Source organism: Oreochromis niloticus, linkage group LG9 (genome assembly GCF_001858045.2).
Source record: "Oreochromis niloticus isolate F11D_XX linkage group LG9, O_niloticus_UMD_NMBU, whole genome shotgun sequence".
NCBI lineage: Eukaryota > Metazoa > Chordata > Actinopteri > Cichliformes > Cichlidae > Oreochromis > Oreochromis niloticus.
This window is the reverse complement of record NC_031974.2, coordinates 13,105,404-13,175,756: the sequence shown is the minus strand read 5'-3', so window position 1 is coordinate 13,175,756 and position 70,353 is coordinate 13,105,404. Positions and strand designations below refer to the sequence as shown.

Below are 70,353 nucleotides of genomic sequence, written 5' to 3'. Positions count from 1 at the left end.
AGAGGCCAATCACATTCATCCACCTGATACTCCTCACTTATTGCACCATCTGCAATAAGTGAATTTCCCTGATGAGCTACTTCTGAACTGGGAATGTTTTTAGAAAAATCTTTCAACTCCTGCAGGCAGCAACTATGACGCTTTACCATGCTTACTTTATACATTATACTGTTTAGCACTAATTTAGCATTAGTCTGCTTTTTCAGTATGGTCTCAGCGATATAAAACATCTGTGCTTGACAGGTTGTTAAGTCATGATACATGATTACTTCTGGCTTTGATGCAGAGGTTCCAAACTGAACCAACAACAACAAAAAAGAAAAAGAAAAACATGGTTAAGATGTTTAGTGACTCAAATTAGCAATGTCAAAGTCAAGCCACGTGTCTAACAATGCACAACTTTAGGTATTAGAAGTATTAAAAAGCTCAACTTTTGGACCAGACTGAGAAGTTTATTTCTGCTCTAATGTTGGACATTTTAACAATTGAGTCTGTGGGATCTAACTGGCTTTTGCAAACCAGTCTAAAGGGGCTACAGTTGGTTATTTTGGGCCTTTGGTTACTGTATAAACACTAGAGCAAAAATACCCACTGTGAACAAGGATTTGTACCTTGTCAAGACATAAGCCCTCGTTTTAATTTAATTTGTAATTGCAGGTGATTATACACTAATGAAAGCATCACTATCGATGCCACATTTAATTATGTTAGAACAGAGAACAGATACCGCTGATGAGTGTTTAACAGTTACAGCCTCGGCTTAATACTGCAACCTCCAGGGTGGATGAGCTGTTGCCTCAAACACAAGCATTTAAATCCAACTAATGTGCTGCCTTTCAGTGTGTGCACATGTTCTGTTTTTTTCCTGTGCATTGCATTCGACGAAAGTCTCAACCAAATTACAGCAATTAAACGGCTATGTGGCATGAACAACTGGTATAAGTAAGGGGCCAACTTAAGTATAATAATAAGCATTTTAAGACAGGAATTTCTCTTTTTTGGCACAATTATTTGTTGGCTATGTCTTGATGCATTCTCAAGAATGCATCACGTCCAGATGAACAGATTCAATTTTTGGAGATTTATTTGTTGGCTAGTAACATCAGTGTTTACTAAGCCTACATATACTCTCTATATTCTTTTCCAATTAACAGTTTTAATTACACAGAAGTAAAAATGAACATTTTTGTTAGTGTTTTTTAAATCTCATCTCCACATGGTGATATAACTTTAGGTTGCAAAACATTTCCAACACTTTTAATATGTCGCTTGTGTCAAAATAGTACAAAAGTCAAGATAGCATTTTCTTTATAAATGACCCAAACACACCATGATAATAAATGTGTATGGCTCAGGTGGTATAGTGACAGGTGTAGCAGTCAGAAGGTCAGTGTTCGATCCCCAGCTCTTCAAGTCCATGTATTGAAGTCTGCTTGGGCAAGATAGTGAACCCTGATTTGCCCCTGTTGAATCCATGTAAGTGTGTGTGAATGTTATAAAGCACTTAGGCATAAATGCGTGTGTGATTGGGTGAGGTAGAAAGTACCTAAAGTAGTACCTCAAAGACATTCAAGTTAAGTAGGTGTTATATAAGTACGGCTCCATTTATCGTGCCTGCTGTAGAACAGGCAAGATAAAAGCTTAATAGGATAATGTGTTGCTATTGGTATTGATATGGTTTTCCCTGATTAATTAGTCTCTTGTCTGATGTATGTAGAAAATATGTAAATGATGGATAAGGCCTCGAAATCTGAGAAGTAAAGCCAATGTGGAAGTGCCTTGAAGCTGCACTGTTCCTAATGGCCTGTAGAGGGAGAGTCTTCTAGTTTCAAAAAGAGTCTATGTTAAAAAAAAAAAAGTCTCATGGCCTTCACTAGTTTGACATTTTCCTCAATACGAGTTTATTTTGTAAATTATGGTTCAACTTGGAATAAAAAAGGAGAGAAAACAGGCCCAATTTAAAGGAGGGGCTACCATGTAATTAACAAATTGTTACCACATAAAACGTCTACGTGAGTCTTCTAGGGTCTGCTTGGGTTTCCAGCTGTCTGCAGCAGAGTACAGCTGAGGTCTGCGAGTGCAGTGTACATAGACTGTAGATAAAAGATGACAGCAGAAGCGCTTTAGCTCTGCAGTCTTTCCCATTACCAGCAGGAGGTGATTCCTGTTGCTCAAAAAAACACATATATACATATATATATATATATATATACATATTCATATATTGAAATCTATAGGAAAGCAGCTTTGTATTTCTTGCTCTGTGACTTCAGTGAAAATTTTCTGAGTGAGTTTCTGATCTCACTCACTGTTTTCAAGTGTAATAAAGCACTTTAGGGTGAGCTTACCCTATCACAGACAAATCACTACCACTTGAGAATGCACCATTGGTCGGCTTCTCAAATCCACACTTTCCTTGGATATCACCAAGGTGGTGATATCCAAGGAAAGTAGAGGTCTCAAGTTTGGGCTTCAAATCAGGTCTGCAAAGCAATGATGATGATGATGATGGTGATGATGTGACAGTAGCTATATTCATTTATAGATGGGAACAGACTTGTATAATCTCTCTTGAGTTTCTTTCACCCCTAGAGTCGAGAGTTGGCTATTTTTGGTCTTACTGGCAAAATCTGGGGATTTTTTTACATTATTTCTTATTTTTTTCAGGTGGAAATATCAAAAAATGTCCTAGGCTACAAAAATTAATGGTTGTTTCGGTGGAGTGCGGGATATCACATAATGCCATGCTGGAACGTCCCCACCATTGGCTATATTTAATAGGAGTGGAAGCTCCCACTTCAACAAAAGAAAAACAAATATCTTGATGTGAAAAAGGGCACTAAGGAATCACATGTCTGTGTCTGTTTGGTAACATCATCTCTAATTAAAATATGCTGATCATGAAACCAGTCTCCTAAAGAAGAAAAGGATGGCGTGTCCTATATGTGGGAATAAATCACACAGGTTTCCATAAGAAATAATAAATAATTAGCTCTGGGTTGAGTCCCCCGCGCTGAGTGCCAGTTACTGGAGGAGGAGCAGTGGCGTATTTTCCCCTCTCTTTCTTCCCTGAAATAAGCCCGCTCTGAGTCAACACCTTTCAGAACAGACTGTCAAGAGATTGTGTAAGATGATAAGCCTGCGAGATGTGTGATTTTCCCATAACCCGCAGGCCATAAGTTTTGCATTTTTTTGGACAGTTTCATTTCGATATTAGTGGTTCTGAAAGCTGGTCGGGCTTTTAAGCGGCTGCAGTTTAACCACCCAGGAAGTAAAGAAAAAGAAAAAAAAATACTCAGCATACAGATGAGTTCACACAGCTGAAACTGGAGGCAGTCCACTGTAAAAAATCAAGAGTCAGAATCTCTTACAATATTATTTGGTATCATTATAATATTTCATATGGTTTCAAAATTTCATTCACATGAATTAGGATATGAACTTTAATCTTGAGGTATAACATATATAGTAAACAAAGTAATTTTTTAAATGTTTTTGTTAATAGACACACAAATAAAGCTATAAAAGCTATAAATCTATAGCTATCAATAGTGTTATTTTATTTTATTTTATTTTATTTTATTTTATTTTATTTTACACCTTTATTTTGTAATGTGTTGTCCCAACGGGTAGAATAATTAATTCATGAATTAATTAACTGAGTTTTGTACATTATACATGCTTTTTTTGTATAAAGCAAAACTATCTCTGTAAATACAGTAAATGTTAGCTTGGCGTTACCTTTAAATGCTAGAAAAATATTCTCTCGGTTAAAAAGACGTAAATAAAGATTTGCCATCTTTTGCAGTGCAACAGCAGATTTTTTTTTTTGTCTTAGTCATCGATTCATACCATAAACACATCGTCTATTACCGCTCGAGGGGTTGATTAACTGCTTGTACTTTCCTTTCCTTCGACAAAGTCGGTCAGACACTCAACTCTTTCTGACTGCACGGGACCGGGGAGGGAATCCCGGCAGCTGATTGGACAGTCAGGGTTTTCCCACGTCACAGGGGATCCTCGGTATAACTGAGAGGCGAGCCAGTCGCGTCGCTTCAATTCACACGTTTTTTAGTCGGGTCTGCACACTCTGAAGACGCCTCCGAAACGCAGTATGGTGAGTCTGCTGCTTTTTACACTTCGCTGCTTTTGTTTATGTTATTATGGAGCAACTCTGACCTTCTACTTAAATAAATAAATAAAGTTTTGCTTCGTACAGAACACTGACCTGGACTCAGAGCAGGAGGAGTTAAATAGGCTTTTATAACAACTTGGACATCTTGTCCTGATAAACATGTTAGCTCCTCAGAGGTTTTTAAAAGCAGTTTAAATAGATTTGATGATTTACCGAGGAACGTGCAAGCTGAGGTCGGGTAACCACGTGACAGCGCGGGGTATAGATAATCGACATCCTTTGTGGGTATGAGTCAAGTGTCACTTTGTGCCATTACAAACAAACTGAGCTGACTGCAGCACAGTATCTCCGTGAAGTGAGCACAGTGACTACGTCAAGGCTGCAACACACTCTTTGAGTAATTGAATTGTTATTAGTAATGACTGATTAATCGTTTTCTGAGACAAAAGCAGAAATACTTGTAATATTCATTTATGTTGATGTCTTTGGGAATTTGCATTGATGTCAAATGAAACCGCTGAACCTGTGGAAATATCTGTTTCTACACTGGGGTGTTATGTCAGAAGAAAAACTCATTTTAGGCCATCCAAATGTAAATACATCTCTGCTGGCGTACTTATTCTTACAATAGAAGAACTGGTTTTTAAATTATTATTATTATTAATTTCATATAAAACTTATGTCCTTGACTTTTTGTTTTTTTTGACAGTCTCTGCTTGAAAACTCAGTGGAAAGGCTGCCTGTGGACCTGTCAGAGTCAAATGATACTGACAAACACAGACAAGCCCACAGACTGTATCCATCACTGCCAAATATAGACAGGTGAGACACATCACAGCAGCACTTATGTGAAAATTGGAGTCAGTTTTTATGGAGGAACGTGATGCAAATAATTTGTTTTTCAGGTATGAGTTTTGGTGCAATACTGGGGAAGAACTACACCCGTCTGTGAAGCTGGAAAACACACAGGTAACAAAAGAACAGAGAACCACCACCTTTTGACTGCCTGACCACAACTGAATGATGATATTCGTTGGGTTACTGGAAGCAGTGTGAAGCAAAACTTCCAAAAATGTGTAAAAGGAAGTTGGTAGAGGGAGTCATGTTGCATAATTTCCCAGAGAGTCGCAGGCATTTGGCTGTTGATGGATTTACTGCGTGCCACATTTGAGTAGTTCCTGTTTTTCTCTCTTTTATGTGCCTCAGTTGCAAGGGTCCTCTCACAAAAGTGATGTCAACATGAAAACACAGATTCTTATCTTAGAAGAGCAAAAGAACGAGGTGAGTACGTCTCAGACTTTCTGTGTATTCATCCTACGACCCGTGTATGCACGTTTAAAGGTTCACAATCTTTCTGTTTTTACTCAGCTTCTTTCTATTAATGAGAAATGGGCAAAAGAGTACCGAACCATGGTGCACTACTACAAAGAGAAGGTAAGAAAGGAGCAAGTTCAAATCCTTTAATGTTGTTTTTCAGCTCGTGTCGGTTTATTATCGCGCTTGTTTATCATTTAAGTGTTGTCTGCGTTCTGCACCCAATGTCCAGGTCGAGGAGTTAAAAGCATTACAGCAGTGTGATCGCTTTGAAGAGGAAGAAGGAAAGCACGTCACGTTGAACCGACTCAAGCTCAAGGTGATCAAAGAAAAAGAGAGCTCACAGGTAAATGCGCCGACCGCTCTTTGATAGATTAAGTCGTTTGATCTGAGCGCTAATGGTTCCCTCATGGGATGCTTTTTCACAGATGGAAGAGGGTGATGCCAGCTCTGAGAAGCTCGAAGCACAGAAAGAAGTAAAAGAGCTGCGAGCGCAGAACAGCGTCCTGACCCGCAAAGGGCAGCATCAACACGAGGAGATCAGACGACTGAACAAGGTGAGGCATCAGGCTTTCTCTGATATTCACTGATGAAAAGGAAGATACGTCTCATTCTAACCCTTCCAGTAACAGCGCTCTAACAGTGGCTTCAATGTGTTTGTGCAGGCCTTAAAGGAGGCGCTTCAGGCTTCTCAGTCCCTTGGAGTGGACAATGAAACACTAGACATCTGGAAACATCAAGTGAGTGCTTTGTCTTCATGTGTGTGATGTTTTTCTTTGCTTCCTTGGTGAAAAAAAATGGTTAATGTTGGAAAAATAGTCACAGTATTTGTTGCTTCAGGCCTTGCATGACAGACCAATTTCCATTCAGATGATATGGTGATGATGTCATTATGTGAATCGATCATTTAGTGTTGAAAGTAGCCTTCAGATTGCTGCCACCCTGTTTAACAAATATACAGTGATAGCAAGGGTTAGCTTAGCATAAAGACTGAAAACAAAGGGAAAAGGTATTACCTGTCCATGTCCAAAGGCAACTAAAAAACCTATAAAATTCACTCTGTAGTATAGTCTAGCTAATAGCAGCTGCCACTTTGCCACAAAGCAGGCACCCTGCATGTTTGATTTGGCAGAGTTTTACACCGGATCCTCTTCCTGACGCAACTCCAAAGGGGATTTGTGTAAACCATATCTTATAAAATCCAAGGTTAAATGTAGTAAGGGGTGTATAAGAATTGCCCAAACTGTTGAGGTACCCCTAATGGACATCTGTTTTTATTTGTCTCACGTCCATATTTAGGCTGAAGTCTTTAAGGAAGACTTTCTGAAGGAGCGCAGAGACCGGGAGAAGCTTAAGGGCAAGTATCTGGAACTGGAGAAGAAGTATACCAAAGTTCACAGCGAGCTGCATGTCCTCAGATCTCAGGTACCATTCGTAACCCTTAATTTAGAAAATTCAGCATGTGAACTATAGGATTAGTGCTTGACTTTAATATGCTTTGTGTCTATTCTTCCAGATGACATGGACTCGGCAACTGCACCCCGTGCTTAACTGTTCCTGTGCAAATCAAGCCAAATGTCCGAACTCGGAGGGCCACCAGGTTAGCCAGCGCCACATGAAGCTGCAGAGGCGGTGCACTCTCGATAACAAGCAGTGAAGCTCAACCAACTCCTCGGTCTTTTTGGGATATTGTTTAGGCGGACTTTCTGGAAGTTTTTCCTGGAGTATGAGCAGCCAGATCAGTGTTCACCGCCAGCAGAGTGAGGAAGTGAGCTCTGTTCCAGCTAACTCCTCTGCTGGTCCTGCTTGTAACAAGGCCACGCCATCAGTCTGGGTCCACTGAGAGACTTATGTGGGGCAAAGGAGGAACCTAATACACAAATATAGATGCATACGCTTACCAAGAGGAGAAAGGCAGCGAAGGGTAAAATGAAACTGTCAAGACAGGCTGATTACACTTTGAGTGTGACACAGGTTTTATTGCACTGCCCAAACACTACTGACATGCACCATACTGATCAATGATGCAACAAAAATGTGGAAATTTCCTGTGTTTAGCACATGTAAACACCCTGTGCCACACTACGCTGTAGAAACCTCTCAAAAAACAGAGTCTTGCCCCAGTGATGGGACTAAAACTCACAGATGAAAACTATCACACCTCTGTGAGGAGGCAAAGAAACTCGAGCTATGCTGTCATTATAAAGGCTGGTGTTTTTCTGACTTATATTACACTATGTTATGTCGGTCGTATGCAGGTGCTTTTACAACAACGAGAATCAAGCCTGTAAGAGAAAGGAAGTTAATATATATAATATATATATAAATATATATATACATTTATGTTGAGCAGAGTATTTATATATGTTTGGAAAAGTTTTTTTGCACATTTTTGTCTGTTTCTTATTTATTTGTCATGAAAATAAACAACTATACTGTGTTTGTGTTTTAACATGTTCGTACAGTTTACACACGTCACGCCACAAAGAGAATACTTCATTCACTGAAATCACTTTTTCACAAGATCAGACAGATCAGATTGTCTAATTTAGGTAATGCACACTCAACTTTAACACACACTCCACTGGACTTTTTAAGGATTTCGGTTACACGCTCCTGCGCACTGCAGTGAGCTCATTTTCATGTTAAAGACACCAGTTTGAGGTGAATATGAGATATGTGACATGGTGTGTTATCCACCCAGTGTCACAGCAGAAATCAAGACTCATCAGATCAGGCAATGTTTTTTCCAGTCTTCTAATGTGCAGTTCTGGTGAGCCTGTGTGGGCAGCCTCAGTTTCCTGTTCTTAGCTGAGAGCTGACAGCACCCAGTGTGGTCTTCTGCTTATTTGAGTTACCGTTGCCTTCCTATCAGCCCAAAGCAGTCTGGCAATTCACCTTTGACCTCTGACATCAAAGAGATATTTTTTTACCCTGAGATTTGCTGCTTACTGGATATCTTCTCTTTTTCAGACCATTCCCTGTAAACCCCAAAGACGGCTGTGTGGGAAAATCCCAGTAGATATGAATAGATGAGCAGTTACACCAGCCCATCTGGCACCAACAACCATGCCACGTTCAAAGTCACTTAAACCGTCTTTCTTCATTCTGGCGCTGACTTGCTGCCATGATATTGACTGATTAGATATTTGCTTTAATGGGCAGTTAAACAGGTGTAACTAATAAAGTGGCCACTGATATATGCAAAAGTCCTTTGACTGTAGCTGTTTGGTGAAGTATAAAGTTGAATATATAGCAGAATATAGTACACATATGTAACTGTGAAGCACTTATAATACAAGGATCTTAATGTTTTCAGCTCATCAGGCTGATGGACGATTAGTTTGTTCTAGGGCGGGACCTCCCTGCATCTGTCTGCAATTTACAAGAATCGCCCCTCCTTCTACAGTATTAGTAAGATTTCAGTGAAACAACCACTTAATTCATCCAAACTGTGCTCAAGATAAAAGTCACATTCCTAGTTTTACAGGTAACAACTTGCCAGTCGTGATGGATGTTGAGCAAGACGAGCAACTAAATCATTGACATTCTGCATTCCCCTCTTAACAGGTAACCTTACCTATTTGCATTATTGAATCAGATAAAGGAAATGTGATTTTTCCCCATATTGCACCGATATGTTGAAAAGCTCAGTTGTTAAATTTCAGGAATCAAAACTGATTTTTTTCTGAGGCCTGCCAAGCAAAATTTGTGTATTTCTCATTACAATTTAAACTGGGCAGCTTCAGTGACAGACCTACAGTAACTAAGTTTTCAGTGTCACAGCACAAAGATGGAAGAGCAGCAAGACGCCAACGACTTGCCTTTGCAATTACTCTTACGATCCTCAGAGCTTCCTGTGTCCTTTCTGCAGTCATTCAGTCAAAGTCATCTGTATGAGGAAAACTGAATATGAAGCCTTCTGTGAGGAAACTGATTCCACTTATAGTTGCATTGCATATGTTAGTGCTGGTGTAGCAGACTGCTTTGTAGAAACCAACTTGCAGCCGGAACTTGCCCGGTTTGAAAGACATCTGAAAAAGATTCTGTATTTGGAAACCTAAATCAAATTTAAAGCAGACCATTTAATTTACTTACGAGTCAAAGACACACTGATGCCTCCAGCAAACCAATGATTGAAAACCATCTGATTCAAGAGACCATAATAAAAAATACTCGTGTTAAAAATAGTTATTTTTTTAAGTCACTTAATATTGGTCATAAGTATCAAGCGAATGACGGCTCAGCACTGAAAATCAGCATACCTCTACTGACCTCTAGTGGTAACCAGCGCAACAAACAATAGCTCACTCTGCCTCACAATTCTCAGTTCCCTAAATAATGAGGAAATATGACTAAGCCGACCTAGGAGCCAGCAGAACACGATTACCTTATTTTAGTAATTTCTCCATTATGTTACATGTTTACATATTCACTAACTGGAAGTCTGTCTCTGACTGTATCTGTACACATTAATCAGAGGGCAATTCTGTGGAAGGATACTAAACATGAACGGTTCCCTAAATGTTTTCTACTAGATATCCTATCCTCTGCAAAGCTTTCAAGTAGAAACTTTAAGAAAGCTGCAGGATGCTTCTCACGTTTTATTACTTCATTTAAATGATGATAATTTACATCTGGCAGTGAGAAAAAAGCACAGCCTATGCTGGCGGAAAGATTTTTCATATGTAGCAAGTTCATCTTGAATTTCTGGGCTTTGTTTAGGTAATGTCTCACTGAGGCATGAAAAAAAAGGTTTGGCAGCAAGTTCGCCCAAGCCCTAGACTTCCACTTGCTAAAGGTCATCACTCAACAAATGATGCTTCTCTGCTGGACTGCCAGAAACCACAGAAAGAGCTGGCTGTTCATCTGTAACAACAGCTGTACGGAGCCCTCAAAATGCTGGAAAAGTTTTTAGAAAGCAGGAACTACAGCAAAAAAGGATCTATTTTTTTCTGGTGGTGGTGGGGGGGGGGGATGAAGGTTTTAACTTGAGTGGAAGTATGTTCTCTGGCTCTTGTCTGGCAGCTTATTTGCAGTAAATCGGATACATACCTGAATTACATGTAAAACTTAGATAAGAATAAAATTGCTTGCAAAAGGCTTTTGATGCCTGAAATATCACTGCTTTGGATTCTCATAAACTCAAACAGTAACAACCAGCCACACTCAACAACATGCTGTAATTTGACTCATTAGAAACTACACTGCATTGAACCCAAAGATAAAGCCAATTAACCCCTGTCTGGATCTAGTTTTATACAACTCATTGCTGTAACTGATTTGAGGCAAATAAGCTCTCCTACAAGAGCCAGAGAACATGTTCACATTCCATTACAGGAATTTTTGTGAGATCTTTCCCCCTCAAGTGTTTAGAACACAAGGCCCCCACAAGTGGACAGACGAACAGGATGTGCAAATTCTCCTCCATCTGCTGCTTTTCACTCTCACTGCGCTGCAATGTCCTCACACACAAACAACAGCAGCTTCAGAGCTCTCTTAAAAGCATAAGAAAACCAGCTTTTCTCAGTTGCACTGTGGTTGCACTATGATCATAAAGGGATGGCCACAGTCGGCAACAACAGATTAGATTTTAGATATTTGTGTGAACAAGACGTTGACTGGATATTCCTAACAGGTTACAGGTTATAGACAGGTTTGGTTTATTCAGTTGAATTAAAATAGCATGCATGCTGTTTCTTTTAAGTCTTAAAGGGGAATGGCACGTTACACGCCCATATATGGCATTCTCAGATATTCTCAGTCACCTTAATGACTCATAAACATGCGCAGGCCGGGAGGGAGTGGATTTTTACATGAAATTTATTGGCACAGTTATAGCAGCAATGTGTTCTTGTTTATTTTCAACACTGATCCCATTCCTATTTTTCAGCAATAGCCCCTCTCAGGAACAAACATGCTTTCCATAAAAAAGCCGGAACTACTTTTGTAAAATGTAAACAAAAACATTGTGCATTGATTTGCTACACATTTAAACTCCACATTGCAGTTAGACTGGTGCAAAGACAACATGGTTCCTCCTGTCTGTGTTTAAACGTTAATGCTCCTTGCAGTTCATGGTTTCTGGACTCCTCTTGCTTCCTACATAGATGGTTACCGTCCCTCATGTTTCCACATGTTCTGTGTGCTCCGGATGTTACTTACCTGCCTGCCTCTGCATCCAGAACCTGTCCACTCCTCTTATTTATTTATTTTTGACCGCATGCACACAGCCAATTAGGTTCATTAGCAAAAGAGCATCTTGGAGAGTCTTTCAGAAGCAAAGAGTGTTTATAACCACTCGTAAAAAAGACTAGATAGAGATCTACTTGAACTGTTTAACAACAGCAGTAAGGAACATAAAAAATGCAAAGAACTGGAGGATTTCATTATGGAGATTACATAACAGCCAACATGCCAGATTTCTGAATATTTTCTCTGGGCTAAAGAACTGAGGAACCATCCAGCAAAGTTTAAAAGGAGCTGGAATCCATGTGGGATCTGCGACTTAAGCTTTCTGTGAAGGCATCAGTAATGATATTCAAGAGAGGCCCAAACCACATCCTGCACATATTACAGCATGGCTCTGTGATTAAACTGAATGTCGTCCTTGCACAATTAAACATACTTTCTATGATTTGCATTTTATTTACATTTTATTGTATCCCGGCCTTTTTGGAAACACGGTTTGCTTTACTCGTGACATTTAACTAACACAAATGCATGTGGCAAAATGCTAGATATAAGAGTTTGAGCTCAGTTGAAGTGATTGTCAGCGCAAATGCATAAAGTGCGTATGCACACAACACAACGAAAGTGAAACTGACTATAGTCTAAATCACCAGATCTGCTTAGCTGCTGCTACATTCTCAGTGGTTTAGGATCAAGAGATACTTGCTGTTCAAGAATAGCTGTAGAAATTATTACAATGATTATGTTTCAGGGCCTAAAGGTGACAATGACTTAAAATAAAATAGATATTACAATACTTTTAAATGGTAACACAGCTGTACCCAGTGCTCAGTGTTGTAGCATGTTATTACATTGCAAACTGTGATGTTGGGGGGAGTAATACTGTACTTTTCTGCCTTTTTGTATAGATAAATATGTTAAATACATTCTGTGGAAGTATTTCAAAGGATAGCACTAACAGCCACCAAGCGAATTTAAAAAGACAAATTCTGGCCAGTATTGCACGCCGGTTTTCAACTAGCTCTGACACATCAGCCGCTGAACTCTGCCAACACCATAGCAGGAATATTAGAACATCCACTTGTCAAGAGACCAGTCCAAGAACTCCCCCTCTCAGTAGAAAGCGGGGTTCGTGTGCTCGATGACGCAGCGCCGACAGTGGCGTCTGACGAACCGCAGAGCCTCCGGTGACACCTCGCAGTCCTGCACGTTGAGCAGCTGCAGCTCGCAGCAGTTGGCCGCCAGAGCTTTGAGTCCTCTGCCTGTTACACTTTCGCAGGCTCTGAGACTGACTCGCCTCAGGCCTTGGCAGTACATGGCTAGCTGCTCCAGCCCGCTGTCCGACACCAGCGGGCATTTACCGACATCCAGAGACTTGAGTCTGGGGCAGCTCCTGGCCAAGTGACTCAGGCCGTGATCCGTGAGCCCCTCGCAGCCCCTCGCATTCAAGTAGCGCAGTCTCGGGCAGTAGCGAGCCACATAGCGCATGCCTACATCTGTAATGCGGGTACAGTGAGCCACGCTCAAGTAGCGCAGGCAACCCTCTAGGCGGGCGACTTCCCGGAGGCCGAAATCCCCCACCAAGCGGCAGTCACTGAGGCTCAGCTCCCTTACTGAAGGGCAGTGGAGAGCCAAATGGCGCAAGGCTTCGTCTGTTAGTCTGGTGCATCGCCGCAAATACAGATGAGTCAGGCGAGGGCAGTGGGAGGCGATAGTTCGCAAGCCCTCGTCCTCGAGGGAAAAGCAATCGGTCATGTCCAGGTAGTGGATGGAGATCTGCTGGCCGTGCAAAGGAGACAGCTGGAGTGAGGCCTCTTGGGTTAGGCTGATACATGTCACCTTGGAGCAGCCTGGAGGGAAAAGAAGCAGAGGTGATTTTTTCCATTAAAGACAGTCTCACTGTTGAAGTTGAAAGAACAGGTGTTGATGCAGTACTCACATGTATGTATGTACATAGGTTTTATGTTATAATGCAATTCAAGAGTAAGAAAAGAAGCATTGTCTCTCTATCTATGTAAAAATGACTTTAAAAGTTCTTATCTCTTATTGTGGGACAGCAAGAAAGAGATTATAAGCAAATTAAATTCTCTTATCAGGCCTCGTATTACCATTTGCTGTACTTTCAAGGCTATTTTTGTACACAATCCAATCCCTCAAAAAGAAGACTGCATTAGAAGCCTACAATGACAGAGGGAGGCAGTACAGTAGCCCAACACTCACTCTTAAAAGCTGATGTTAACTGAGTCGCCACTTGAGGGCGCCAGAGTAAAACCTGCTGTGTTAAATTACAGCCAATCAAGCAGAAGAATGAAAATGTGAGCGGAGACAAAGAAAACACAAGTGCGGTCAGTTTTTAGAGACCAAAAAAGCAAATCCAATCAAAGCCTGGTGTCTTTAACACTTTGAAAAGGGCTTATTTTTTCTTTTACTACAAAGAGCTTCCTTCCTGCTGCAGACCTCGCTCTGCCCCAGTCAATGTTATTTGTGTCACTTCCTTAATGAAAGCAGCAGACCGCTCCTCTTACCCATGTTGAGGTAAGCTCTGCTTTCAGCTAAAGAAAGCCTTTCTTCTCCCACATGGGGACTTAAGGTTGGCAGAGCTTGTCCTGCTCCTCTAATGATTCTACCAGCTTTACAAGAAATCACTGAAAAAGGACTGAAAGGAGAAGTTCTTTGAGGCAAATCCACACATGTGCATGATGTCAAGTAGTGGCCACTCCTTAAGACTTAGAGCTTGCCCAAAGATTCTAATTAAAGTCAGATGGGTTTATTTGCTTTTTACTCAATATGACTAGTCTGTTTCTTTTTACCTGAGAGGTTTAGGTGTTCCAGGTTGGGACAGCGGGATACCACTTCAAACACAGCCTCATTAGAGATGTTATAACAGCCGGCAACCTCCAGGCGGCGTAGCTCAGGGCAGCACTGGGCCACCACGTGCAGCCCCCGGTCAGTGAGCCTCTTGCAGCCATTGACAACCACCGTCTCCAGGGTCAGACAAATGTTCGGGGTGTCTTGGCACAGCCGGTGGGTGAGGACTCTGATGGCACGGTCGGCATGAAGCAGCTCTCCTGTTAGCTGGATAGTGCTCCACAGCCTGGGGTCCCAAGCCAGGTTGTACCAGCGGCGGCAAACGCGTGCGCAGCGGCACAGCTGGTTGGTTGAAAGGTGGGAGAAGATCTGCAGGAGGGTGTGGTCAGGGAGGAGATCGATGGGGGCGTAGTGGTGGGTTTTCGACTGTCTGGAGCGAGTGTGAGTGCCGGGCTGAGGGTGGATCACAGCGACCGTCTCAGCGGGGGCAGAAGACGAGGACGAGGAGTTGGTCTCGTGGCCGTTGCTGGAGAGAGCGGGTGAGGAGAGGGAGGAGGACTTGGAAGGCAGAATCAGTCCCGGGCTCGGGGTGCTCAGTGTTCTTGTGCTGGAATCTAAACCTGAATAAAAACAATAAAACAAAACAAAATGAGACAGAATAATTCTTCTGGGTTTTTTTTTAAGTTTTACTTTTAAATGAATCTTTTAACTGTTTAAGCTAATATTTGAGCTGTTAGGTGAACCAACCATAAAGGGATTTCCCCTTTGCGATACCGCCTTACAATAAGGAACACAAATAATTGTATAGTTAATTGAAAGAGTCAACAACAAACTGGAGTTAAGTTAATCAGTCTGCTCCCTTTATAATCTCAATCCAGGACATTACAGTAGATAATTGTTCAAGTAAAGTTAATAAAAATAATGAATTACACTTAGGAGACACAAATTGAAGGCACTGGTAAGTAATGTGTAACTACAAAGTAACTGCATAGTATCCTTCCCCACATAGGACAACACAAAAAGTGTAGCTAATGTCAAAGAAATGAGAAGTTACTGTTTTGTGACGTTCAACTTTTGCAATTAATCAGGAATGACTCATGCAGAAAGTGGGGAGTCCTATTGATTTACAGATAATTATGAAATAATCGCAACCTAATGACTCACAATTTCTGGAAGTCATTATCTTCTAGACGGGTAAGGAATTATTGAGTTAGAACATTACTAATGAATGACTCATTAACTGGTTGTTCCTGCTTTGTTGGTGTGGCTGTTATGTTCTCAGGAGGTAGAGCGGCTCATTTACCAATCAAGAGGTCAGTGGTTTGATCCCTGGCTACTCCAGTCTGCATGTCCAAGTATTTTTGGGCCAGATGCTGAACCCCGAGTGTTCGTGTGAATGTTAGAGAAGGCGCTTAGGTATCAAAAAAGATGTAAAAAAGTAAATAAATATAAAATGCAAAATAAAATTTGACAAAAGAGAAAAAAAGCATGATTTGTATTCAGTGTTTTCGGGTTTTTCTGTCTGTGATAATGACGTGTTTCCAACGATTTCCAGTCTTCTTATCTGAAATTTGTGGGAGACACCTGATATCTTCGGTGTTTTCTCATTTGTGTAACGCTTCATGATATTTTTCAGTAACACAGTAATGTAACATTGCAGTTACAATTATGTCGTTACTTATGCTAAAACCCTTCTGTTATCTGTGTGTTTTTTTCTTGTGTGTGCACTTGCGCTACAATTATCTGATTTAAGTGGGTGAGAGGAGGAAAATTGTAGAGTGATAAAGCGATACAGCTTCTGAGGCTTGGTGATATGGACATTATTTTTATCTTTATTTCACAAAAAAGACAAGCGTGCTTTTAAAGCCTTTTAAAGCAGCAAAAGCTTGATCTTCAGCAAGTAACCAAAGTACTGAGGCCTCCATTTTTACTAGTTCACTTTCCTTAAGCACCATGACTGAGGAGAGATAGTGGGGTCTCTCTCTTGGCCGGTTTTTATCTTTGTCTTGTTGTCGGCTTTGTGGTCATATGTGAAAAGTAAGAGAACAATAATATGTGTGTCTTCATTATGAAAAGGATTTGTATCAGTGTGTGGTTCAGCAGACTACAGGTTTATGGTGTTAACTGGTAAATATGTAAGGGTGCATTTGAAGTATCATTTTATGCACTAATGAGAAAGTAACAGTGTAACAAATAACTTTCTCTGGTGAGTAATTACGTGATGTACTGCATTACAATAACGAGTAATATGTACTTCACTTTTCTTGAGTAACGATCCCAACGCTGCCTCACAATCTCTTCTTGAGACTTAATAATTCTACTGTAACCAGATTATGATGTAGATTGATGTTTTAAGGTCTCAAAATCTACTAGTCCTGGTTTAAAGAGTGCATTCAAGATATATTTTTGCAAAACCCATGATGTCTTGATGCATGCTCAATCATCCAGGTAAGTAAATCCCAAAAGGTTGATTCTGTTCATCTGGACGTAGAGTTTTCAGTTTTTCCCAATGATATCTGGTACAAGCCAGACGTTTCTTCCTTTGTTTTTCTAACACATGGCCTTCTGTTTTGTTCCCCAAACTCTCTAACTTACAGCAATGACATCTTCATGCTTTTGCAGAGTCTCCCAAAGCCAAATAACACTTGATACAGTTCCAGTAGCACTAATGGCAGTCATTATACCTTCATATGTAAAGAAAAGGAATATCATTAGTATTGTATATGAAACCTGACCATCACCCTTGCTTGATTAGAGGGAAGTGATGTACTGCACATTACATTTGGTAGCTATTATCAGAATAAACAGAATAAGAATAAACAGATAAAAAGTTGGAAAAACTGGTCGAGAAACTTGGAGTCCACAGTTACAGTACTACACAAGCTTTTATCATCAGTGAAGAGGCGTTTCCATGGATCCCATTATCAGGTTTTGGGATGTTTTTGGAAAAAAGTGTGTCACATTTATCTGCCAGGCGTTTGGGCAGCACACACAGTTCCTCTTCATCAGATTAACTCTGCGGCTTCAAAGCAAAGCAGATGAGGAGTTTGGTGCCTGGTCTGACAATATATGGTTAGCCCTGTGTAAACACTGAGGCCCTGACAGATGTGCGCTGATTGCTGCCGTGTCTGAAGATGCAGCTGTGAGAAGACGAGGCTGGATCCCATCACTCTAGCGTGAGACGACAGAATCCTTTGTCAGCCAGGGCGCTGAATCTGATTCCCGGGGTCGAACTGTCGCACTGGGACACTGAGTGCTCTCCTCTGATGCAGTCTGCATCTCTTCAGTCAACCCTCCAATCTATTCTTTACAATCTTGAGGATTTTAGGTGGATTGATAGTCATCACTAAAAACATTCCAAGAAGTTACTAGCATGATGTCACCCACAGCTGTCCAACCATTAGTACTAATCTGATTGACCTAAAAAGTAACAGTATATGGTGAAAAAAGCAAGCTAGAATGAATTGTGTCACAAAAATTGCTTCCCAATTATTTGTTTAAAAGACGATGTCTCAGTTTTGGACAAAGGTTGTTACTGTAACAAGACGAGCAAAAACTTTACTGGCAACTTTTTGTCTTGCCGTTTAACTGCAGAAATCCACTTATAGCTTCCTGGGCTGTTCAAATGTTCCTGCCTTCATCCATGCTTTTTCCTGTTTAGGGTAGAGTAAGCAAAAGCTACTGAGTAGTCAAACATAAGCCAGTTGTTTACGATTTGTTCAGGTGTCAAGCCAGCTCTGATTTATGCTTCCATCAACATTAGAGCTTTTTGGGAGACTCTTTGATGAGCTTACCTCATGAAAATGAAGCGCTTTGGTCTAAAGCGTCTAAAGGAGGGTAAAATATTGAATGTAGGCTTTTTTCGATGTAGAAATTTCCCAGCAGTGGGATAAAGAGAGTATATCTTATCTTGCTAATATCCCATTTTTATTCCAACGAAATGTTTTTTTAAACATTTTTTCAGAAGTTCAGACATTTTACCTGAAGTTTATCTGCTTTGATGCAGCTGATTAATGGTTTGTACTGTTTCTAGGCTATAAACATCCAAACTTACGAACCTCCTGAATGCCCAAAAATTTGTAATTAATGACAGAGCAGAGGACGCAAGTGCATAGAATTCGGCACTATTTCTTCTGTAAGCAAATTCCAGCTGTCTCAACATTCATCCATCCATCCATCCTGATCCTATCTCAGCTCTTAGTGGGTGAGAGGTTACACCCTGAAGAGGTTGCCAGTATTTAGACAACACCGTGGAGCTAATTTCCTAAGATATGTGGTGACTGGTTGTCTTACAAAAGCTCCATTTGATGTTAATCAAATCGTTGAATTAATTCTCTTTACAAACATTGGGCCCAATAAGAAGAGCACCAACGTCCCCTTTTCCTCTTCAAGAACTTTTCTAGGAGCCCTTTTGTAGGAGCTCATGAATTAGCAGTGTGTGGTTATAGACTCATAGCTTCTAACCCCCAAACATTCATTAACTATTTTCTAAAGGGTTCGTCTACTACTGAGGTGGAGTCTCATATTTCAAAATTTGAAACTACTGGTCCAAGACAAACTCTGAGTAACTGAGTTTATTTAAGAAAGCCCAGTATGTCTGTAAGATCAATATCAGGACCTAATTTATTAGTAATTCACATTATGGAGATTACTGAGCAGAATTATCAAAAGGTCAAAATAATACCAACAGTCATACAACACCCAATACGTCACAGACAGGCTCACAGCTATCTGCAGGATCTGGGACAATATTTTGGTCAAAAATAAACTTGCAAAGTGGTGAGGTGGTGGCTTGTAGGATTGTTGTACTTCAACAGACTATTGACAAATAGGTGATTTCCATGTTAACACTGTCTGCAATCTACAATCTATATTTACACTCCCAGTCATGTGAACTGAACTATGTTGGTTAAAATGAATGGGTAAGTCAATCATCTGCTTCTGCACTGTGTGTCAGCATGTGCAGTACATGACAAATAGACAGCATCCTGTCTGCCATGTGGATTTGTGCGCTGGGACAGGCAGCTGGGCAGTGACACCGTCCTTACAGTCGTATTTCAGATGTGTATACCAGAGCTTCTGCTCAGTCTGCTTCCCATCTCACTTCTGATGACATCCACAGATTCATCCTCTGGGGAACATGTCCCCGAATTCTGCTTTTTAAACTGCCTCTTGTGTGCTTTAAAATTCTCATTCAAATCCTGGCCAAATGAAGGGAATGCATCAAAACTTTTCACATGTTGGGTTTTGGGTTTTTTTTGTTTTTAATTCTTGTGGGATAGAGTCAACCTCATTTTGGTTATAATGCATCACATTCTTGTGGGTGGTCCATCTATGATTAAAATATGCAGGACTATTCTCTTGAGGACTTGTACCTTTTCTCGGCCAATAGAGTTCTCCAATAACAATTCATTTTTTAGCTTAATGCAAAGGATTTAATGGTCTGACGTCGTTACAAACACTTCATCTATTTTGAATTTCACACAGCTGTCCAAATATGTCTCAAGAATAGTAGTGCTGTACAACATTCCCACAATAAATACCTAGTGACTGTTATTTTTTTGCATAATTTGGCTGCAACCACACACCATGCAGCACAAAACTCTATAGATGTGAAAATATGTTTAACTATCTTCAAAAATAGTGAAGTTTCACTTAATAATGGGAATGGAAAATATCCTGATACTGCAGTAAATCTTGAGATATGAAAAAAATATGTATATGTGCAAGTCTTGCGATGCCAACATCACAGCATCCAGGAGAAAATCAGATTTTCCATGAAGCTGTGTGCAGGCATTACATAGACACATTTTGTGAGTCATTAGTTTTGATGGATGAATGAGGCGCTGCTTTATTGTCCAAATCCTAGCTAATGCGATGGATTCAGCATGCAACTCATCTGCCACTGGCTAAGGAGCAACTTCCAAATTGCATAATTACATGTGTCACTGATCAGAAGAGCACTCCAAGTCCAGGCTACACCCAACCCCTTTAATCTGAGACACAGTTTCAAACAGCTGGTGGGAAAAGTTAAGTGAAGTCAGCTTCGCAGTTGCTTAACTGTGCATGATTCTGGATAGCTAGCATCTGGATTACTTTAAGGAAATCCAGGTGTTACAGTTGTCTATGTTTTTCAGCTGAGTGAGGATCTTGTTTATCCGGGTATCACTGAAGACACGAATGATCTCATTTCTGATATTTTCCTTCATTTTCTTCTAAACATTTTTCACATGCATCTGGTATTTGAATTACAAAGTATCACAAGATCCCTTTGTAGTTCTTGTCTTCTGCGTGATTCATGCAGTTCATGCAATGCATTTGCAACACATATTCTCCATACTTTCAAATGTTAGGGGTTTTCGAATACAAACACAAATAAAAGAAACAACATGAAAGCACTTGAATGGTCAGTCAAGCTCATAGTTTGAAAGCCCACCAGGTGGAACTTGCTATACAAAAACTTGTGGAATGAAAACATTGAAAGTCAGAGCCCGATGGGGTCGATATATTAACTGTTTGCTGATATATCGAGATCAATTTAAAAATGGCAGATAAATGAAAACTTAAAAAGAAATGAAAGTAATGAAAAAAGAAAACTTTACAAGTAAAAAAAGACACCCTTCAACCATGAGTGTTGATATTGCATAGTCTGTCCACCAGAGGACACTCTGCCACTTTCCTATCCGGTCTTTAAGTGATGACGTATCAACCCTGCTTCCGGGTCCAAACTACTCTAAGGTTATTGTATTTTTAACATGTTTAATGTTTTGTATCTTGTTCTGTTTAATCTGAACAAGCCCCTAAAAGCAGTCAGTGATCACTGTCGGCCTCTCTCGGTTTTTATTACCACTGTTCATTTTAAAGCTCAGTTCTTAAAACCTTACGATGTAACTACAGCCAATGCAGCAGTATATTAATGACTAACCTCGTATTGTGGATGGATTATCTCAGTTGTTCTCCTGACTGAAGTTTGGTCCATTTACAGCATCCTGTCATGCGACTGGATTTGTCCCTAACCATTGGAAACACCCTCGCGTTAACTTTTACCGAATGGCTTTAGCTTTACTGTGCTAATGTGTTTATAATGTGCTAACCATAGCTGTGTAGCTAGCCACCACGTAGCACACCATTATATACCAGCTAGCCCAATTTCAGTAACCCTACAAATGTCATTGCTGTTTAGTTTTCTGTCTTCATTTATGTCGAAAGTGATAGCAGAGCTGTATGTTTTATTTTTTTTCAGAAATCCCTCAGTCAGAACATGGTATATTATATTTAAGTGGAAACTTCTAACTCCGTTAAATTTCAAAAATTCTGTTTTCATGGATGCCTGGATGTTAAACTTAATTGTTACACCTGGTAGAGCAGCCACACTGATCATTTTATTAAAGATGAAAGAATTTAGACAGTTTTTAACTCTCAGTGATGCCGCAGTGTTCGTTTGACTTTGGGACCTGAAGCAGCGGCAGATTTAAAGAGCAGATTGGCCCTATGCCTTTGGAACACAACAAACACAACAACCAGCTGATCCAAGCAAACTCAGGCAGAGTGTAAATAACTAAACCACGACTTGTTGTGATAAGATTGTACTTCCATAATATCTTAGTAAGGACTCATGAAGGGCTTAGCAAATGCTAAACAGCACACCTGTCATAAATACAGGTTAGACATTAAGATCAAACATTCAACCACTAACTTTTGAGGAGTCCTACTAAATAACTGCAATTTAGCATCTAATATTTTTTCAGCTTTTTTATAAAACAGTAAATCTTAAAATTCATGGGTAACAATAATAATGAAATTTTAGTATTAAAAATATGATTTTGATTAAAGCGCCTATGCAGAGATTAACCATTAGAGAAACATAAAAAATGATTTTGGTAATTACCAATACTTAATTTAGAACAGCTATGTCATAAACCTTACTCTGAGTGAAAGTCTAATAAATTTGTTAAGGACTGTACACATAACCAGTGTTTATGAAACCTGTGTATTTACTGTGTCTAACATATCAACCCTCTGTATCAATATCAGTATTAAAACTATAGTATAAACATATGAAGTATATAAAGTTTGAAGAATAATGTAATAAAGACAAAGCAAATTTAAAATAATAAACATCTGTGAGATAAGTACTGTACACAGTCAAGACTGGAGAGTATAATATTGACCCTAAGTCCTTCAATCCTTAGGTAAAAGACACACTTTCAGAATCAACTTACCCGTCTCCTAAAAGTAACATTTATCTGGACACAAATTCTAAACTCAGAAACAGTATTCTGACAAAACAATCACAGCTTATAGTTCCCTTGCTAGCTTGAAGCCAGCCTGGAGCTTTCAACACACTCATTAGTGGACCATAAGATGGAATTGTTTTGTAATCTTCCTTTCAAAGAGGTCAAGAATGAGCTTTATGCATAAGCCAACATGGATGAGAAGTCCTAAAAGTGTTATGGAGAAAATTATAACAGCTACTGAGCTCACATGTCAAAATATTCTTCGCTATGACAACAAGGAAAACTTTCCTCTAATAAGGTCCATCTGAAACAGCAGAAGGTCTCTAGAAAATGTGGATCTCTTCAGAAGGATCTCTTCAGAAAGTTTACTTGCAACTTGCAAGAATAAACTTTCCTGTAACTTCCAGTTGCAGCTTTACGAGTTAACCAGTGGTGTCGTGTTTTATATCTCTGTATCATTGCAAGCCTATCATTAGCAGAACAAATACCATGCAGCTGTTAAAGTTCTCTTGAAGTCACTGCAAGTGCAGATGGTGGAAGATTCAATTTAGTTTAAGAAATCAGAGAACAGTGGAACATCTGGTCTTTACCCTGGACAAAGAACAACTGCACAGTAATGAAATGAAAGAGAAACTCATGCATTTTGAATGCACATATAGCCACAGCAAGGCATACTTGGCTGAAATCATTTGCCACAAATACCCAAATCTGTGCTGATCCATGGCAGTGCCGCAGCAGGATCTCATTAACGTCAGCTCAGCTTCACTTCTAAAGCACATCTGGACTGTGCTTTGATACCAGAAGTTTAATGTAAATCAATCGGAATGATCACTGAAAAGACACCGTGCCTGGATGATGAAGAGGCGCAGCTGGCTATTTGGAGTGAGGTCGACTTAATAGCAAAATCCTGATTAATATTTTTCTTTAAAGTAGCACACAAAAACAGACTTGAGGAAATCAGCTGAAGGCTTCCAAAAAAGAAAGCAGGAGCAGTGGGGAAGGAAAGAGGGAAGATAAATTGGCAAAAGAGCCTGCAGACTTTACCAGAGACAAAGACAAGTGCACGGACAGGGTCAATCCAGACTTTGACGCAGTCTGGTCATAAACTAAAGCTATAGGGATTCTACTCAGGATCTTGCAGTGCCGTGAAGCTCTGCTAAGACCCTTTCTGGGGCTCGCAGGATTATTACTGCCGCATCTGGCAGAACAGACCAATGTATTACCTCAGTGACATTAGCCGTGTGACATGCTCCTGCTCTGTAAGCTTTCACTGAGCTCCTCCCTGCCAGAAGTGTGAGGGAATAAAAAGAAGCTCATTTTCTACCCATAAGTCGGGAAATCAAATCCAAATTAATTTAAGAGGAGTAACACACCAAGAAGAAGTATCAGCTAATAAAAAACAACCAGGCAGCAGAGATTTGACTGAAAAAAAAATGCTATTGATTTATCAGCACTAAAGGGTCATGTGCTCTAGTTTTTTTTCTTTTAGAAAGGAAACATCCAACTGAGAGAGAGGACTGCTCGGATGAAAAACATCTGGGTCTGTCTCAGATTTTATTGAATACATGGAAGTTGATATTACTGTACAGTGTGGTGGCTGGGCTATCAGCAAAGCCTTCACTACAGGAAGGTCCTACGTCACTGCGCAACCTGAAAGACAATAGGGCTGCTGGTTCCTTCACAATGTGCACACTCGGACAGGAAATAGACTTCTTCACTCGGCACAACCCCCAACCCACCTCTGCTTCTGGACGGCAGCTATTCTCACACTCACTCAGTCTTGAGATTCTTTCTTTGCATTTTTCTCTCTTTTTTTTTTTTTTTTGAAGATTTTGCTGCAACAGATTTGGCAAGTACATATGCCAAGAACTATAACACGTTTTTCCCCACAATGCGACTAATTTCCTCAAGGGAGTTTTTCCACCTATTAAAGCCCCTCAAACGTTTCCATACCCTGCTCTCGTCACTTTATAAATCCTCAGCTGAGGAGGACAGCAGACGCTCAGATATTCTACAGCCAGATTCGAACGCGAACTCACTTCTTCAAAAATTAGCTCTTGTGTTTGCCCGTTCGTCACAGCGCAAATTTTCCAGAATGCAGATGAAAGTCTGCAGTCCACAAGTGATTTGGCCCAATTCAAAGCCGATCTGGCTTTTGGCAAATAAATGAAATTCAAGATGATGTCATTTTTATTTTTTAAGGGTCGTTAAATCGGGATGTCAAGGTTGGGGTGACCAAGTTTGGGGAGTCGTGTGCATGATTTCTCTTTTCTGGACAGTTTCTCCGTTTTGGCAGAGTGTGTGAGTGGGGTTAGAGTGCAAAGTGACTGTAAGTCATGTCATATGACCGAGGAGGGTAACGTGGCTACACAGAGCACATCAGACAGAAATGGAAAAGTGAATGCTTGGCCAAACGTTTGATTTGGTTGTGATGAGGAGCAAATGTAATGATGTCATGTGGTTAAAGCAATAGAACAAGGGAAGTGCCTGGACTCTTTGGTTATAAACTCCTGACAAAAAAGGGCTTGGTTGAACTTCTGAAAGAGGTTGTTTCACATCAAAGTCCTGGATACCCAACTCATGGAAAAAGCTGACAAGTGCATTTAAGGAGAAAAAAATACTAAAAACACAATTTATTTTACCACAAAATACTTCTGGGAACAGTACTGGATGATAGCAATAACATCTCTCTTTTGTCTATATGCTAAATCTGAAGCTACAGCATGAAGATGATTAGCTTGAGTTAACACACCTGTCAACAGCAGGGCTCTCTCCAGTACTACTGCTTTAACAGTCTTTGTTTTCCTTTCTTTTTCCTTTCAATTACTCCCTGAATCAGAATGAAAGGTGTTTCTTTGTCATACCCACCTGATGGCCCACATATGCACATCTTTTGTACTGAATACTATGACCTCTACACTACTTCTCTGTGTGACAGTTTACCGTCGATTGCTACACAAAAATGGCAACTTCTAGGCTTTTTTTATAGTTTCTGTCGCCATCTCAGTTTGAAAAAGAAATGGATGTGACGTGGAGGGGCAGGTCTGACTGTGAAAGTGCTTACTCATTCGCTAAAAACTTTTCAAATGACAAATTAGCCAATGAGCATACGACAGATAATCCTTGTTTAAGTGATCTAGAAGACAGGCCTAATTATTCATGACCCAAAATGAGGAAAAGCTACAGGAAAGTTTTTATGGGGGTCAATTCATACTCTTCTACTGAACTGCAAGTCTTTTTGCAGCCACAATTAATGCCATCTTGTGTCTGTCAAAGATGCAGTTTTAAGGTATTTTAGTGCACATTAGCTTCATTTTTCCAACTTGGACGCTTCATCCATGTTTTATACAGTCCGTGGTTGTACACTAAAGATTTATCTGTGACCTCAGTAAACACTGTCCTAAGAGTTTAGGACTAGCTAGCATGTTTCTGGTAAATGTAATTTTTGTGCAAACACTGAAAAATGACTTTGCAAAGCGATTTTCTGGCCTTGTAGTATCAAACTTCCAATAAGTTTGTACAATATTTTCAGCAGTCTCCCATTAAAAAGTTTTCATCAGTTGCTCTGTTTTAATCCTAAGGCTGTACAGATCATGTAGGCCAAAGTTCTGAGCTAATATGTTTGCTCCTATGACAGTGACAAGTGTATTTCTAGACCCAAATGCTTCAGATAAAGAAGATGTTTAGTTGTTTTTGCATTTGTGATGTTACGTAGTTACATAAAACACAATTAATAAAAGAAAGACTCCCTGAGGGTGGAACAGTCTCCACAGCAATGTTCCTCTCATTTTTGTAACGCTGGAGCTTCAGCCACAACTGACGCTTCCCTGCTTACGTAACGAAACAAACCACAGAGTGAAATGAAGGGAGGGGAAGTCCAATGTGTCAGTTCAGCTGTTCCACAACCGCGGTCATATTGCCACATAAAAGCCCAAATACCCAGGTGGATCATAGTGAAAACATCGCTCGCGAGCCAGAATCTTACAGGAAGCGAGCATGTGTTTCTTCCAGGTGGCATCTTTCCCAACTCCTGTCAAACGTCCTCCTGTAGTAGACCTGAAAAACGTGACCCCTGTTGAAGAAAATGGCAAGCACATTCAAAACAGAAGGGCCAGCACTTCCTCCCTCTCAGCAGAGAAAGAGAAGACCGAGTCGTAATCAGAGAAGAGTTATGAGATGGAGAGATCTCCTCACTGAACTGACTTCCCCCTCCTCCTCCTCCTCCTCCTTCTTCTCTTTCTTCAGTAAACTGCTTTCACTTGTTTTTCTTTTGGAGCCTTGTTCTGTGCTTTTTCGCTCAGATTTCCTGGCTTGTGGAGCGGTAGAAAGGAAGGGGGAGGAGTGAAGACAGCTGATGGAGAAAATCTGGGCAGAATAGCATTGGCATTCTGTTCCTCACTTTGGTCTATCTTTACTAAACTATTTCCAACGAGGATTAAATGCAAACCAATGATATTTCTTATTGCAATCACTATAGACTTGTTAAAAATGTCCCTGAATAACTGCAGGCAGCTGCTTTGTGTCCTAATTTAGGACAGTGGAAAAGGTGCAGATACTTGTTGAGGTGGTGAATTTCTGTGCATTAGTATTTCCTTTAATAGACAGTAGTCAAATATCTTGCTTTGAAAAACAGATGTGATGTTTGAGAGAGTAATAAAAGGAGGCAACTTAAATTTCATCTTTGTTGTAAAAATGCCCCTAAGTCAGCGACACTTATGGACATCTCTCTGCAGGATCTGGCAAAAATCAACAGGGAACCACTATATATCTGGCTGAGTAAACACAAGGAACTGGGCCAACAGTATGCAAAGTTAGTTTATAGATGAAGTGTGAGGGATCTTTTGCCCCTTGGAGAGCAAAAATATGAACTTGTTGGAGACAGGAGTGAAGCTGTTTAGACTGCGAATGTGACCTCGACACGGCATTCGACCCACAAAAAGGGGGATTATTAGTTTGTATTGCTTTACACGCTACATTGGAGCATATGACTAGTGCATTACACATATAGCCTAAAGATAGAAAGGTGTGAAGTGAGTCATTGTGCTGACACAATGTATCTATCTGGCATACTTGCCACAGGATTGGTGTCCATATACAAACCTCCCTTTTACAGTAAAGCTTTAGGTTTAAGTGTTTCTTTGTGAGAAAAGTCTAGTAGTGCATCTTAAATAGCAGATTTTTTATGTTTTATTTCATTTTGACTTTTTGTTTTCAATTCATTTTATTTTCAGGTTGTTTCCAGACAGGATTTTCTAGTTTTAGTTTAGTTTTATGATTTTCAGTGTTAGTTTTAGTCTTTTTATAATCATTAAGGATTAGTCAGAAACTGGATAATCAGTCTGGTGGACCTTGGTAGACTCACCCGTCATCTTGCTCCATTACTGTATAAGACTACACAGAGCCCCAACCAGTCAGTGTTAGTCTTACTCTTGCATTAACTCATATAGAAACTTCACTTACGTCACACAGAAAGTAGATATTTATAGCGAAATATCGTCTAAAAAATTGCTTTTGATAACCTTCTAGTTAAGAGCATATAAATTACAATATGTTTACAGTACAGCCTTGTACTACAGTGTTGGAAGTGCTATAGAAGGACAGATTAGGTTTTTCCTCAGCACTGTTATCTCTGTTTCTTTGGTCCTTGGCAGACAGAGAGGAAGTCAGCATGTTCATTGTTCCCACCATTCTCCTGTGTCTGAGCCACCTTCCTGGTGCCATTATGTACGAGTGAAGGAACTGACCCCAAAGATTGGCTGTTTTGACATAATCAAGACTCTTGTGAATCTGTGCTACTTCATTGGGTAAACCTTTGGCAAAGGCTCCAGCTGAGACAGCAACATCAAAACGGTCTTCAAGAGTCACAGCATGTAGGCTGAACACCTCAGTGTGCTGTCTGTTTAGCGCTTACTATGTCTGAGCCACATTCCTAAGGTACCCGGGGTCCAGCTGTACCAAAGCGAACTTTTGAGGCCCAGACAGGGTCACTGTGTAACCCCTGCTGGGAGATACTCAATTTCATCTCACAGGAAGGATTTACTGTCCCAAGCCTGTGCCTTTCAGTCTGCAACTAATAAGCGATTCAACTGGGTCAGGCCACCACAAAGTTGTCTAAATAATAACTGAAAACAGAGACGTATTGCAAAATCTTGCCAGATGACTGCCCGACTCAGTTTGTTTTCAAGAAACGAATGAGTGTGACTTCCTAATGTTGGTTTTGTTGGAATACTTGACTGATCATTGAAAGACGGCAGGCACCAGTCTACTTTCCGTTTGCATACTGATATTATGGCTGGGCGATAATTCAGTAATATGGTTTTCATTAGTTTTTGAGATGATTACAACCTATTTGAAATTCTTGCAATGGCAATAGTTTTTGTTTAGAGAAATATGAAACAGCCCTTATGGGACTTGGTGCAGTCTCCAGGCGTTCATTTCCAGGGTCTCTGGTTTGGATCTGACATACAGTGGCTGTAAAAACAGACAGTATCGTTTGAAAAATAATGTTTAAAGAGAATAATATTCACCTCAAAAATCTAAAAAAGGAATGCAAACTTGAATAGCATTGGTTGTGAATTAATATATCCTTTTCCATGTGCATATACAAAGTTTCTATTAAGGTTAACTTTGGTTGTTTTATTGGTAAGCTAACAAATATTGTTCTAAAAACCTCACTCCTTTACTTTTTTGGACAGATCATTGCACCAGATTCATGGATCTGCTTTGTACTAGATAGTGCAAAGCAGGGAAGTCCTGGGCAGCCATAATCAGCCCAACAATAATTCCAATCTGGTCCCCATGGAAACCCTTGGAAAATGTGAAGGACAAAAACTGATACAAATTCAGTTTTTCCTGATAAAGGCTTCCCACATGACCATTGAGACTACACACTACAGTAATTAAGTAACAAATAAACAATTAGATGACAGGAAAATTCCTGTTTTTCATTATCCACTATAGAAATGAATGTTGGTTTTTTTTTTTCACAGGATAATCTGAGGAGCAAGCTAAGAGAACTTTTTCTTTAATTTTATACATTAATTTCCTACAATTTAAGGCCAAAAGTTCGTGCTAACAGTTTGTTAAAATTGCACTTCTTCTTATAATTAGATATCCCAGGGGTTAAATGTGTAGTTAAAGTTCATTAGACCAACAGAAAGGAGAGTTTCACTTAAATTTAGAGGGGCCTAAATTTAGAGCACGAAAAAGCACAAAGTGTCCTTTGTTTGCAAACCCTGATTGTGAGTTTTGGTAATTTAAGGATGATATTTGCCCCATATTTGGGAAATTCTTCCGTCCCATTAGTTGAAGTAATAGCAATAGCAGTAGTATCAGTAATAATATAAATAAATAGTATATAGCAGAAGTATTAATATAAATAAATAGTAACAGTATAGTACGGTAGTATATAAGTAAATCGTAGTGATATAAATATAAATTTACCATGGCTAAAGGCTTTACCTTATCTTGCATGACAACAAGCTTATAGCTGCTAATGTTAGCAAACATTAGATTGGATTAGAACATTTTTATATTTTCTGACTAATATTTTTCAGTCACAACTTAATGACATGTATATACTCCTTTCATCTATCTGCAGATGGGTGGAGCCAGAGGGCTGTAGCCTATCACAGCTGTGACAGGGTTTAGATTAGTTTAGTTTCAGTTTTGTTAAAGTAACAGCAATAGCAGAAGTAGCAGTAATAATATAAATAAATAGTATATAACATAAATATTAATATAAATAAATAGTAGTAGCATAGTATAGTAGCATATAAGTAAATAGTAGTGATATAAATATAAATTTACCATAGCTAAAGGCTTTACTTTATCTTGTATGACAACTAGCTTATGTTAGCTAATGTTAGCAAACATTAGGTTGAATTAGAACATTTTTATATTTTCTGACTAATATTTTTCAGTCACAACTTAATGACATGTATATACTCTTTTCATCCATCTGCAGATGGGTGGAGCCAGAGGGCTGTGGCCTATCACAGCTGTCATAGGGTTTAGTTTAGTTTCATTTATTAGGATCCCTATTAGCCACATCAATGCAGCAGCTGTTCTTTTCCACAGGGAAAAAAAAACTTACACTGTGACAGTTCACTATAAACAACTTACACAGAGACATAAAACATCTTTACAAAACTCCACCACGCACACAAATAAAACAAAATAAAAAACATAAAATCATAATATCATGTCAGCATGAGCAATCTATCATTTAAGTGCACAGCCAATATCCCCAGACTTTTTTATCATTTCCTCCATGTGGTCAGACACCATCTCAAAAATGTAGTTTTTTAATAGCCTTTTAAATCCAATTCTGCTGGTTTCTTTCTGTGTCACCCGTTTGGCAGTAAATTTCACCTCTTCACAGCCTGACACAAAACTGTTCTTTCAACTGAATTAGTTCTTGCTACGGGTAATAAAAAAACATCCTTCTGTAGCCCGTCTGGTAGAACAATCGTGTCTGTCTCAACAGAAATATGCATTTTTCTACAATGTGAAAGGAATCTTTGTAACAACAGCGTGAGAGGTCGCCAGCCCATCACAGGGAGAAAACCACACGCTCTCACGTTCACACCTAGAGCCAATTTAGAGTTGCTAATTAGCCTAACAAGACTGCCTTTGGACTGTGGGAGGAAGCCAGAGCACCCAGAGGAAATCCAAACAGCCACAGAGAGAGAGCGCATGCTACCAGATGACCAGGAGCTTCAACCAGGACTGCTGCGAGGCAGGAACAACTGCACCACAGATCTATTCTGTTACTCTATATTTAAGAATTAACACATGACTGGTGCAGCCTGTTTAGTTAAAGAGCAAATGGAAGTGGAAACTGTATATTTAAATTCAAATAGGTTTGATTTATTTGAGCACTTGCTGGCAAAACATTGAGATGAAAACATAAAATTTATGAAATATGTTGCAAAGTTAATATTAGAGATGCTCTCACCTCTAATAGTCTTTTAATCTGCTCTCATAAGATATCACAATAATAATCCAGCTCATAGCATTCAGTGTCTTTTATACATTTCTACACCTCTGTATAAATGTTCCTGTATAACCAATGTTTTCCTCTTTCATTGTGTTACTATGGTGTTTTACAAAGAGCAAAACAATAACTAACTAATGGAACTACATCAATGCAAAAGTGACCATGCTGCAGCATGGGGACACTGGAGGCACTAATATGAATACTCCCAGTGTGTGGTGGGGAAACAGCCCAGACTGCTTCCTGATTAGTTTAGTGGACCACAGGACTAGGTGGGGAAGGGCTGTGTAATCTGCCACTGTGTATGAGCATGTGGATGTGGGTCCGTGTGTGTGTGCGTATGTGTATATGTGCACGCACATTCATGCGTGTGTCTTTCTAAGGAGGGGGGATTTGACTGTGGCCATAGCGGTTCCAGACCATGTAATTACTCCCACTTAGCATGGAGAAAAAAATAACAATTTCAGTCATAACACGGGGGGGAATTATGGTCTGGAAGCCACTGGCTATGGCCTATACGCTCTCTATATATATATTTCTATCTGCACAGGTTGTGCTCAGAGAAGACACATTCAGGACAATTATCGATTTCCACAAAGTACTCTGGGTTACCTTCCAGAAGCTCCTCGGTGGACGGACCTTTGTGAGTCAGCATTTCCAGCGAAGCTGAATGAGTAAGAGTGATCTATCTTCCTACAATGCACTCTCACAAGTACATCTCAGTGTATTTTTAAAGCAAGATGTGAAACTGCTTGACACAAACTTTGCACAAAATCTGATGTCTCCTGAGGAGTTTGCCTGATGTGTGTTTTCCCCTGTGATCCTTTTTTTCCCTCTGAGAAACACCTTAAAATCTCCAGCTGAGTGACAGTTATAAAAACAGGCTGTAGTTAGTATTTGTTTTCTTGTGGGCAGTGCAAAACCACAAGAATACTACATTTAGCATGCCAGAGCAAATTTAAGATTGGCGATGACAATGCATGAGAGAAAAAGGGCGAGTGTACTGTAAAAGTGTACGAGCGTGCAAAACAGCCGATGAGTCACTGGTCAAGTCTGCTCCACAACAGTAGGGAGACCACAATATATCTGTGGGGGATTTTGATAAAGCTTTTGATCAGAATTGTAAATCAGTGACTGGCTGATTACTTCACTGGGTTTTTACATCTTATTCTCACTGTCTGACTCATAATCTTTGAACGCATTCTGACCAGTGGAAGTCTGACGTCTACAAATAATCCTGATGATAGTGACAAAGATGCTGTGAACATACCCGACCTGGATAAAGAGTACTGATGAACTGTGGAAAGAGAGCACTATCACAGCACTGTAGTCCCTAAACATGTGGGTGGAGACCACAAACTAAAAATGATGGGTCACTGCAACACATTAGCCAGAATAACTAGAGATGCTACTTAACAGAAGCAGCTGCAAGAAATTTTCTTTCTCCATAAGTATCTTCATAACTGCTTTGCTCACACTGAGGCTGCTGACTTGTGGCTTGTTCTGAGCTCTGAGTAGCTTTAGCTTTTCTTATGATAAGCGTTTTCGTGGTAGTACCGGTACAGCAAAGAGCTAACGGCATGTGGCTGTGAGTGCACAACTATTTGTCTGTGCACCAGCACAGCAGTATTGACATTTCCAGCAAAGACTTGTAATCAGACATATGGGCCGCTGACCGGCCAGTCGGCAGTCTGGGTCAAGAAGGCTGGAAATCAGACAATTCTGGTCCCTGGCCAATCGATTAAAAAAAAAAAAAAAGCCCATTTAAACCGTCAGTGTTCTCATCCCTTGTGCTTTGCACTACTGTATTTTTACCTGATGTCTTAGACTAGAGGAAAATACATTTAAAATTGGCATACAGTGATCCATCACTTAAAAAAAAATGTGGAAAAAGTGTATAAAATAGATCAGCCAATGGAAGAAAGTGCCTTGCCTCTCTTCCTCCTGGCACCTTTAAATTCCATCAAAATTTCCAAGTCTTTCTCATTATGTGGTCAGGAACACATTTAATCATAAATAGTCAATAATTAATAAATAACTGAAGTTTTGATAGTTGAGAGCATTTGCTCCAAAATTTTTCAAATTTCCAAAATCTGTAGAGCAAATAGGCTTAAAGGTTACTGGACCTGTGTATTTGGAATGCACTATAATACTGATGCATGAAAACATTTTCTAAAATATGTTTTTGGTATTATATTCTGTTCTTTTGACTGACAAATTGTTCCGACTGAACCAGATGGATCAATGTTTGAGACAGCTGCTGACAGCAGGCTTCAAGATGTATCTGCCAGCTGAAAAGTATTTCCAAACCATTAGGGTAAGCACACAGTTTACATTAGTAACACATCCACTCCTGAAGGAGTTCCTATGGTGACTTGCAGAGTTGGACGCTTGCCTGGGCAAGAAGGAGGCTGAGGAGGTGAGAGGGAGTCAGAGAGTTGGAGAGGAGTAAGAGCAGGATCTGAGCAGAAGGTGAAGCTCTCTCTTCTCCATTCTTACTCCCCATACCTTCTCTGTCTCCAACAAAATCCCTCTCGCCCACCTCTCCCAAGTGCATGCACCTCCCACCCTCCCTGGCAACGCTTTGAGCCTGATACGACCACAGTTTAGATAAGCATTCTTCCACAATGAGAAGCCAGAAGTGTTTTTTTCCCCCTTCTTCTAAAACAAAGCTCAAGAAATGCCTTTGGTTTCTGGGTTCTGATGGCAGCTGTGAGTTTGTTTTCAATTTAAGGTTATCCCAGGAACACACAGGTTTCTCTCCAAAAATAGGCAGCACAGAAAGTGGATGGGGAGGAAAAAGAGCGCTGGAAGGGGGAAAGAAGAAGAAGAAAAGGAGGGAAAGAAGTAGGGAGGGGAGTTTGGTTAATGAGCACCAGATGCCTTACCTTCAGTGGTAGCCACATTCTTCGGAGCTTTAGTTGGTGTGTGATCTGTGCTCGAACTTATGTCAGAGGAGATGCTTGAGCTCCCTTTACCTGCAGGGAAGAAAAACAAAAGTGCTTGGACATAAAATATCAAAGTTAAGATAATAAACTGCCCTTTTAATTAAATTTGTAGTAATTTGAAGCAATTTTGTAGCCCGCAATCCCCCGAAACTTTGATTTTCAGTTTAATACCTGAAGAATGTTTGCTAAAGATAAGGTGGACTCACACTTTGATGATGTATATTATACAGTAAGGAGGCACGGAGTGTAGGGAAATATAAATCTCATCAATCTAGGCTTTTATGACTTTTATGTTCCTCGGTTTTGGAGGAATGGTTAGCCTTGGCAGATGCACAAAGTATCTGCTGGTTCGTCTGAGTTAGTATCCGTTTTTGACATTTGGAAAAAGAATAAAGTCTTCTAAAATCTCCCCCCTTCAGCCCTTACTTCCACACAGGACGAGTGACAAAACACAGAAAGAGATTAATGAATGGTATCATCTGCAGCGAGTCAACACTGTCTCACAAACACCACACCAAAGTGATTTCTACATTTTCGTTCTAGGATTTCAACTTTGAATTTCTACACAGTCGACTCGTCTATGAGTGCTAAAGTGAAAAAAAGTATATCCTTTTGCATGACTGCCTCTGTTCCCAAAGTACGATAGGCTTCACTGCCATGGTGACTACAGGCTGCCTGTGGAGAAGTTGTTTATGGCGTTTCATTCCTCTGTCAGATCATAAATGCAGCTTTGTGGCTTTCCTGAGAGTAACTATGCGCCTTTCGCCCAGCACGACAGGCTAAGGAGGTGTTCCCAAACAGTCACGCCCACATGCATATCAAGCGCAGTAACCTAAACAGACAAGACAGTTCCCGAAATATGAAGAAACTCTCAGAAACTTGGGACGGAAGAAAAAAAAAAAGCAACCTGTCTACATAATGAGCCCAACTTAAAAAAAACAACAAAAGATCACACAGCTACTTATAAAATAATACAAAACCAATGGAGCACATATGGTATGAACATGAATGACACTTTGCGGTGACATCACTGAGCTGACACATCTGTTAAAGCTCCCCCCAGTCCACAGAAATGAGTCAGATATTCATGAAGAGCTTGCAGATGTTAATGTCAGACCACTTTTCCCAGCAGAGCATAAAAGGCTGAGTTAATGCAAGCAAATACATTTTGATATTTAGCCGGTTACACAATTCTTTAGCGAGCGAGGAACTCGTGGCTGCAGGGGCTGTTTGGTTGGCATGTGGGTCGGTCTCTGCAAGGCAATAACTGTTTTCTATCTTTCATTGAAAAACAAGTTTCAGAAAAGCTCCTGCTTCCTGTCTTATGCTTATATAATGTGCTGGTTGATAGTTGCTACATAGTTGCGACCAGAGTGTAATTAATTGTGGAATCACACTTGAAAACAGATGTGGACTAATGGACTGCAGGATTCTAAAGTTTGGGTTAAGACAATGGTCTTAGATACTATCAAGCGATAACAATGCAATACTTTGAGTCTATAACAAGTTTAGACCTTAATTTTACGTTACTCTCCTGACATTGTTGGATCCAAGGTCGACGGAAGGAAAAAACACAGCAAAACCAGAAATATTGTCTTTTTTTTTCTTTTTTTTTATTCTGTGCCTACATTACCCAAAACAGAACTCTATTACTACTATTAGTAATTTGCTAATCTCCCACCACTTTGTAGCTGACAGCTGGTTGCTAATTGGCATTCCAGACTCTGGCTGTGTAGATATCACCATCATATGTGAGTCTATTGTATTCATTTGTTCGTTTCAGCTGTTAGACTCAGAGATGTACACACCACACTTTGCTCTGTCATTGCTACAAATCACCCGATTTTATTGATACTCCACATTCCCTGGTTGCCATATCCACTGCTTGTCTGCCCTCTGCTTTCAGCCCAACTTTAGCATCAGCATTGAGGCAGCCTATCAGATTTTGTGCAGCCCACCCCTGATGCACTTAAAGACTTCAGATACCTGTTTGACAGACTGTTATGGAGAATTCCTCTGGAAACTGATTTATCTACTGGCTGATCAGTCGATATTAAGTATTTGCCAATATATTGGGCCTGGCATTTATAAATGAAGATTACAAAAGTAAAGATGAGCCAAGAGAAACACCCTTGACACATGCTATGTGTGCTAACATTGCACAGTTTGTCCACCAGAGGGCACTCTGCAACTTCCCTGTTGGCAACACGCATATTTTAACACCCTTAATCCATAAACCATCTGATCTTAGCAAAGTCAGGCAGATGGTAAACAAGTATCTAAAAAAACTACATAAAAAAGGTTAGGAAATATGCTAATGTTTCGTAAAAGAAAATACTGGAATATCAAATATTTAAATCAACAGATAGCACGAAAACAGGTGAAAAATATCTGGAGCCCAGTGTCTTTTCTTTCAGAAATTTACACTTTCTTTGGTAAAACCTACAGAAACATGTGCAACAAGTTTTTTTAATATCATGGTGGAAAAGCAGCCATTTATAAACTGGGGATGCAACGGGTTTTTTTTAGCTGTCCAACAAATGATACATCAGTTATTATTCTGGTATATTCTGGTATCAGGTATAATCTTAATTTTTAATTCTGCATTGGATCTATACAGACATATCCTACGCAAGTGGGTGACATCACAGCCAGGATGCATGGTGTTCCTCTGCATCTGCATCCTCTCATCCCTAAAACGTTGAGCTGGTGGTGGAGACTGTCTCTTCCAGTTGATCGGCAGAAGCTGGCAATGCATAGGAGGAAACAGCACTACTGAACGGGCCTTGAGGCAACATCTATTTACATTTCTAGGGAGTTGCATGTCAGGTTATGGCATAAGTTAGAGCGTAGGGTTTCAGAAGGGTTTGCGGTTATAACTCCCCTACAGTGTAGATTTAATGCAGAACCATAAATCTACTGTTAAAGGGGAATTCTACTGATTTTACACATCAGTGTTTGTATTACTGGTATATGTATGTTCTGTGAAGGCTAATAAATTTTCTGAAATGATGGTCTTGAGTTTGAAAATTAAATAAATAGATAAATCAGTAGAGTATGGGACTAAGAAGGAAGTATGCACCATAGGTAAGGCTTGTTCGTTTTGAGCCTGTCAAAGACTTTAAGATTACTTTTTATGTTGAAGACTTTAAATCTTTATCAACAAAAAGCACAGTTTTTTTTAACTGTTGGGTTTATTTTGTGCCAGATACTAACTACACAGTATGGTGTCCTTCAGTCTGGGTATTTTCTGACTGCTGCACAGCTCAAGGACAACTCAACTTCAGCTCTTGAGTACAGGCCTTGAGCTTGTGATAGAATCTGTTCATGTACCTTAACAGACTAAATTCCTAGGTGGAGTTGCTCCACGTGTTATTTTTAACATCATGAGTTCCAACCTTTTCTCTGCAGCTATTGACTTAGGAAGAGAGCTCCTTGGAATGTTATTTATACAAACATTTCTGCTCTGAGGTAGAAATAATGTGTTTGGTAAAGTCAGACCACAATTTTTTTCTGAACAAGTAATGCTGAAGATCAGACCTCACATGAGGCCCGCACGGCAGAGATAGGTTGTAACACAAAGTTTTTATTTTTGATGATAACACACAAAAGGCGGGATAAATTCCTGCATCATTAATGCCACATGTTGGAGATTTTTCAGCATTTTTCTATGAGAGTGAACAGATTCTGATTCTGATTGTGGTAACGTCATGAAAAACAAGGTCTAATGTTATCTTTTAGACAGTTTGAGCTGCATTCCTGTAAGCTGAAACAGCTTTCTGTACTTGTCTGCCCGTTAAGTGTGATGTACTCTAAGTGCTTTTTAATCTATGCGATGCAACATTTTTCTTGTCTCGTCAGTCATTGATATTAATATGTAGCTATTTTATTTTGCCAAGCCTAAAGACTTGTGCAAGAAAAAAAAAAACTAGCATTATGTCTACTTGTCCTCTGTGAACCCCAGTTTCTGAGGCTCCGCCCAAACACAGCATTTTACAGCATCTGCAGTAAAGTTAACTGTAATTGAAATAAAAACTGAAGTGAAGCAAAAATAAATCAGTGAACTTGAGATGTACAGTCTCAATGAGAATCCGTTTAAGAAAAGGCTATTCACAGTAGAGTGTATTGGTGTTCTTGTGAACATTTGATTTTACACAAAAAATAACGTGAACTTGACCAGCATGTATGAAAGGGCCTCCAAATCAAACAGCACCAGGCTGTGGGTCGTGGACTGCAATCTCTGATACTGGCTCTTATCGAGATAAGCTAGACTTAAGTGCCCACATCTATGAGAACCACCTCCACTAAACCTGAATAGATTTTATCTTCAAAAACAAACTATAAGGCTACAAAAACCTGCTAAATCAGACTCGTTATGTAATGTTGAGATCCTGTTAAACTGACTTTCTTTCACTTACATGCTTTTAACTGGAGGCAAACACACAATAAGGCTGAGATGAGTTAATTTCCTTAAGAATAAGAAAAGAAAAACACGAATTTTGCTCAAACTTGACTCTTCTAACACAGAAGGCCGCTTTTCAAAGGGATTAAAAACGACCGCCGCCAGATGTCACTCTTATCTTTTATGAATAAATGTGACACATCTCTAAAACCAATATAAAGCGGACAAATACAAGGCAAAAGTAACCACCAGCTTGAACTGCACACACCCCAAACATCTCGAAGGCATGTGGAGTAAATTAAAGTGTGCATAAAAACAGAAAACGCACAAAGGAGATTAAATATAGTGCACAACTCCGAGGAGATGGTGCTAGTTTTAAGCTAGCTAACTGATGTCTAGGGACAAGCTCGAGGAAGCTACAGACCCAAGAAACTGCATTATTTTCTATTTTTAGATGGCAGGCACACAAAAGAAAAAAAGCCACAGACAACGATGATATCACAGCCCCCTTTTTTACTCACTAAAAAGGGAGTTTTTCATATATACGTGCATAAAAAAGAGCGAGTTTTAAAGTGGCATTCACATAAATGTGTCTAAAAGTAATTTTTGAAGCACTTACCCTCGCTCCCATACTGTTTTCCATTGTTCGCACCCATTTTAAAGAATACATAATCTACGAGCACAAACTCGGGTCATCAAGTTAAATTCCAGAGTAGGCTAAAATGCATTCTTTCCATCAAGATAGCAGGCTATACAGTCAAGAGTTTCGTGTAGGGCCGTTAGCTCTGGCTCCAAATAGTTAATCCAGATGTTGAGCAGAGGACGTCTGAGCATTACGCAAACCTAGAATCCCAGACTTGCTTCCAGCGGTGCAGACCTTCTATATCTGAACATCCACAGGCTCAGAACGGTGAAAAAAAAAAAGGACAAAAAAAATCCCGATTGGAGAAAACTTTCTGAAGCGCCCTAAATGGTAAGCAGCTGTTTATCAGACTGAGTGCGGGCAATCACAGCGGCCACACAACTTTCTGAGGACGCGCAGCTCCCCTCCAACTGGATTTGGATTTAAAGAGACCGCAGGCCGGGGAGGGAGATGTGGAGGTTTAAAAAATAAAAAATAAAAAAAAATAAAAGAATTTTAAAAAATAAAAGCGTACAACAGGACAAAACTGCGCTTTAGAAATACTTAAGTACAGTATTTCTACCTATTTGCAACTTAGCTCGCTCATTTTAAAAACTTTTATTCGTGCACACTTGGAGTTTGCCAGCTGTACACGAAGAAGACAGAAAAGAATCACAGTCCAAAGAATCCGCTCCTCATTACTACCAGGTGCGACTTCAACAGATTTCTGCCCGTCCAGTTAGAAGTGAGGACACATAATCGCTGATATATTCGGAGAACAGAAGCCGACTGAAAAAAAGAGAGCGGTTTAGCCACATGTTACAATGTTTCTATGAATAGCAGCCATACAGGTCATTGGATATGCAGAAGTACAGACACGGGACAAAACCAGTTGTCTGCTGTTGACAGTTGACTTCGTATTCTTAATACATGTTAAATTCCTTTCTAAATGCAGGTCTTCAGGATTTAGTCGAATATTGCACCAGTGAGTTTTGTCTCAAACATTTCTTTTGGAATGTGAAAAAAAGCTCAACTTCCTCCCTTTGTTAGATAGCAAATATTTCTAATTCTTTACAGACTACTCACATTTGTGCTATATTGGTAACCGTGTTGGCTTCCGCACAGAAAAAGCACTACTGTGCTCAGCAGCAATCAAGAGATTTCTTACTGCCGAGTTTCCATTCCACAGCGGTCTTCCACTCCTACATTTTCACACCAAATGTCACTCTTATTGTACAAAACCTAATTTACATCAAAGAAAAAAAAAAGCAAAAAATAAATTGTGGTTTAGAGAGAATGCATTTGAGAGCTGAATCATATGCTACACCAAAGCTATTTCTTTCTTTCTTTTTTAAATGTGTGGAGTCTTACAAAACATCAAGAGAGCATTATGTACTTTAACAATGTTTGATTGGCTCACATGGTACCAATCAACTGGGCTCTTGGCTGTCTGAGGTCAGATGTCAGACCTCAAACCTTTACAGCCAGTAATCTCTGCCACGCTGGAATGCATAGTAAGTGACATTTAAGCATCCTGCAGGAGATGGATGCGATTATGCACTCTGAATTACACAAACACAGCCTTCTGCAGTTACACATTAGCATCTCTAACTGATAACAGAAAACAAATACCAGTTATTATGGTCCACATTTATGGCTGATTTAACCCATGAGAGTTTTCATAACGGCTGTGGATGATGTACACGTTTAGATCAGCTGTGCCTGTTGGCTGTTGCCCACCCTGTGTTGAAACGTGTCTACAAGGGGAGGTGGGTAAGAGGAGGCAGAGGGACTTTGATTTATTTCAAGAATAGATTCAGATTTGGCTACAGTCATGGCAGAACGTGCTGAATCAGAAACACTGAAGCCGTCATTTGGCATAGCTGCACTTTGGGAGAAAGTGGCCGAAGCTCTGCTGGTGTCGGCCACAGCTGTACTCGAGGGAGCTGAATGGTCATTTTCAGCCTCTGTGGTGGCCGAGCAGCTGGAAGAAAGTGGGGCAGAGGTGATGTCCTCAAGCTTGTTGTACAGCATTCTCATTGTCTCAGGAATGGACATACAGCTGAGTGGGGAAAAAAAAATATCAACTGAAAGTTCCTAGAAGGAGTGGAGCTAAAATTCAGTACGGCAACAAGACAAATTACCTCATCTTGTAATCCAGTTATTGAAACAGTCTGCTACCAAAAATCTATATTCTTAATAAAACATGCAGGAACTTTAAACAGAAAGCAAATCAGAGGTAAATAAATGTGCAAGGTCATAATATGTTAGTAGAGACGTCAGTGGGACGCAGGTGCTGTAAAGGTTAAGTGCAGCAGCTCGGTGGGAGAATGTAAACGCAGAGGAACCGGGAGAATTATATGATGAAGACACATACTGAAGATTGTGTTGCAGCCATAGATTATTCGCTAACAGCAAGGAAGCTGCTGGTATGTTAGCCAAGCGTTATATGTTGGACACACAGTTTAACTGTTTAACCCCTTAATTAAGAGCATCTTTTTTGTTGGCGTGTGCAGCATGTTTGTAAATGCAGGATGAGTACTAGTGGTTGAGAAACAGCTACTGTAATGTCCACCATGTACTGATTATTTAATCATGTGTTCATATTTGTTATGCTAGTTAAAGCTGTAAAGTTTAGACGCGGTTTAGCTAGGTGATGAATCAGCATTATGAACTACATTCAGTTACACTTCACAGGCATTCTGCTGCACACACAGATCTTCATAATGCAGAATTTCTGTACATTGTTACACACACACACACACACACACACACACACACGAGTACTTAAAAAGTAAATAATAATCACATTGACACTAACATTTGCATGTAAGCATGGTTCTTAAAGACAGAAAACATACCTTGTGATGACAGAGGAGAGGTATTCATTAATGGAAGGATCACGTGCGTTTGCTCCGAATAAGCTGCAGGTAATCTGGTGAGGTTTCGGTACATTCACCAGCACTGTGGGTACAAATCAGTTTAAATTATACACCACATCCCTTGAACTTGTTCATTTTCCCAAACTGATATTACAACCAGGTATTTTACTTGATTTACCCATCTATCACCATGTTTATAGCCTAAAACGAACCCTGCAGGAAATATGATGACGTTCAAGAAACCAGGCCGAGATTATTTGTACTTTGTGGCATGACACTTTGTCCTGCTGGAAGGAGTCATCAGGAGCTGGGTACACTGGTGGACATTGCTAGCAGCAACACTGAAGAAGGCTGTGGCATTTAAATGATTCTGGAGACCACAGTGTGTCAAGAAAATCTCCTTCACTACTCCACTAACACCCCCACCATCCTGAAACTGGAAGACAGAGCCATGCTTTCAAGTTGTTATTTTCTAACCCTACCATCTGAATGTCACAGAAGAAATAGACCAGGCAAACTTCCATTGTCCAAATTTGATGAGACTGTGCGACTTTAGTTTCCCGTTCATAGCTGACAGGAGCAGCACCCGATGCGTCATCTGCTACTGTAGCCCACCTGCTTCAAGGTTCAAGGTGTTTCACATTCAGAGATGCTCTTCTGCATACTTTGGTTGCAACAAGTGGCTATTTGAGCTACTGTTGCTTTCCTATCAGTTCAAAGCACTCTGGCTATTCTGCTCTGACCTCAACAAGGTTTTCACCCAGAGAACTTCCACTCACTGCATAGCCTTTTCTCAGACCATTCTCTGCAAACCTTGAAGATTTTGCACCCTGACACCAGGACAAATTTCCTCATTTGAGTACAAACTTGGCCATAAACATGATTCTGATTGTAGTGATGTCGGAAACTCCCAGTAGATCAGCAGTTTCTATTCAGACCAGCCCATTTGGTACTAACCATGCCAAATGAAAAGTCACTTAAACTATATTTCTTCCCCATTCTGATGCTCAGTGGTGGCTAACCAACCGGACATAGTGGTGGTAGACAAACAGAAGAAGACGGCCGTAGTGATCGATGTAGTGGTTCCGAATGACAGCAATATCAGGAAGAAGGAACACGAGAAGCTTGAAAAATACCAAGGGCTCAGAGAAGAGCTCGAGAGGATGTGGAGGGTGGAGGGTGAAGGTAACGGTGGTCCCCGTGGTAATCGGAGCACTAGGTGCAGTGACTCCCAAGCTAGGCGAGTGGCTCCAGCAGATCCCGGGAACAACATCGGAGATCTCTGTCCAGAAGAGCGCAGTCTTGGGAACAGCTAAGATACTGCGCAGGACCCTCAAGCTCCCAGGCCTCTGGTAGAGGACCCGAGCTTGAAGGATAAAACCGCCCGCAGGGGCGTGCTGGGTGTAATAAAAAGGATAAACTGTTAAAACAGCTGATTTTTTTTTTCCAAATTTGAAATTAACTTAATGCTCACAAACACCCAGGGAGTCAGCGTCAGGTGGCTGGAAGGTCACGGAAAAGCTGCTGTCAGACTCTGGAAGGACTTCGAAATGCAGGCCACAAACTGAACCTGGTAAGATGCATAAATGAAGCGTTACATATTTTAAGCACAATGTTTGCTGCCCACTTTACACTACCTCTGTGTCGACCAATTTTGTAATGTAAAAACACTTGTACCTGCACTGGCACAGTGAAATGTGAAACAGCTCCTCAGCAAGGTGTTAATGGTACACTGGTGGCGCAGCAGCTCCAGCAGGGCAGGGACATGACCAGGGTGGGTGAAGGGAACACTGTCCACCACAGCCCCCCTGTGGGCAGGCACATCCCATGCAGCTCCAGGGCAAATATAACTATGCATCACACCACCAGGAAGAGGCTAGATGGATAAGCATTGATCGTTTTTTTTAATGCATACATTACATATTAAATACCAAACCCTCTTTTAATTTTTCCAGTTATAATAAATAGTATCCTCATACCACTGTAAAAATCATCTTGCTTTCGCATGTCATCTCCCAGGAGCTGTTTGCGCTTAATGAATCTCTCATGAGAAGCGTGGGTAAGGGTGCCCACTGCAGGTCAACATCTGCTACAGTCACATCTAGGAAATAATCGGAGACAGAGCAGCAGTAATGAGCCGGCTTTTTGTTTCATGTACATTTCATACAATAGTCATGAAAGCCTCCCTGACCTGTAATTTGGCTGAGCTTCTTTACAAAAGACGGCATCACGGGCATAGCTGGCTGCAGTTTAAGCAGGAAACAGGCAGGCAGCATTTCATTTGGCACCTCATTCAGCGGAACAAACACAGGATAACTGCTCCAGGACACAATTGTACTCCATTAACACCAACGCTAGTGACAGTTAGACTCACTCATAAATGAAAAATGAAATGTGTCCCGCTGGGTGAGAGATTAAAAATCAGAAAGCACGCCGATACCCCTGAGGATCCAGCTGGGGAGGCTGAGGGACCACAGATGCCATCTGAAGCTTGTGGGTCACGTCGCTGACAACTACAGTAACCTGGGCGGCTTGAACAACTGGATTCAAGTCTGTCATTTGAAGAAAATCTATAACTTTTAACACCTCAGAAGACACCTGTATTGAATGAACTGAATGAAAGGGAACGTAATTTATCACGTTTTTAACTCGGAAGCTTACCTGACACCAAAGTTTTCGTTCCATTGGTCGGAGGAATAAAGAACCGGATGGTGAAAGGACAATCTAGAACAGGGATGTCAAACATATTTTACACCATGGGCCAAATTCAGCCTAGTTTCCTCTTAATTAGGCCAGACCAGCGACCCTCCCCTTTCTGTCAGTGTAAATACATTTAACTTCAATTTAATTTTAATGACATTTGTTGACAGTGGGGAAGGTGTTTATCAGAAGGAAAGTTGTAAAACTTGTGAAAATAAAGTTTTATATCTTTCACATTTTCCAAAGCCGTCCAGTGGGCCGAACTGGAGTCATTGCTGGGCCAATTCTGGGCCCCACACCTTATATTTGACACTCTTGATCTAGAATTTAATTTGAATAATTTAACCACAACTAATTCAATATACAAGTGTAACTATACCTTCTTTTCCCATGATTAAATCCCCAATCCTGCCATTGTTTATCAAGTCCATTTCAGGGTCAGAATACTTTTGTTCCCTGAAAAAAGGAAAACAAACAAACAAACAAAAAAACTGCAGTTTATATGAAGAGCTACAATTATTTACTCTCCTGATTGTTTCCTATACATGCGTTTTGGTTTATGAAATTTAAATTGAAGCAGTGAACAGCAATTTATTTTGTTTTAAGCAGACAGACTTTTGGAAAGTTGTTGTTTTGTCACACACCTTGGCAAATGAGAGATTTTCCGTAAGTCTTTCCCAAGGCACTGCAGAGATGCCAACAATTTTAATTTCATTTCACTGGAAAAGAAAAAAGGAACACATGGCTAAATGATCACAAGAGCTTCAGATTTATAAAAGCTAAAGAATATTTGACAAGCTGAGGTAGGCACTTGTCTCCAGGGATGTTGTACTGGGCAAAGAGGCCTTGTAACTTCAGGGAGAAGGCGGCAAAGTTTTTGGACCTGTGCACCCAGAAAGCAGCACAATCAGCAAATAGAGCTAAAACCATTAGTGCTGTCATTATGCTCTTAAAAAAATTTAGTGGATAATGGCACTGCTTACTGCAAGCAAAATGCAAATTTAAAAGCAATCCATTCCCTTACCTTAGCAGCTGAAGCAGAGATTCACTGGGCTAAGAGACAGTTTTATTTTATCAGCATGATTAGCAAAAGGTGAGAAGTTCAAATGACTTGCTGGAAACAGCACAGTCCACTTACAACAGGGGATTCTCCGTGGAGGACCACCTTCACCTCCTCCACTTCACCACACGGCAACAACAATACCTCAACGTAGAATAAATCAGCTGATAAATAGCACGTGGCCTCAGCAAAGTGAAAACTCATCCTTGGGAGAAAAGATTCATATGGATAATAAGGTGTTATCACAGTAGATTAATAGAAAAACAGATGAGAAAAGATATGAGTCTCTAAAGCAAAAACAAAGCCACAGAGGTCAGCTTTATACCCTTGTTGTTTTGCGATAATCTCCAGGCGGAGCTTTGTGGTGTTGATGGTGCACACTGAAACATAATGAGATTCATTTTACTTGTGTAAAGTAAAAATACTTTAAAAAAAAACAAAACATTTTACTCACATACCGTTTGATTCTTCCTGGAGTTTTTCCAGGGATCTTTCCAGTGGCTCACGGGAGCTGGATTCATCTCTGGATTTCTCCTATTATAGGAACAAAGGCGAGAGACAAAGAAAACAACAATGGACTGTTTGTATGGCAAAAGCAAAGTCTTGTGCAAACAGCCTTTGGTCCTGTCTGCCCATCTCACCATACCACATTTAAACTGCATGACACCATCTCAAGGAAAACACTGACATTTGCATGTTTTTCATACTGGGATGTGTGTTTTTAATAAAACAAACGTTTTGGATAGGCGTTTGAAATTATATTGTACTTAATTTTTTTGAAGAAGAAGAACCCCACTTCTTCACAAGTTCTCTTTAAGATCACTGTTGGAAGAGAAATGGATAACTAGCCCCAGATGCCTTATCCCTTTGGACCACACATCACTTCAGACCACCAAGTAATCAAATTTCTTCAGCACACTCCAGAGACTGACCACTGCCAAGCTCCACTCCACATTAATCCAAAAGTATTATCTACCCCGCTGCTCCACCCATGACAAATCTAAAGAAAACTAACCAACCCTCTCTTCTCACAGAGGCCCAGCATACAGATAGAACAATAATAATAGTGACTGCATAGAGTACAGCCCTTTTGCCTCATGTCAGTGCTTAAACCCTCAAACCTCTAACCAAATAATATACATGTACAAGAGGGACATCCTCTATTTAAAAATTGATAAATAGTGCAAAGGAAAATTATTTAAGCCAGCAGTAGTGCATGTCTGGCCAAAAAGGATGGTGTTAAATAGTGGAATCAAAGCCAATGCCATAAAGATAACCAACAACCCACAGTCAAACTACTTTGTTTTGATTTGAAGGCTTTACTCCATACACTGTGCCATGTGCTTGATAAGTAAATCCAAGTAGCTTAAGTGATACCAGTCAATGCAAAAAAAAAAAAGAAAAAGAAAGGAAAAAAAAAGACTGCTGATCAAAAAACAAAGCCGTGTGTGTTCCAGGATGAATGATCTCATTCTGAGTGCACAGCCACACCAGTTCACACCACATTATCATATTAGCAGAGCCATGCACTAACCAGCCAAATAACGCAACGCACTAACCCCTTTAAACCCCAAACAAAACAAAGGAGGGGGTCTTAGTTTAAATTAGAAATAAAAATGAGTAATCTCTTTTGCGTAAAACAAGATTAAAAAAAAAAAAAACAAAAAACAAAAAACCTAACCAAATAACTACAATGATTCAAATAGACCATTTGAGTAGAGGCATTTTCATTTTTATTTAGTGAAGTCTGCCTCACCATACACCTTCGGACAAGCTGAAAAGTGTCAGCCCAAGTCTTCTCTGCAAACTTCAAACGCAGGTCAGGAATTATGAGCCTGTTCATCATCACTAAAGCGTCGAAAAACGGGAGATTAATGGAAAAAAAAATTAAAATTAAACTTTCTCCCCATTTTAATGTTTTACTTACATTTGCGCATTTTTTTTAACTTAAATTATGTGTTTATTTAGTGAAAACACTATATTCAAACCGACATACCTGGCATGTGGAGGTCTATTCACTGTTCTCCTTTTGAACAAACCTGCCACTATTTATGCGGATTAGCCAGTTAATCAGTTATGTCTACCTTTCATCCGCTGCTCCTAATCTGCATTGTACTGTATTCTCAACTGCGAGGGTAATTATCTGATATGTCCATACCCGGGGCTATATTTTTTTTTTCTTTTGTCTGAAAGAAAATATTACACTCATACACTAAAGTCAAAGTGAGACGCTGTCTGCTTCTCCCAGGCAGGCGGGCGTTGCCAGTCGGAGCCAAGCCCACAGGACGTGCAGTCAGTCTGCTGCTAACAGCTACCAGCCGGGTCTCTGGAGTTAGCCAGAAAGCTAGCCATGAGCTAACAAGTAGCTAGCTGAGTCGTTTCGTTTCGCCACCTTAAATTCCGCCTCATCGGACCTTTTGCCAAGGTGAGTGCTGTTTATTTTAGGATTTGTGTTAATACAAGACATGGCACTGTTGCAACGGACCCTGCTTGTCTTTCAGTTTTATTAGCGTCGCATCATTTAGTTTTGATTAGCTTCTCGCTAGCCGTTTTTTCCCCTTTACCCCCCCCCTTCTGTGTGTCCACCCTCGTCCTCGATAACGAGGAAGCTACTGAGTTTGGAAGCAACGAGCGAACATCTGTTGCAGAATATCCGCTTTTAGAGACGTGTGTTCCAGATGTTATCTTCATCCTGAAATGTTACTTTGATGTCAGGTGGCATTTACCTGCCCGGTGGCATAGTTAGCTTGCTAGCCACATTGCCCAGCAGTCAACCAGCTAAGTTGCTAATAAGTTAACGTTGTTGTTAGGGACGTGTACGCTGACATTTGGTGTGCTAGTTTATCTTTTATTGTAATAGTTGGTTAAATAGTTGATTTCTAAGTTCATGTTATGTATAGTTTATTTTTTGTATTCTTGGTGTGGCGTCTTGTTTGTTTTTTATTTGCTAAATAATGACTCACTGACTAATTTGTCAAACTGGTGTATTGACTTTCCACCCACATTTGTGCTGATGATTGTAAACTGAAGGCATAGTATTGTCTCTACATCTATAGTGTCTCCCTTTCTTTACATAATGTGGGTTGGGTTTGTTTAGAAGTTGTTAAACGCCTCTCCAAGACCAAAACGACTGACCCGTTAATAATTCCCTTTTCACTTTAACTCAAAACAACTTGCTAAGAGATGTTTGCAGCTTTAAATGATCAAAGTAAAGCAACATTCCTTCAATTCTTTATAGTACTATTGACTTGCAGTAAATAAACCTCTTATGTTAATTTGTGTAGTGACGAATTGGCTGCAAGCCCAATACTTATCACTGATCCCCCCCCCACCCACAAAAAAAAAGGTTTGTGTTGGCCTTTAGGAAAGGGCTTGAGCACACATTTCTGGACAGTATGTGTTTTCCATAGTGTTCTTGGACAGTCCAGTATGGAAAAGAGGCCACTCAATGGCTTTAGCATGTGTCACATTTTATCCACTGTTGTCAAAGACATATGAAGTACTGCCAGCTTTTCAAAACTTGTATCCCTTTTCTTAGAGCAGGTACACATGAAACTCTTCTGTTAGTGGAATTTGTGTGCTTTATTTGTAGTTAACGTTGCCTTTTCTGTGTCATTGACAAGCAGTAATAATCCTCAGGCTCCAAAGTGTATTGGTAGTGAAACTTGGCTGCCAAAAGTACTGCACCCACAAGGCACCTTTCTGAATTAGTATTTTAGCAACACGCAGAAGAGGTTTAAGATTATAAAAAAGGTACCCTTTTGTTAACTTGTAGATTGGCCAGTGCATCTGTGATGTCAGGGTCATGTTTTGACCAGTTTGTTTGGTATAACCTTAACAACTGTTTTTTCAAAGGAATTAAAGAGTTTGTTTCTTGGGAGAATTTAGGAATCCCCTTGCTGGACTAGGCCTAAAACTGACTATGGCAACACAGAGGGAAAAATTAATAACTAAAAACTATTAGTAAATGTCTTTGCTTGGATGAGCAAATTATTTCGTGTCTCTTGTATGAGGAAATTATGCCAGGGGTAATTTTTCTACCAGTAGTAACTTGCACTTACTTTCTCCCTCTACTCTTTCACAACTAACCAAGATGTAAAAACAAAATCTACAGCTGGAAATTAAAGCCAGGTTTACAATTTCTGTGATCTGTCTTCTGTTAGTTCTGAATACTTATGGCCAGAAATGTTAACAGGTCAAGTGGTATTGCGGTCGCGTTTGTAAAGAGAAAAGTAATACTGCTTAAGGCAGTAAGGGATACGTGCTATTTGCACAGGCAAATGGCTTCAGAGCAGAATTTATAATGAAAATAAATTTGCATTTCTAATGCGTCAGTCTTGTGTCATGACAATGTTTCCTGTATTCTTGTTAAGCTACAGAGAATCTTTCTTTTGTACGAGGTCTCAAGTCTAATTGTAGTTTCTGCTGTTTAAGCCTTTTATTGGTTTGGGATTTATTGCCATGATGACTGTGCAATCAAAATGCAGAAATGGAACCTGGAGGCAGTGGAAAATATGATGCAACATCTTTCTCTTTTTTTCTTTTCGTTTTTAAATTCTCCGCAGGAACTATCATTCAGCCCTTTGTTGGACCTGCAGTCTTTGGATCTGATTTTTTGCAGTCCTCACATTTCACCATCCCTTCCCGCCGGCTTGCACTTTCTCCCTTTGATACTTGCATCTCTCGGTACACAGAGCCATGGCAGCTGCAAAGCCAAAAGGGCAGAACTCTCTAGCCCCTTCACAAAGTGATAATGGTTGGCAGTGGAGGAGTGGGTAAATCAGCTCTTACACTCCAGTTCATGTATGATGAGGTGAGCTTCTCACATCTCAGTACTCAACTGAAATTCCAGTTTTGAGGTTTTTAAAAAAACAAAAAAAAACTCTGGCATAATGGATCTCTTTCTGTTTTCTAGTTTGTTGAAGACTACGAGCCCACTAAAGCAGACAGTTACAGGAAGAAAGTGGTGCTGGATGGAGAGGAGGTGCAAATTGACATCCTTGACACAGCCGGGCAAGAGGACTATGCAGCCATCCGGGATAACTACTTCCGAAGTGGCGAGGGTTTCCTCTGCGTATTTTCCATCACAGAGCTGGAGTCTTTTGCAGCAACAGTAGACTTCAGGTGCAGCCACTTAGATCCTTGTAATGAAGCACTTACCCATCCATTAGGATGTAATTAAGCTATTCTTCCTCCCCTTGCTTTTTTGATACATCATCACAACTAAAGGTTTTTCTTCCATCAGGTTGACTTGACTCATATGAGTAAGGATTTTGTGCATTTACCAAGCAGCGCTCTGTTTATTTACATAATTCACGGCTGAATGAGATTTCCTGTTTTGTTTTTTTGTTGTTGTTTTTTTTGCAGAGAGCAGATTCTGCGAGTGAAGGAGGATGAGAATGTGCCCTTTCTCCTGGTTGGTAATAAGTCAGACTTGGACGACCGACGGCAGGTTAGCGCAGATGAGGCAAAGGCACGTGCAGAGCAGTGGGGCGTGTGCTACGTGGAGACGTCGGCCAAAACTCGTGCCAATGTTGACAAGGTTTGTTTAACTTGCTGAACATAATAATTCCTGGGCAAAATGAGTTGACTATGCTGACACCAAGCAAAACAGACACATAAACACAGAAATGTGAACACTTGTGTTTTTTATGTTCTCCTGTTAACAGGTTTTTTTCGACCTAATGAGAGAGATCCGGGCAAGAAAAATGGAGGACAGCAAAGAGAAAAACGGGAAGAAGAAAAGTAAAAGTTTGGCCAAGAGAATTAGAGAGAGATGCTGTATTTTATAGTCGTTAGAGGGAGCAGGCTCGCTGCTTATGTACATACGCATTTCTCAGACTTTTGCTTTTTTTAAAATTTTTAATTTAATTTAATTTTTTGTGCCCATACCTGACCATGATCTTCTGTTCCTGGTTAACAGGACATCTGACCATGTGTCAGGAAGTAGTAAGGTGGCACTTCATACACCATTTATAGCTCTAACTTTTTATGTGCTGACACTCCAAATAATTTATGTACCCTCTCTCTCTCACTCTGACCACATTACAGAGTGTAATAATTCAGTGGTGTTTTTAATTTAGACCTAAGCTTGACAAAAGGCTAAGTCTTGAAATGTTCCAAAACGTTTCATTGTAAAGTCTGACACGTGTGTGTGCGAACACACACACACATATTAAGAGAGCTGTGCAGTGCAAGTTGAAAAAAAGATTTAAATGAAAGTCTAAGCGCCAAGGTTTAAACAGGGAAGATGTAACTGGAGCTCAGTACTGGAAAGCCCCAATCCCTTTTAATTAATCCACCATCTTTGGTAGAAAGTGTTAGTTAACAGACTCAGCAGTGTAGTGTCAACCCAGAGTTCATCAAGAGCCACAGAGGAGATGAACATTGCACTGAGCATGTGAATCATTTCAATTAGAAGACAGTTCCATTATCAAAGCCTGAGACAAAATTTGATGCCATTCCTATTTGTCGTTTTACACCTCAGTTTTACTATGTTGTACAGTTATGTATACTTATTTTTAGTCGTGACGTCAAACATTTCCCTTCTTCTTCTTCTCCTCTATCATATCACCCAGTGTAAGATAAGCGCACTAATGTTTCCACTAATCTCTCCCCTTACCCCAGAGACTTTGAGTCTTCTCAAATGCACAATGGACATTAATCGTTACCCTTGAATCTGTGAGGGATTTTGCAACACTTGAACTTTTTTCAATTCTAACATGTCAGAAGTTTTACCTCACTTGGCATTGCCTTTTTTTGCGATAAAGGAATCCCTGGTGCTCAGATAAAAGGTGATTCCATAACACTACATCCCTTACATGCTGACACATCTTAATTTTAAAAACAAAGAAACACATTGTAAATTGTAAAAAATGTCATTTTTCATGTATAACTTTCCCTGACATTTAATCTGCAAACTTTTATCTCCCTTTTCCTTTTGTTAAATGGAAAAATCCTTAATTGGAAAGCTGGGGTAAATTAATGAATAGATCATTTTTAAGGCATGAAATGAAAACGAGACTGCAGGCTGCATAGACGTGAGGTGATACTTGTCCAAAAAAAGTTTTAGTCGCCAAAGAAAAACGCTAGCTAGTACAAACAAGTGCCCACTTATTATTTGAAGTGAATGACAGCTTGCTGTAATGAGCATCAAAAGTAAGCACTACAGTCTTTGCAAAAGTCAAAAGGAGTGTCGGGAAGCGTCGAGATTTCGGTCTGATTCGCCTGGGGAAAGAAATGCAAGGTTATGAGGGCTTTAGTAATTCTTGTGCAGTGCGTCACTGTTGCCTCTCTGTCCATTGTGAATGTGAAACATCCCCTCATACTCATCCTGTTTGCCTGTAATCTTAGACTGCCAATGATTTGCAGAGTTTAGAGGTCGCTGGCGTTCTACTTTTCTACGTTTTGTGCAAGGCTACCCTGTGTTACAGTGCTGTAGTAACATGCCGAATGTGTTCATTTTATCTTGTAGATGGCATTTTAGAGGCAAAGGTTGAAACAGTGTATAGAAATTGGCAAATTGAGAATGCATAGACCAAAATACACTGTGAAAACTGCCCCTCGTTTCTTAATTTATGACTGAGCCTTTTTTTTTCTTTTCTTATGAACATTATAATTTATTTTTAGTAACTTATTATTTGTTTTTAATATTTCAGTAAAGTTAAACAGCCACGTTGAGGTTGTTGCCATGTTTCTCTCTGATTCACTACCAATCGTTAACTTAATAGTAAGCTGCTCACCATTTACACTAAAAGATTGCCACAACCAATAACGTGCCCAACACTGGAGTCTATGCAAAATGTTTGCTGTAATTGCAAAGAGGAAATGTGAAACCTGGAAAGAGTTTAAAACACTGACTGGGTCTAGAAACTATTGACTAGTAGAAGCACTTGAGCTGGAGCGCCATTTAGAGATCTGACTGCAGTTTGGAAAAAAGTGTGTCATCCAACAGCTATGAAGCTTTCTTTTGTCTGTTTGTTTGTCTTTTTAATGTGCGTTTATCATGCAACTCATGTTTACAGCAAAGCACATAGTAGGAGGAGTTGGACTTTAAAACAGTAACGTGAGATGGCATCAAACTGATTGGTAAGCAGTTTAGTCTAATATATGTCCTAAGGGCTAAACTCCAGTACACCACATAATGATTGAAACGCCCTGAAAGTTAAAGTGGCACGCACAGAAACTGGAATGAGCATAAAGATCCCAGTTTATTATTACTCTCCTTCTTTAGCTTGAGATTATTACATTAACCGCATTGTGTCTTCATTGTTGAGGATTACAGAAGCTGCCCTACATAAAGTGACTACCGTAATGCTTGCTTACTATAACACTGGCTAAACAAAGTCTTTCTTGTTTCAGTTTGTTGTGGGTTTTTGTTTATTCAAGCAGACATCATTCATAATCATTCTACTGCTGTTACTTTGTTTCCACATATTAATTTAATAGACTTGATAGCCCGAAAAATTTCAGTGAAATACTAAAACAGATGTTTGTGTGAATGCTATGAGCAAACTGTCCTACTGGGTATTCAGATAACTTGTTTTGCCTTTTCTATACCCTTGGAGTAAAAAAAGAAATATATAGGTATCTATGTAATTGATTGGATGGTTGTATGTATGCCATCAGTTAAATGTTTCCTTCATGTTTCCTTATTTTTAACATAACCACTAATGTAGCCTATCTGTTTGTGAATACAAGAGGTGACGCTTACATTTCAATTCATTTTTTTGTGAGTTTGGAAATGGCAAATAAAGTGGACATTACTAATAACACTTTGTAAATGTGTTTGTATGTTCTGTGTGATACGTTTATTGTTTTTTGCACTGAACAGGTGAACTTTGAAGTGCTGTGTTATATGTATAAACATGGATAATATCTATCTCCTTACCCTGACCTTTCTTAGAGGAAAAGCACTATCTTAAGGTCATAAAACAAACTCTTGAAGTGTTTAGGTTCTTTCTAAGCTCCTTAGAAACTCATGAAGCCTTTCAGCAGGCCTGGATTGCCAGGAAAATGGCAAGACATGTCCATAAAAACACACCACAAAAAAAACTTTATGCCAGAAAATGGAAAAGTAACATTTATTGGTGTCTTTGTTGGGTAAATAACAATAAAAACAGGTAAATAAATATATTTGTCACAATTTCAGCTTAGGTCTGTGCACTTGGTTTAGAGAACAAAGTAAAAAATTGCTTTAGCTTTTAGGTATCTTTATCGTGTTCCACCGTTAACTCTGTGTCTGTGATGAATGATGTAATTTGTAAGGTATTTCATTTTTATTGCATATAAATATATCTATGTATATATGCGCACACACAGAATTTGAAATATTATTGTACAATAGATTGTGCATTGCCAGTCAGATCATCTTCTAATATTATTAAAAAATATCCCGAGTAAATACAAAATGCAGTTGGTAAATTATTTCATTTATTAACAGTAAAGGTTATCTAAACCTACCTGACCATATGTGAAAAGCTCTTCTGCAGAGAAAAGTGAGCCGAAATTCCTTTCATGTGTCAGACTCATTGCCAGTTATCGCAAATGCTTGACTGCAGTTCTTGCACCCAAAGGTGGCCCAATAAGTTACTAGGTTTAAGGGGTATTTACTTTTTCATACGAGGCCAGGTAGGTTTGGATAGTTTTTTTTTCTTTAATAAAAACATCTGTTTTGTTTTTAATACTTAGATTTAACTTCTTAATTTTCCAATCATTCCCTTGACAAATGACCATATTCTGTATAGTATAGTATTAATCATTTAAACTGAGGAATGATTAAATAAATGAATGAAACTAAGCCGAACTGTGAACCTAGATTAACTGTGTCGCGCATATGGCGCGTGATGGCAGCATCTGGTCTTATTGTAATCAATGGAAAGACATAACCTGGAGTTCCATTTACTGGATACGTGGAAAATAACCATCTCCTGTACACTCTGGTTAATATCGCATTTTCATATCATATTATGTGGGGGGGTTTGATGGTAGGGGTTTCCCTTTCGCTGTGACGTTACCAATGGATTACGAATACGAGTGCCATTGGTTGACACCGACGCACAAGGCCTGTAGTTTGAAAGCAGCCTGGGCCCGGGCGAGCTGTACCGTTAGCTGCACTGGGAACAAAGTTATATTAATATAAACACATTCAAAGATTTTTGAGCTATTTAACGCAGAGGTTTTGCTACTTTCGGGTAATGCTGCAATCAGCTGAGGTAGCAGTCCAGCAAGATACGTGGACGCAGGCGTGATTTTGAATGGCATTGTTTTCTTGCATGTTGACTGAGTTGTCTTGAACTCCACACAAGGAGAAGCTAGCTGGCTAAGTTGCTAGCGGCTAGCTGGTTAGCCGCGGACTATCCGGCCAACTCGCGTGCTGTTCACTTCCTTGTTGCACACCGGAGTGTGATGGAGGGCAAGAAGTTTGTGAGAAGGAGACGGAGTTTACTACTTACATTTTAACACTATTCGGTAAATGGATTTACATGCTCGCACAGACGGTAACGTTTTAGAAGAAGTGGATCTTAAATTTAGAGAGGCTATAGGCCTGTGCTTTTACCATGAAATGGAATGCGACTGTGTAGCCGAGTACAGTTAGCCAGTTAATACTAGCTGGCTAAACCGACTAGCATTAGCTGGTAAATCTGGGAGATGTCCGTCCTGGAACACAATGGTTGAGTATCGTATGGCTCTATAACCAAGAATCATTTTGTGAATTTGATATGAGCCGGAGTGTGCTGGCACTAAGTGTCATTAATTTCCTTCTGAACTAACTCACTTTATCTTAAATCTGAATTGTACTAGCTTTGTAATGCTAACGTTAAGCTAGCTGGCTGGCTGTCTACCTGTGATTTTGCTGTTACGTTAGCTGACTAGCCTGTCACCATAGCTAGCCCAATGTTTTGTTCCACGACACACCAAGGGACATAGCTTTGGTAAATTAGAGAATATATTATTCTTAGCGTGGTGGTAGCATTTATTTGGGAGATAAATGCCTAATTCGGAGGTGCTTCGCGAGGGTCGGGGACGGAGCCCCTCTGCACAGAGAAATGCTAGCAGGCAGGACAGGCGTAGCAAACCGGGGAGCGGTGCCGCTCAGCGAGACAGGCACCGTGAGAAGAGGCGCTCATCGGCTTCTAGAAGAAAGAAACGCAGGCAACCCAAGGAAAGAGGCTTGTGGCATACCGGTACAATAGAAGACCCTGACAATGATCGAAGAAGTGCTTTTGAGAAAGATGTTGAACTTCGGACACTGGTGGAGTACGATGACGTGAGCTCCCAGTCAGAGCGTTTTTCTGGGAGCCCCTCTCCTAAACTTGACCCCCATGCTGAGAGTCTCACAGCGGACCGACTTAGCGATGTTGACTTTGTTGACTATAATGGACCAGCATCCCCAGACAGAAGTCACCCCAGAGAGCGGGAGGCAGTGAGCCTCAGCAAGGACGAGCAAACAAGAGGACCATCTGAGAGAAGCAGGCAAGAGAAGGAGCTAAGTAAGAAAAAAGACCGTCACAGTCGGGAGAGGGACTCCTCAAAAGCCAGGAGTGGAGGAAGCCTGAGTGGCTCTAAAAATCACAGAGACACTACAAGGAGCAGTGACAGGAATGGCAAAAGGACATCTACATCCCAGTCCTCACAATCTGCTGATAAAAGGGATTCAAAAACGCACAGAAGTAAAACAAGATCTGATAAAGAGCCCCCATCTGCATACAGAGATGCTCCACAGTCTTACAGAGATGATCGTGAGGACCTCAGGGCATACAGGAGAAGTCCTGGTTTTAAATCAGAAAGTCCCTATGGGACATCATATTCATATAACTACCAGTCTCCTGGCGGTTATAACCAGCTGATATCTAGAAGGAGTCCAACTTATGGGAGCAAAAGACTGTCTCCCAGTTCCACATATTACAGCCGGGATGTAGACATGTATGGGTCGTATGGTGCCCCCAAGTCACCCAGTTCATACTCAAGCAACAAAAGGAAGAGATCGCCTGTGAGCCCAGTGAACTGGCGCAGGTCTCCGAGTTACGGTCGGCACAGTCCTTATGAACAAGGAGAGTTTGGCTCAAGCCCTTATGGTAACCGGAGGCGATCACGAAGTCCATATAGGAAGTCCTTGAGCCCAAGTCCTGATGTCAGGTGAGTTGTTATTTCGGAGCTAATTGAGCATGTTTAATTTGTTGCACATGCTCTGTTGGTGTGGTGACTTTATTAGATTTGTTATAATAAGGCTGCACTGTTTCATATTTGATTTTAAAATAAAATAAAAAATTATATGTGTCACTGCAGTTGATAATCTGACTGAAATACCTTGAATTATAAGTGCTTTTAATATCCCAACTGAACATGCTGTTCTCATCATTTCCTTTCCAGGCGATCTGCTAGATCACGTAGTAGAAGTCCATATTCAACTTCAAGGCATTCACGTTCTCGCAGCCGACACCGCCACTCTCGTTCCCGTAGTCGGCCATCTAGTCTTTCACCAAGCACGCTCACCTTCAAAACTAGCCTTGCTGCTGAACTCAGTAAGCAGAAAAAGGCTAAAGCTGCAGAAGCAGCTGCCAAGGCCAAGAATTCGAGCAATACATCGACTCCCACCAAGGGTTCCTCATCCGCTCATCAGCCCAGCCCTAAATCGAATCACAACTCCAGAAAGGGTCGCCCTCCTTCTCCACCTCAACCGGAGAAGGGACCCCGAACTCCCACATCAACCCAGCCTCAGTCACCCTCAGAGAGGTCATCCAAGAAGACAACAGAGCACCAGACCAGCAGGGACAGGGATGTAAAGGGCAAGGATGACTCTATACATCGGGACAAGAGGAAAGCACCAGCGTCTGGACAAGGCAAAGAAAAGGAACGTACCACAGGTCAAGCCATGTCTACCCTCCCATTGCTGCCATTGCCCCAAACAGTTATTGAGCACACGGACAAAGGAGAAAGGTATGGATGTGCTGACCAGGAAATGTTTGTACTCTGTAGATATGATCAGACTGTTTCAGTATGCTAATGCTCTCTCAACAATTTTTGCAGCTTGAAAGACAGCTCACTCTCAGGGAAGAAAAAGTCAGAGAAAAAGGCTCGTCAGCTTTTAACAGACTTGCCTCTGCCCCCTGAACTTCTTGGAAGCACAGCTTCTACCCAGAGCCCATCTGATGACAAGAAGTCCCAAACAATTCGCCGAAGACCTAAGTATGTTCTTGATGTATATAGTGCTAAATCACTTCTTTTTTTGCTGCTGCTGTTTTCTGTATGCTTACTGTTATTTCAATTTAATTTTTAATTGCCAGAATCTGTGGCCCGAGATATGGTGAAATTAAGGAAATTGCCATAGACTGGGGGAAACGTTGTGTTGACAAGTTCGAGATCATTGGAATCACAGGGGAAGGAACCTACGGTCAAGTGTACAAAGCTAAAGATAAAGACACCGGTAAGTTTTACTGAAGATTAATATTCTCCTAATTCCTCTACACCAACTTTGGCACTGATTCATAGTGTATTCTTCAAAAAGTGCAGTTTTTGTTTGACATGCAAGTCGATATTGTCATAAAGATCTTTTTTATGTATTTCTTTCTGTTGTCCGTTAGCTGAAATGGTGGCATTGAAGAAGGTTCGACTTGACAATGAAAAGGAAGGCTTCCCAATTACAGCCATCAGAGAGATTAAAATTTTGCGTCAACTGAACCATAAGAGTATTATCAACATGAAGGAGATTGTCACAGACAAAGAGGATGCTCTAGACTTCAAGAATGATAAAGGTAATTTATATTTTTGTGAATATCTATGATGCTTAGTGGCATTTAAAAAATAGTTTAAAAAGAGATTTATTTTTTGAATTATTTCTTTCCCTTTTGTCTCAGGTGCTTTTTATCTTGTATTTGAATACATGGATCACGACCTGATGGGTTTGCTTGAGTCTGGTCTCGTTCATTTCAATGAGAGCCACATAAAGTCTTTCATGCGACAGTTGCTGGAGGGCCTCGATTACTGCCACAAGAAGAACTTTCTTCATAGAGACATTAAGTGCTCCAATATTCTGCTCAATAACAAGTAAGATTGCCTTTTTTCTTTTTTACCCATTTACAAGAATTTAGTGCTTCATGTTTTAAAACCTTGCCAAGGATGCTTTCTAAGTACGCTTTAAGCAGTGTTTTTTCTTTTCTTTTTCTTTTCTTCCCTTCTACTCAGAGGTCAGATAAAGCTTGCAGACTTTGGTCTTGCTCGGCTGTATAACTCTGAAGAGAGGTGAGCCCTCGTATATTCTATTTCTGAATCTTACCTTATGTAAGATACTCATTTATCATTACCAGTACCTTTTGGGTGTGATTGTGATACTAATAAACACGTGTTGTCATTGTTTTTGTATTTTCAGTCGACCATATACCAATAAAGTGATCACACTATGGTACCGTCCCCCAGAGTTACTTCTGGGAGAAGAGAGGTACACGCCTGCTATTGATGTATGGAGCTGTGGGTAAGTGCTGATACTGTTATTGTTATTCTTATTATTAAATGTTTATGATTATCTGCAAGGTGGCTTATGTGTGTCATGAATTGTGTTATTTTGTCTATTAAAGATGCATTCTTGGCGAGCTGTTCACAAAGAAGCCAATCTTTCAAGCTAACCAGGAGCTTGCCCAGTTAGAGCTTATTAGGTAAGCATAGCCTAAATTCCTAAACCATGACTGGCTCTCACACAGGGTCACAGATACTGTTTCCCTCCTGTGAGCTTTGAAATTAAAGAAATACATTTATTCCTCCCCACATTTTATTTTCCTCACATTTCCATCGCACATTGGTGGTTGAAAGAGGAAAGAAGTGAGCTCTGCTGTTCTCAGATGTAATACTTTACCTCTGTTACATCCGTGCTTTACTGTACTTTGTAGAACAAATACCTTTCTGTTTTTTTAGCCGCATATGTGGTAGCCCCTGTCCTGCAGTCTGGCCAGATGTCATAAAGCTTCCCTTCTTCAACACCATGAAACCAAAGAAGCAGTACCGGCGACGACTACGAGAGGAGTTTGCTTTGTAAGTTGATGTTTACCTTTTCTTATTGTAAGTGGTATCTGTGGAATTTGGCCTTCCAGCATTTCTTTTAAACATGTTCCTGCGGTTTTGCTGCTGTTCAGCATCCCTCCGGCTGCCCTCGATCTTTTTGACCACATGCTCAATCTGGACCCCAGCAAACGCTGCACAGCTGAACAGGCGTTGGGCAGCGAGTTTCTCAAGGATGTAGATCCAGACAAGATGCCTCCACCAGAGTACGTTTGGGTTCATGTTCCATCAGCATGTTCATCCTGTGGTGTTGCTGTGCTCATCAGATCTTTTACTTTCTCCACTTCTCTAGTCTCCCACTTTGGCAGGACTGTCATGAGCTGTGGAGTAAGAAACGCAGGCGACAGAAGCAGATGCCGGAAGAACTGGCAGCTCCAAAGGCACCCCGCAAAGAGCTGGGCCTTGATGACAGTCGCAGTAACACGCCGCAGGGTTTGTCTGCCCCCGGAGCCATCAAAGCCCAGAATGCAGCTGCTTCTGCTCTGCTAGGTGAGTTTGACAACTGCTTTTATTTTTTTTTAAGGTGTCGTCATCTTATACTTGGTTTCATTTCATACTTTAGTTTCATGAACTAAAAGTAAACTCGGATAGTCTGATGTATTTAAAAATCAGCCTGTTACCTCAGTGACCTGTGAGGTAATGTATGGAAATGACCTTTTTAAAACATTACAGCTTTCACCACACTAACATGATTTAACTAGGCGTTAAACTGGAGGTCACTGTTCAGTTAAATAGCCATTACATCCGGAATGTAACTCGGTCATTCATTTACTCACTAATCTGCCTTTGCCTTCTTCTCTGAAGTATTTAAAAGATCCGTGTTGCTAGACAACACACTGAACCAAACTCACTTACGCTCATACTGTAATTTCCTTCTACAGCAATATATATATTTGACTCTTGGTTCTTGCTCTAGTAATGAGTCTTGCAGACTGATATTTCCATTCTCTTCACTTGAGAAAAGTAAATGTGTCATCAATTAGATTTATGTATTTAAAAAAGGATAGAACTTGCCTTGCATGGTTATAATATACGGCCGTTTCCCGAAATGAAGTTATTTTAAACAAAAGCCTTTTTTAGAAATATGATATGGTCAGAAGTTGTTAAAGGAACTTTTACTTTCATATATTTCATTCAGGATATTATCAGTGTTATGACTTCTGCTCAATCTTGTCGTTTGTCTTCCTACAGACCCAAAGGGAGCAAACTCACAGTTAACCCAGGAACAGCTGGCAGTTCTCCTGAACTTCTTAGGCCAGCCAAAGAGTGCAGTCAGCACAGCCCAGCTTGTCCAGTCCATGAGCTCAAAGGTCAACCAAGAGACATTACAGCAGCTCTCTAAAGCCTTAGCTCCCACTGACCCAGCTGAGCCTCCTCTTCAGCCCGCAACTGCCAAGCCTCCCCCACCCACAGCCCCAGCAGGAGTACCCCGTACTCCTCCAATGCCCAAACCTCCTTCACCCCCGATGTCTGCTCCGTCAAATATTCCAGAAGGCGAGGCTGCAGCTGCCACACAGACAGCCATGACTATGCTGCTAGCTCAGCTCCTCCAGGCTCAGCATACACAAAGGCAGGAACCAGTCGATGGTGGAGAAGGAGTAGAGAGCACCAACTCTGCTGGAGGTGCAGCACCGCTTCTACCTCCCGAGGTTAAACAGCCTCCTGAGCCCAGTCCAGTCTCACCGGGTGAGCAGCCTTCTGAACACACTGTGTCTGTGTACCTCCAGATGGCGGGAAAACAGCTTTTATGCAATTATTGCTTGAAGTGTTTTTCTAATCTTACATCAGGGAGAGAGCCGTTAAACACTGGCTAGTATTTGATTTATAACGAAGGCCAGTAAGGCGTTTTCATTTATTTTATTTTATTCCTGAAACATCGGTAGATTGACAAATACTTTTTTCTTTAACTTTTATACCACTGAAGGTCAAATATCTTGTCAGACCAGCAGAAATATTTTTTCTGATTTGGCTTTAAAAAAGTGAATATAATCTGAGTTTTTTATTAGCTGATCATCAAAAGTAAACTAATATCATACATGTGCATTATAATACATTGTGCAACTGTGTTTTCAGTGTCTGATGTAAGTGGGGTGTCCATCCTGCCCCCAGACCAGAGACCACCAGAGCCTCCGGAGCCACCTCCACATGCTGACCTTGACTACCGGCAGCCACCACCTGAGCCCAAGACAGGCCATGCCCCCCCTATTGCATCTGCAGGTGCAGGTGACGGAGGGAGACCCCCAGAGCCAGACTATCCACCTCTCCCTACTGCAGAAGGTTCTGGATATGGTGGCGAATACAGCCATCCACCTCCTCCACCTTTTACACCTGCAGGGTTTGGGGAAAGCTACATGGGTCATATGTTGGGTGGGGGCTTGCCACCTCACACTCTGAGAGAAGTGTTTAGTGGGCCTGGTCAGGCTGCCAGCTCCTCTACTGCTCCTGGGGCTCTTGCTCCAGCCCACCCCGACCCCTTCCCTCCAAGTGCCGGAGCTTCTGGACCCAGCAGTATGGTTTTCACTGGGGACAAGGACCACCGTTTTGAGTACAATCACAGCCCTTTACCTGTGGAGGGACAGTCTAACCCCAGTGCTATCCACCTTTACAACCATGCCATGGCAAGAAAGGATGGTGTACCTCCTCCGCCACCCATCCCAGCACCAGGACAACCCTGGGGCTCCCCTTCTCAAGTAGGGGCTCCACCACTACCCCTCGGCTTTGTCCCACATGTGAATTCGACAGCAACAATCAGAGGCCGAGGGCTGCCTTTCTGAAAGACTGGAAATATGTAAAGTGACTATGGGCGAAAGGGTTGACCCTGAAGCCTCTTAGACCAGATTAGATGGATCTGGAGATGCACATTAAGTTTTTAATAACTTAAATCTGTATAAGGCGTTGTATTCCTCCTCAGTCTGGAATGTGGAATACGTTGCAGAAGGACAGTTAACACCGGAGGAGCTTTTATTGCTCATACCATTTTCATATTTTTTTTGTAATCTATTCTGCTGTCTTTTAAATTAAACTCTGATCTTTTTGAGTGTACATTTATCAGGCTGGGTAAATTTTAAAACTCTACCTTAGCCTTTCTGTAATTGCTTCAGAGCAGACTAGTATTAATGTTTTGCACTACTGAGTGAAGTAGGCGGAAACTATTTTTGGTTATGAAAGGAAATGGATGATGTGCTCCATCTGCACAATTAGGAATATAACCCGTAAATAATGTTGTCCTCCTTTTTCTATTGTCAAGATTATCTTCAAACAATGGTGGCCCGTTTGGGTCAGATTAGTCATCAGCACAACAAGCTAATTGAGAGAATAAGGAGTAGTAACCTCTCGGACGAATGCAGCAAATCTGATCCAGCTTCCCAGAGAAAGGCTGTTTGAATTCCACATGCCTTTTTTTGCCAGTAGGTGTTGTAAAATCACAAGCAAAACAAAGATGCATAATCCGAGTTTGAAAAGAACACAATGTCTTCTTTTTTTCCCCTTTTTTTTCTTTTGTACTAAAATGATTTGTCAACCACCCTCCTCCTCCACCTTTGGCAAATGTTTATTAAAGAAATGCCGACGGTATTGTTGTCTGTTACGTTACTGAAAACACTAGTTGTTCTCACAGTGTGGTGACTTCACAGAGCACACCACTGGATGGCAGTGTCAAGCCAGACAACACTGTCACTTACCTAGAGTGTGTGTTCATTGCACTACAACCATTGACATGTACACTCATCCTTACTAAACTGTTGGACCTTTTAGCTTAACACCAAATTTTGACACTTTAAACATTTGATAATAATGGAAGCTCCTGTATTTTGGATTTTTAGCATGGAAGCAGTGAGAGACTTTATCAAGAGCGACGCAGTTAAGGAGATAGCAGCACTCACTTGCGTTGCTGGCGGCACAATGCAGGAGCACAGATACAGAGCAGCACGACTGTCAGGAAGAAAGAAAATGTTCTGCGAGATGATGGCTCCCAGCAGATTCAATCTTCAAGCGCTAAGAAAATGGTTTCTTAGAGAAACTAACCAGTCCTGCTGAATGCTCCCTACTAATGCCAGCTTTGATAAAACTTTGTTGCTGTCAGTTAACTCTTGTCAAATGAGGCGTTGCACTCGGATAAAAGCAACAACAGACTTATAATCGATTTTGGTGGGGGGGGGGGACTGCGCTTGCACATCTGGCCTGTTTTACCCATCATATCCACATCTGAATTTGCCACACGTTACATTGCTGGTGATGAGAAAGTGATTATCTCAGAGGAGTTCTCTTCTGCAAATCTAATTCGCAACGTGGATGGCGTCTGATCTGTGCTTAATATGGCGTGGATGATGGATTGCTGAAAATTTATGGTAGCTTCAGTCAGTGGCAGCATTTTTTTTCTTTTTTTCAGGGGAATGATTGAAACAACAGTGAGTACAATTTTAAAAGATGGAGACGGGAAAGGCACAGAAACAAATCACTTAGTCATTTTTAGTGAATTATGCTTATGTCCAGCTTGAAAAATGACTTTTCAGTCAGGGCTGTGCTATATTTTTTAAAAACATGTAGTAATTCTTTCTTTTTTCACTCAGTGTAAGTTGCTTACCTAATGTTCAGCATCATGTACAGTCAACTCCACTGAAAACAGGATCCAAACATTCAGCTGGAATACACAAAGGAACTACATGCACAGGTGAGCCAATCACATGACTTCCCATCAAAAAGAGACTATATACTGTAGATCATCATCTATGGCAGTAAGCAGATCTTAAAGATCTGAAACAGAAAAACAGCTAAAGAGTAATACAAACAACCTCAACATCTGTAAAGCTCACAGGTGCTACCCCCCTTTGTTCAATCCAAAGAAAACCTGAAAAATAACATTTCACTTTTCACGCTAAGCTAACTTTATCCACTAAAGCTGGCTGTGTTCAACCTACAAGCAAGAGGGTGGTATAATCTTCTCATCTGACAGAAAAGCAAATAAATGAAGCAGATAAACATTTCAAACAACTCCTTTTATCGAGGCCCTCCAGTGAAAAACTGCAATGTTTGACATGTAAACACATTTACTCAAAGTTCAGCCTGACAGAAGCTCTGCTAGTAGCCAAAATAAACTTTGGCACTTAGCTGTACATATTGAATGCGAAGGTGGTGGTGTGGCAGTTTTATTTGACATAAGCGGCTAACTTATAATGAAATAGAACAGGACACTGGTAAAGTCATAAACAGTGTGCCAAGGGATACACTATTTAGATCATAGTGTCTTTGACAACCATGCATTGTTATTGCAACCATCACAGTAAAACACAAAATCAGTTTAACTTCAGGGATATCAGTCTGTCCAGCTGGGAAGCATAAACCACTGTGAATCTATTTCATCTGCTTTGGTGCACTTTATCAAAGAGGGGGAGATCCCCAAGGCCTGATCCACCTGGGATTAAATAAGGGATTAGACCCAGGATAGTTCATGAAGCTCAGAAATATATATACACGTTATTGCACTAATGGGTATTTGAAATGCAGTGAAAGTAATGAAAAACAGTGATATTATAAATCAGAAGTCAGCGGGGCCACCATGTAAAGATAAATGGATGTAGGTGTTGTGCAGCTGGAGTAGTGCATCAAGAGTGATCTCAGCAGGAGCTGAGGGGGGGTATAGTTTGTAAAATGGTATAAACGTGATGTTTTGGCAATGCTATTACTCTGGTTCTTGCTGTGAGCAAACGGATCATCTGAAAGAAATGATTATACCAAAGGTGAGAAGTGCATTTATAAAATGAAGCAACAATAAAACAACCCTGAAAAGGGAATGGTTTTGCAAGTGGAGGCCACAGACCACTGGTATCTTTTTATCCCTCCAGGCTGATTTTTCTCTTGTTTTGCTTTCTACTAGTGTCTGTGTCACTGCTGGCGGACTACAAAGGTTACCCAGGTCAACCTCCAGGACCACATCCATACGTGCCATTTCAAGGAGGTTTGCTGTGTCTCCCAGCACAGTCTCAAGAGTGTGGACGAGATCCCAGGAGATGGGCTTTTACACAGGCCTGTTGAAAGGCATCAACCCAGAAACAGGACCCCATCTGCTCCTTTGTGCATGTTTCTGACCAAACTGTCAGAATCAGACACCATGAAGGTGGCACGAGGGTGTGATATCTTTCAGTGGGACCTGTGCTCACAGCCCAGCACCATGTAGCTCAATTGGCATTCACCAAGGATATGCCTCCCCAGACCATCGCTGTGCCACTGCCAAACTAGTCATGCTGGGTGATGTTGCAGGCAGCATAATGTCTTGCCACGGTGTCTCCAGACTCTGTCGTGTATGTCACACATGCTAATTGTGAAGCTGCTGTCATGCCAGTGGTGGATCTGCCAGTTCTGGTGTTCTCTGGTGAATCTGAAAAAAGGATGTTGAGGCCTCATGCCACACTCAAGGAGTGTGATTCTAAAGGTTTGGTTGGAAACATGCACGAGTAGCCTGTTGGAGGTCATTTTACAGCACTGTAGCAGGACTCCTCCTGCTCCCCCTCATGCAAAGGAGCAGATAATGGTCCTGCTGGTCCCTGTTTGACTCTCCTCATCTCACAGTAGTGAACTGACTTTGTGTTACACTGCAATGATCAAGTGAGCTAAAATATTCCCTTATTTTATTTTATTTATTTTTTGATAAGTGTAAGTTGCTTTATTATAACAATACTTTGAACACACTCAATTGATTCTATTTAGTCCTTTAAATATATGTCAGTTTGTGCTATTATGACAATATGACACAGATTAAAGACACCAAGGAGGTTAATAAGGCAGGAGACGAATCCCTTTATTATTGTGCAGAACAACCTACAGCCAGTGCATATGAACCACTACTTATAGAAGAAAAACAGGCTGAATTTATTACAAAAACCTTCCTGTTTTGTGACTAGCTATCAAGAATACTAAATCTGAATGAGAGGTGGTAAGGCTGTTTGCTGGGTAGCGTGAAAGCATCTGATAAGGTCATAGGATGAAAGGTATATGCACAAAATATGTCTAGGGGTCATGCTAATCCAGGTGCAACAAATGGGCTTTGAAAAGTGTTTCATCTGATAATTACATCAAAAGAAGTGACAACACGTAAATACCATAGACAGATATACGGATAATAAGCCTAGCTCGAAATTTTGCCTAGTACTTTTGTGTACCTTATAAAAAATGTTTATTTCTACACCTTTCAAACAGGAAATAATAAATAAAATAATAATAATTTAGAAATGTGAAATGTCAATAAATGTATTGATTAATATATACATGAAAACTTGATGATTGATGATTTTTAAGTTTTGTTTTTTTTCTCTTGTTATTTCAATTATCTATCTATCTATCTATCTATCTATCTATCTATCTATCTATCTAGTATATTTCAAACTGCTGATGCAAAGCAGGACACACAACAAAGAGGAACGGAAAGAGAAGTCTTTACTAGGTGGTGGTTACAGTCTTTGTCACAATCACATTTATAAACCCTATCAGACCCTAAGTAGTTCTGATACATTCACTAACTTTGTGCGTAACCTGTAAAAAAGACAGTATCAGCAACATGCCACACATACTTAAGTCACAGTGGATGCACACGCTCCACCTGCTGTCATGCCTGGTTTGAGGCACAGTGTGGTGCTAAAGGACTGGAAAGGAAGCTGAAAAAAAAGAAAAACCAGGAGCCTCTCAATCCATCACCAAGATTTCATAAACCTCGCAAAACTGAAAATTATGACGAGTACATTTCATCCTTAAAGCCCATGAATATGGACACCTGCCCATTAACGCTGATGTCTGACAAGCAGAACTGACAGCATGAATTCATTCTTACTTGAGTGCCTAAAAAAGCATCGAGGGACTCGCTCTCTGATAGCGGAGCGGGGTAAGGTGTTCCCTTGAATTTTTAAGCTGCTGGCTCTTGTTGAAAATGGATTATAGCCAATATCATTATGATCCATAAGCTTATCATATTAGGCTAATAGACTTGAGCTTGTTAAGCGTCACTGCTCCAAGGTGCTTTGAGGACAGGAAGAGGTGCTACCTGTGCTGACTGTTGACAGTTGAATGTAGAAGGGAAATGATTAGGAGTTAAGGATGATTTATTGAAGAATTAAGGTGCTGACTTTGAATTAACCTTTGAGATTTTGGCAGCAACTAAACCACGGTGGCACCCAGAGTGCGTCACTGCGCCTTAGGCCAAACCGCTCCTTAAAGAGGTGAGTCAGCTGAACTAATGGCTCTTTAATGGCCAGTGGTCAAACCTTGTTTTGTTTTTGTGTTCTGTCTATAAAGGGAACGAAAGGCAACGCATGTCTCTGACATTTTTAGATAATGTTATGTTTACATTTTGTTTTCTGCTGAGTAATTTCCTCCTGGGGCGTGTTCAACATAGTTTTTAATTAAAATGTGAAATCTGAAATAAGTGAGACAATTGTTGTGCAGTCTTCCACATGCATGCACAACATAACTAACTCTCATGCCTGCCGCATATTATTTAAGCTTAGGTAGAATACCAATCATTAAAGTGACCAAGTTACAGGGTGTTAGTCTCACTTAATGAGCTCTTTCCTTTAGAAGACACTGCATTAGCTGTGTAACAGATACAAAGACGGGATTTACTGAACAGGCAGGCTTCACAGTCAATCAGTCAACATGGAGTGTTAAAGGGCAGCTTTCGCATCCTGCTGCTGTTTATGAGGTTGTGTGATCGGCAACAAGGTGACACTTCCCAAAGGTTACGCTGCACTGACCTTTACTCTGCTAATGTCACGCATGGTGGCAAAGATGACCACAGGTTAGTGAAGCCATCACATTAGCGAAAGGTCATGATCTCAATAGCTGTCAATATGCGCTTTAAAGCTACTGATTTCTGATCTTCTCTGCCTTTTTTAGGCGAATTTGAAGAGATGGATCAGCTAAATTTGGCACCAATTACACACAAAATGTAGAATTGTCACTATACAGAAAAGTTCACTGGCATGTTTTCGCTATTCATCTATGAGACGTGGCTTCACCT

At 40.4% G+C, this 70,353-nt stretch overlaps 5 protein-coding genes across 11 annotated transcripts; 3 read left to right on the top strand and 2 right to left on the bottom strand.

The window, feature by feature from the left end:
• Positions 1–3,909: 3,909 nt before the first annotated feature.
• On the top strand, positions 3,910–7,631 carry LOC100710289 (TNFAIP3-interacting protein 1). Of its 2 annotated transcripts, none has more exons than XM_013276633.3 (10): positions 3,910–4,117; positions 4,845–4,957; positions 5,041–5,104; positions 5,342–5,416; positions 5,504–5,569; positions 5,652–5,795; positions 5,878–6,006; positions 6,115–6,189; positions 6,749–6,874; positions 6,966–7,631. In XM_013276633.3, exons 1-10 carry the CDS (start codon positions 4,115–4,117, stop codon positions 7,104–7,106), a joined length of 936 nt encoding a protein of 311 aa, XP_013132087.1. In that variant the 5' UTR covers positions 3,910–4,114; the 3' UTR covers positions 7,107–7,631. The 2 variants fall into 2 exon arrangements, with proteins under 2 accessions (XP_013132087.1, XP_005449083.1); XM_005449026.4 differs by having other exon boundaries at positions 3,913–4,117; positions 5,682–5,795.
• A 3,623-nt stretch (positions 7,632–11,254) lies between these two features.
• Positions 11,255–39,789, bottom strand: si:dkey-192l18.9 (F-box/LRR-repeat protein 7). The gene is made up of 4 exons (XM_003439271.5): positions 39,654–39,789; positions 34,573–34,662; positions 14,452–15,069; positions 11,255–13,491 (listed from the first exon to the last, which is right to left on the bottom strand). Exons 1-4 carry the CDS (start codon positions 39,688–39,690, stop codon positions 12,755–12,757), a joined length of 1,482 nt encoding a protein of 493 aa, XP_003439319.1. The 5' UTR covers positions 39,691–39,789; the 3' UTR covers positions 11,255–12,754.
• On the bottom strand, positions 39,716–50,852 carry med1l (mediator complex subunit 1-like). 6 transcript variants are annotated; one of them, XR_002063286.2, is made up of 18 exons: positions 48,295–48,722; positions 48,055–48,146; positions 46,757–46,832; positions 46,624–46,678; positions 46,377–46,503; positions 46,263–46,291; positions 46,050–46,121; positions 45,883–45,957; positions 45,618–45,694; positions 45,200–45,262; positions 44,979–45,090; positions 44,730–44,854; positions 44,518–44,639; positions 44,216–44,414; positions 44,013–44,108; positions 42,518–42,620; positions 40,743–41,718; positions 39,716–40,445 (listed from the first exon to the last, which is right to left on the bottom strand). XR_002063286.2 is itself a non-coding variant. In XM_013277240.3 (18 exons), exons 1-17 carry the CDS (start codon positions 48,299–48,301, stop codon positions 41,845–41,847), a joined length of 1,437 nt encoding a protein of 478 aa, XP_013132694.1. In that variant the 5' UTR covers positions 48,302–48,722; the 3' UTR covers positions 41,577–41,718; positions 41,801–41,844. The 6 variants fall into 6 exon arrangements, 4 of the variants coding, with proteins under 4 accessions (XP_019218577.1, XP_025766358.1, XP_025766357.1 ...); XR_003221784.1 differs by lacking the exon at positions 39,716–40,445 and adding an exon at positions 41,801–41,871 and having other exon boundaries at positions 41,577–41,718; XM_013277240.3 differs by lacking the exon at positions 39,716–40,445 and adding an exon at positions 41,801–41,851 and having other exon boundaries at positions 41,577–41,718.
• On the top strand, positions 48,941–55,070 carry ralaa (v-ral simian leukemia viral oncogene homolog Aa (ras related)). Its single transcript, XM_025910574.1, is given in 6 exon segments — positions 48,941–48,965; positions 50,864–51,035; positions 51,037–51,111; positions 51,214–51,422; positions 51,666–51,840; positions 51,968–55,070. Coding segments are annotated over 5 exon segments (621 nt in total). The 5' UTR covers positions 48,941–48,965; positions 50,864–50,996; the 3' UTR covers positions 52,091–55,070.
• A 1,271-nt stretch (positions 55,071–56,341) lies between these two features.
• On the top strand, positions 56,342–64,922 carry cdk13 (cyclin dependent kinase 13). The gene is made up of 14 exons (XM_003439154.5): positions 56,342–58,436; positions 58,671–59,237; positions 59,328–59,486; positions 59,585–59,724; positions 59,882–60,052; positions 60,155–60,344; positions 60,483–60,539; positions 60,667–60,768; positions 60,872–60,949; positions 61,206–61,322; positions 61,424–61,555; positions 61,642–61,838; positions 62,541–63,035; positions 63,423–64,922. The coding sequence occupies exons 1-14, from the start codon at positions 57,289–57,291 to the stop codon at positions 64,121–64,123; spliced, it is 4,254 nt and encodes a 1,417-aa protein (XP_003439202.1). The 5' UTR covers positions 56,342–57,288; the 3' UTR covers positions 64,124–64,922.
• The last annotated feature ends 5,431 nt before the right edge of the window (positions 64,923–70,353 follow it).

Excerpts from the sequence above, each read along its gene's own strand:
- LOC100710289 (XM_013276633.3), top strand. Across the intron at positions 5,796-5,877 it reads AAGAAAAAGAGAGCTCACAG|ATGGAAGAGGGTGATGCCAG; the intron begins GTAAATGCGCCG and ends GCTTTTTCACAG. Across the intron at positions 6,190-6,748 it reads TAGACATCTGGAAACATCAA|GCTGAAGTCTTTAAGGAAGA; the intron begins GTGAGTGCTTTG and ends GTCCATATTTAG.
- si:dkey-192l18.9 (XM_003439271.5), bottom strand. The coding sequence starts at position 39,690 with ATGGGTGCGAACAATGGAAAACAGTATGGGAGCGAGG. Across the intron at positions 34,663-39,653 it reads AAAACAGTATGGGAGCGAGG|GTAAAGGGAGCTCAAGCATC; the intron begins GTAAGTGCTTCA and ends TCTTCCCTGCAG. Across the intron at positions 15,070-34,572 it reads GAATGTGGCTACCACTGAAG|GTTTAGATTCCAGCACAAGA; the intron begins GTAAGGCATCTG and ends GTTTTTATTCAG.
- med1l (XM_019363032.2), bottom strand. Across the intron at positions 44,415-44,517 it reads GCAAGATGATTTTTACAGTG|CCTCTTCCTGGTGGTGTGAT; the intron begins GTATGAGGATAC and ends TTATCCATCTAG. Across the intron at positions 44,109-44,215 it reads ATTTCACTGTGCCAGTGCAG|GTTCAGTTTGTGGCCTGCAT; the intron begins GTACAAGTGTTT and ends GCATCTTACCAG.
- cdk13 (XM_003439154.5), top strand. The coding sequence starts at position 57,289 with ATGCCTAATTCGGAGGTGCTTCGCGAGGGTCGGGGACGGAGCCCCTCT. Across the intron at positions 58,437-58,670 it reads AGCCCAAGTCCTGATGTCAG|GCGATCTGCTAGATCACGTA; the intron begins GTGAGTTGTTAT and ends TTTCCTTTCCAG. Across the intron at positions 60,769-60,871 it reads ATTGATGTATGGAGCTGTGG|ATGCATTCTTGGCGAGCTGT; the intron begins GTAAGTGCTGAT and ends TGTCTATTAAAG.